General features: G+C 29.5%; 5 protein-coding genes across 7 annotated transcripts in view; 1 reads left to right on the top strand and 4 right to left on the bottom strand.

Moving 5' to 3' along the window:
• The window catches only part of LOC132942911 (protein disabled), a 10195-nt gene extending 556 nt beyond the window's left edge, over positions 1–9639 (bottom strand). Inside the window, exons 1-6 of one of the 3 annotated variants that reach the window (XM_061011624.1) lie at positions 9288–9639; positions 6299–6516; positions 6099–6242; positions 5897–6040; positions 5416–5805; positions 1–4064 (exon numbers count right to left, since the gene is read on the bottom strand). The exon at positions 1–4064 is cut by the window's left edge and continues 556 nt beyond it. In XM_061011624.1, the coding sequence (XP_060867607.1) occupies positions 963–4064; positions 5416–5805; positions 5897–6040; positions 6099–6242; positions 6299–6516; positions 9288–9462 (4173 nt within the window). In that variant the 5' untranslated portion in view covers positions 9463–9639 and the 3' untranslated portion in view covers positions 1–962. Of the gene's footprint in view, positions 4065–5415; positions 5806–5896; positions 6041–6098; positions 6243–6298; positions 6517–6737; positions 6963–9287 lie in introns of those variants that run through there. The other 2 variants (XM_061011625.1, XM_061011626.1) reach the window with 2 other exon arrangements.
• A 3672-nt stretch (positions 9640–13311) lies between these two features.
• LOC132943295 (synaptic vesicle membrane protein VAT-1 homolog-like) lies at positions 13312–34427 on the bottom strand. Its single transcript, XM_061012227.1, has 9 exons — positions 33839–34427; positions 23332–23461; positions 19829–20044; positions 16272–16411; positions 16104–16207; positions 15956–16011; positions 15677–15871; positions 15386–15581; positions 13312–14380 (listed from the first exon to the last, which is right to left on the bottom strand). Exons 1-9 carry the CDS (start codon positions 34102–34104, stop codon positions 14346–14348), a joined length of 1338 nt encoding a protein of 445 aa, XP_060868210.1. The 5' UTR covers positions 34105–34427; the 3' UTR covers positions 13312–14345.
• A 4731-nt stretch (positions 34428–39158) lies between these two features.
• LOC132943149 (dynein axonemal intermediate chain 1-like) lies at positions 39159–49485 on the bottom strand. Its single transcript, XM_061011993.1, has 11 exons — positions 49354–49485; positions 49145–49288; positions 46971–47127; positions 46362–46756; positions 46025–46304; positions 44311–44472; positions 43502–43764; positions 41781–41958; positions 41468–41696; positions 39579–39812; positions 39159–39502 (listed from the first exon to the last, which is right to left on the bottom strand). Exons 1-11 carry the CDS (start codon positions 49402–49404, stop codon positions 39322–39324), a joined length of 2274 nt encoding a protein of 757 aa, XP_060867976.1. The 5' UTR covers positions 49405–49485; the 3' UTR covers positions 39159–39321.
• Positions 49486–52477: 2992 nt separating this feature from the next.
• Positions 52478–61955, top strand: LOC132943529 (fanconi-associated nuclease 1-like). The gene is made up of 12 exons (XM_061012566.1): positions 52478–53988; positions 54063–54258; positions 54603–54830; positions 57664–57795; positions 57920–58154; positions 58910–59121; positions 60098–60213; positions 60307–60473; positions 60542–60679; positions 60761–60883; positions 61583–61694; positions 61766–61955. The coding sequence occupies exons 1-12, from the start codon at positions 52761–52763 to the stop codon at positions 61825–61827; spliced, it is 2949 nt and encodes a 982-aa protein (XP_060868549.1). The 5' UTR covers positions 52478–52760; the 3' UTR covers positions 61828–61955.
• A 2065-nt stretch (positions 61956–64020) lies between these two features.
• Positions 64021–64749, bottom strand: LOC132943598 (uncharacterized). Its single transcript, XM_061012629.1, has one exon. The coding sequence runs from the start codon at positions 64747–64749 to the stop codon at positions 64021–64023; it is 729 nt and encodes a 242-aa protein (XP_060868612.1).
• Between the last annotated feature and the right edge of the window lie 7340 nt (positions 64750–72089).

The raw sequence follows: 72089 nt of genomic DNA, 5'->3' as shown, positions 1-72089 counted from the left end.
CAATTTCCTGTCATTATTAAAAATTATTTATGGCACTACAATATAAAATATCTTCCATGCATTTGTTGGATTAATCTGTTTATGTTAAACATTACCCATGTATAATATTATTATTAACATTTTTAATTTATACAATTAGTTTAATAGAGACTTTTTTAAAAACAATCTTGGTGAACATTTTTCTAAAATTATAAATGGCGATTAAAAAAAAATTCACAAAACACAATACTATTTTAAAGGAACATCGATACATATTATTATACTAAGAACATAGATTAAGTACAAAATTTTTTCGATGAACGGAGGGTAATAGCTAACAGGAAAAATTAATTAACTTTTAACGTATAACAAAGATACTTATAACAAAATTATACACAGAAAATTCAACAGAAACATTTAAAGGATAACTCAAAAACTAAATAATACAGAAGAACAAATAAAAATCTATCATAATACAGTATTTCATGTATGTACAATATTAATCTATGTCAAGAGTATATTGCCATTAATGTACGATAATATTAATTATGATAAAAATAATAGTTGTTAATATTATTAGTAATATTAGTATTGCACACACATCTGAAAACAATTATTGCTGTATAAAAACTTATTGAGATTACAATTCCAACAATGACGGTGAAAACTAACAAAGCAGTTTCTGTGAATAAATAGATATAAGATTCCGATGGCAACAATGAAAACTGGTTCTATAATGTGTGTATAGAAAAAAAAACTGTATTCAAATGTGAAAACTTAAGACTTGTTAAGGTACGCATTACATATAAATTAACTCTATTACAGTAGGTAGTAATAAAAATAAAAAGTAGTTTGTTGGTCAGTATTGGGTTAAAAAAAGTTAATTAAAACAATTTGTTCATAAATTTATTAACTTTTTTAAAAACTTTTCGGAACTTACTAGTGGCCCCCTTTAGTTTAGGCTGGACCACATAATGATAGTCTCATTCGTTTTTTGTTCGATCAGGCCGTTTTTTCCATTCATCACCTTCATGATCAGAAATAGCCTCTTCTAGAGATGCAAGATTTGGTTTGCTAGATACTTCCTGATTAAAAAAATCATCATCTTCAAATGGGTCTGTATTTCTGGAAAATATGTTTATGGACTCTGATTTTTTCATCTCTTTAGGTGAGTTAGATAGTTCTTCTTGTGAGATTTTTATATCTTTTGCCACAAAAACATCATCGTCTTTAAAACTGAATTCACTTGACATACTACCTTTGCCAGCATTATCTGGTGTAAAATCATCTTCAAATGGAGAACGCTTTGTTCCTTCAGTTTTGGAGTTTGAATCAATAGACCTATGACCACTATCTGAACGTTTTGGTTTTCTTGGATTTCTATTTGTTTTAGAACTAGTGGACGGAGATGGCTTAGTAAGATATCCTAAATCAGAACAAGTACTCATAGTTTTAGTAAATAAGGAAGAATCAGGGCTATCGGGTGTAAAGTTATCATCAAAAGGAGATGACTGGTTACGTTTCAAAGACCATTTATTTTTTGATCTTCTGGACCAATTTTGTTCTAATTCAGATTCACTTAAATCCAATTCTTCTTGACTATATGGCTTTCTAGGTGGAATATTGTGGTCTTCGTCACTGCCATCACTACGACGGTGGTACGATCTCCTTGGTTTTCTGGGTGTCGTTGAAGAAACATATCGATTTTTTTTTGGTAATCTATACCGCATTTTTACATCCTCATCATCGCTATTATCAATAGGAGGCCTAGAATAGTTTTTGAAACCTTTTGGAATTGGAGGCCCATATCGATCCCAATTGTATTGTTCTTCAAGAAATCTTCTTCGCCTTTCATATATCAGCCTTTGGTATTTTTCATCTTCCCAGTTTGGAGTAGATGGTAATTTTTGAACTCTTCTATCAATGTCGGGCCGTGTGTAAACACGTCTTTTATCATCTTTTGATGACCTTCTCCGTTCGTCATCCATATGTGGAACTCTCCAATGTGGAATCATATATGGTGACTCCCATTCATCATTATATCGGGTCCCTTCATCCCATGGAGATGGTTCACGACGTCGAGGTGATATTTTACGAATACTTCTACGATTAGGCTTTCTTTCATAATAAGGTTCATCCTCATACATAGATTCTCCATCACTCCAACCATTTACAGTTCGGGGGAAGTCTTCAATTGAACTTTCTAAACTTCTTTTTGCTGGATCCCAATTATCTTCAGATTCTTCACAATCATCCCAGCTGGATGAGCATTTACTGCGATTCGAAGGTACTTTTTTCAAATTAACTTTAGGTTTAATTGTTGGTGGTTCTCGATCTGCAGCCCAAGGAGAATTTGGGTTTTTGATTACTTCTGGTTCAACATCAAAAGTTGCCCAACATTGAGCGTTATCAGACAGTTTTTGACATGTGTTATTTTCAATCAGTTCTGGATTTATTATTGCTGTAGTAACATCTTCTTTTAAAACTTCACATTCAACTACTCCTTTTACATCATCATTTTTAATGGCACAGTTTTCTTCTTCATATTCTTCTTCTTCTTCTTCTTCTTCTTCTTCATCTTCATAATCTACTCTTACATCATCATCCACGTCATCTTCATCAACTTCTAAATTTTCCTTAGATTCAACAACTTCAATATTTTTTTCATCTTCGGGTTCAAATACTTGGTCGTTATTTAATTCAACTTCACTTTGTTCTGAAATATTATTGCTTTGATTTGATTCAACAATTTCTTCTATTGGAAAGTTTTCTAATGATTCTTCTTCATACGTGGGTTCTTTTATTGGAATATCCCTGAGAGCTGCATATTTATCATTTTCTTCAACAACAGTCTCACTAGTTTTTTCCTCATCTAATAATTCTCTAAATACTGCATACTTATCATATAAAGATTTTTCGGGTTCTTTCTTATCTTCTTCAGTCTTTTTAGGAATATTTTGGGTTTCTTCACTATTGTTGATAGTCAACTTGGACAAACGGAAAGTCAATTCTTTTAAAGTCATCTTGGATAAAGAAGTGGGTGATATTCTTAAGGTATCTGCTAAATCACTAAACCCTGTTTTTGTTAATTGACTTAATGTTATATCAAGTGAAGTAGACACATTTGATTTTAATTCACTGCTAGTTTTTCTTACTGAAACAGGTACTAAATAATATTCCGAATCAACTTCTTCTTTCTTTTTTTTAATTTCACTTTTTGGTTTTCTAGATGGCAATGGTAATGGTGGAGCTTCATTTTCTAGTTGTGTAGATGGTAAATTGTAGGAACTAAGATAATTTTCTATATAGTCATAATGACTGTTACGTGTACGTATTGGTTTCACAGTTTTAGAAGGTATTTGTTGCTTTTTAGGTGGCAAAGGTGGAGGCTCTAACGAAGATGAAGGTCTTGGTGGAGGTTCAGGAGCAATGTCAATTCGTTGAGGCAAAGTCATCAATTTCATAATTGCATAATCATCATCAGGGGAAGTTGGGTCGTCATTTCTATAATAATCTGGACTTGGAGATTTTCTCATTTTTATTTTTGTTCTATTTTTAGACATTAAGTTATACTTAGGTGATGTAGATATATTATATGGTTTTTGTGTTTCTGGTGGAAGGGATACCTTCAATAATCCTTGAGCAGAATTTTGTGATGATGAACTATCACTTTTTAATAATGGAGATTTATGTTGCAATTGTGGTGAGACTGGTTTCAGAGATTCAAATGAAGAAAAATCAGCAAACTCCATTTCAACAGAATTTGAATGAGATTTATCAAAATTATCAGTTTTAAAAGGATCTTCAATAAGTCCACTAGTATCTTTAAATGACATATCAGAAGTAAATGAATCACTCACAGTTTTAGTAGGTAAACTTTGAGGTTGTTGCTCTGAAAATTTTTCATTTTCATACGCAGCAAGTTGGTTTAATATTTTCTTTGGAGGATTTTTGAGCTCTTGAAAGAAGTCTTTCTTGTCTACATAAGGTTTACTACGACCAGTTCCTAAAGGATCTAGTTCAGTAAAAACATCAAATGCATCACACTTAATTGTTGGACTCGTGCGGTTAGTTGATTCAATGACCTAAAAATAAAATATAATATTACAATTTTCTTATTTTTTATATAAGATATATAATATTATATTACAACCAAATTCTAAACTTGTTTTTTTCATTATTAATATAAATTAGTCTATTGTATTTTATTTATTAATATAATAGATAAATACAATACTTTGTTTTGGAAAAGGGTTAAAATAGAATTTTCATACTTAATACTGTAAAAAAAGGTCGCATTTAAATAACTAAACAAATAAGTAATAACTACTTTTTAACAGAATTGTTAAATTGTTTATCTATTGAATAAATTGAACTAATAAATTTTTTCAACATTTGATATGAAAACTATTACTGTATTAAGTATTGTGATCAAATTTTATATGAAATTATGAAATAATTCTAGATTCTATGAACACTAAATGGAAATAAGTAGTTTACATTTTTAATTGTTAAGAAAAATAAGGGGGTCTTAAATTTTAAAATTATAAGAATTTAAAAAAAAAATTGCTTATGTGCATTATAATAATAAGATTTAGAGTATTAGTTGCTTATAAAATAATTAAATATGTTAAAATTTAATTTCGGTACTTGTTTGTTATTGCTCTACCAAGCCATATAAAATATATTTGCCTGTCACTAGGCGACCTACATCAGCAGTCTTAAATCTAAAGATTTGATATTCATGATTAATATTTCTCTATATCTCGACATATTACGTGTATTAAAGTCTAGTATGTGATCTATAAATTTATTTATGGAAAAAGGATTAATAAATCATATAATATTTTAGTGTATTATCGGCTTGTGATTTATTGTACGTGAAATTTCAAGCGCGGAATACCTATAAAAAATATTATTAACTTATTTTAAAATATTGTTTAAAATTTATTTTAATGAGTTATTTTCTGCAATATTTTATACTGGTAATACATTTTTATAATAAAAACATATCATTAACACAAATAAAATGTCTTACATTTAAGAAACTTCAGAAAATTTTATTTTTTAGTGTTTATTTACATATTATTTTGAAATATTAATCAATTATATTAAATTATTGCATAATATTGTAAAACAGTATATTATTATAATTTACTTTTATTTGAAAATTTTGTAACAGTATATAAACAATATTTCAATACAACTGATGGTCGGTTGCCTGGTGGCAGGATGATAAATGTTATAGTGTGGTGGGCAATAACAAATAAGTAGGTACCCCAGTCTTTTGTGAAATTGTTATTAAAAAAATTATAAAAATAGAGAAAATGAAAATAATATATATTATGTATACATTAACAAAAATATTTGACAATAAAGGAAAGTGTAATTTTTTAAAAACTATCAGTTGTTTAGTAATAGAAAATAATAACTTACCTTAAAATCAGATGCTTGGAGGGATTGACGAACTTCACTAGGGTTTGTCATACTGAAAATACTTTCAGTTTCTTTGTCAAACCAATGTTTTTCAGGCTGTCCTGAACTTGAAGTTGCTGAACTATTACGTGTTCTTCGCTCTCCAGAACTTGGTGGTGGTGGTAATTTTGTTAACGCAACAGGCGGAATAACAATAAATGAATCTCCAAAAGGGTCAGCTGATGGTGGGGTAATACTTTCCATTTGAGACAACCCTTGTTGTAAATTATTTAGTTCAAGTTCCAAGTTCAATAGGTCATTAGCATTTGGAGTTGTATTTTTAAATTCAGATTTTTCCATACTTGACAAATCACGGTTGAATCTTTTAGAGCCATCATCATTACAACTAGCCTATTGTAAATAATAATAAATTATAGATTAATAAGAATATCATAAAAGGTGTGTATGACTGATAACAGGTTAAATATATTTAAGGACTAACGTGATCAACTTTTGATGCTGTACTAGCAAGTGCTTCTAGATAAAGTCCACTGCCTTTCATAATTTGTTGCTGTCTAGTCATTTCTATTTCTTGTTTTTTTAACTCAAAGACTGTTTGAAAAAGATCTCTCATAGTAATGACAACCTGAAAATAAAACATGCTTGAATTACAGAAATTAATCAAAAACATGTTTCGACATTACCTGGCTTGCAGCTTTATCTGTTTTTATACCAAAAAATCTATGGCCGGTATCAGGAGAACCGAATATGTATCCAAATGCTCTAGAGTCTACCATGTCTTGTGCTATGAATGATATCTTATGTATAGGATGGTGATATAAACAATCCTGTAATTTTAAAATCATTTAAATACATTCTAAGCAAATTCATAATTTTCACCTACCCCAGTCTTTTCATCCCTCAATTTAAGTCCATCAATTGCTACATTTATGGTAATGCGCTGTTTGTGCTCTCCGGCGGCCCTTATCGCCATCTTCAAGTCAAACAACGCTTCTTGGCACATTCTATCCCCTCTAGCCTCATTGACTTCCAATACGCCAATAAGTTTAGCTTTGAAACTAACTCCATCACCCATAAATCGTATAGCACCACCTTTGTCTGCTATAAAAAAAAAATTTAAAAAAATATTATCTTATTAATAATAGATAATAATAACAATGTATTGTTGCGCGAGACCTTAAACCGAGCACCAATACAATATAATATTATTATATCTTTAGAAACAAAATGTACATTATCCATAAACTCTGTTTGTACGATAAATCGAGTGAAATTTTAGCGACAAGGTTACTAAATGACGACAACAATGATGGGAAACTTACATTTAAACGGACTAGTTTTCCGCCTAAGAGTCAGGGTTTGCATGGTTCCGAATAAAAATTACGAGTGTCGTGCGATGTGTCTGTTTGTCGAATGTTGTGCGATACGCATTTCGTACATTGTCGGACACACAGAAGAAGTCCGCGAATTCTTCCCTATCGAAAACGCTCACGAAAACGTTTCCAACTGCGGGTAAACTCGCGTACGGCTGTTACGGGGGAGGGGGTTGACGGGCTATCCACCCAGTGGCAAATTTAATCAATATTACTCAGTCTGTACGGCAACATGGCGAGAAAGTTCCACTGCACGCAACCCCGGTAAGGGTAGGTATATTTTTTTTTTTAAATCGTGCTCGAAGTCTCGGACGATAGACGTCAACGTGTCGCGTTAAGAAGTTTTTTCGTTCAACCCCACCGCCCACGACAAGGGATAAATGATTTTGTAAAAAAAAGAAACCATTTTATATTTTTGTGGAGGTCGCCGACAAGTAGGCGGGTGAAATCGCCGATACCTATATTGATAATAATAATATACTTATGTACGACTCGTACGAGACACGAGCGCGCGCACGATATGATATCGCCCGGGTCCGATTGAAAAATATCGCAATCGCATTATTGTTATTCGGTCGAGCGCAATTTATTAATTTATACTTTGAATTCAGTCGATAACCTGTGTATTGTGTAAGTGTGCACATATATTTAAAAACGTATATGTCGCGCTTAGTCAATATAAATATTGTTAAAATTCAACGCGCGTTTTATTCATACTATGCTGTTTTAAATGAACGAGTGGAAATAATTATTGTACTTTTAGACGTATATTATTATACAAACAACGCAACACACGTCGCACACTTTCCTCAGAGACTTCCGTATAGCCTACCACCGGCACTTATCGATATTTTAATTTTTTAGTACTGACTTATAATTTATTATTCACGACAAAACTAAAATAGACGTGTGCAAACCTAAATTGGTATTTTAAAAAAAATCATTGGTAGAAAATAAATCGTGAATATAGCTGGAAGCCTTGGAAAAGTATTGATTAGTTCATCCAGGACTTCAAGCACATGCATATCGATACTATTCAATTGCTAAAAATTGTCCAGATAAATAAAAATACAATTACCTAACATATTTTTTTATTTTAAACTGATGAAAAAATCAGGTTCATCATTTTTTAATTAGAGTTAATAAAATAACTAAAAAATAAGGTGACAATTATTTTAATACTTAAATAACAAATAAGTAGTAAGTAAGTACCTTCTATTTTAAATATTATATAAATCATAGTAAATTTAAAACTTTTAACTATTTACAGTGCTTGAATTAAGGGACGACGGTGTCCCTTTCCTTTTAAAAAAAAATATTTTTTTGTGTCCCTTCTAATTAGGTATTTCCTAATCAATAAGACATTAAATATTATTCAGGTATACACATTCTTTTTTTACACTTTTGCATTCTCCTTCTAATTTTTTACTAAGTCAGCCTGACTATATGCATGAGTAGACAGTTATATTTTTGAACTTTGTCCAATCAATATATCAGTAGATCACTGATTAGTAAAATTAAATATCTACTAAATAATTTAGTTTTAAATGCATATTATATTTTTTTTCATTTTAATATATATTAATATTTAATATAACTAATGTCAATTATAATTTATAGGTACATCTTTATTATTATGATTTATTTGATTAATTTTACATTTTTACCTCTTCATTTATTTTGAATATTTTTATACCTAGTCATGCCACAAATAAAATTTAAGTATAATAAACCATAAAAACTTAATCAATTGCATAGGTAGGTATTTTTTTTTAGGATATTGAAAAATAAAACTATTTTTTAAATTGTTCAATGAAATCATAATGAAATACATGTAATATTATACTACGGTAAGTTAATTAATAATTTAAGTACTTATATGTAGGTATCACTTTATTTAGTGATATAATAATATAATTGTACTGTGTTACCCAATGTTACACTTGTTTATCTCAAAATAAAATAAATATCATTAATTGTAATTATTAAAATTGAAAATATTCAAATATTATGTATATACTAGAATACCCGATATAAATATAAATTATGTGTAGTACAATTAAGGGAAAAATACAAAAATTAAATATAATTAAGATTTAATAAATCCATCATACCATTAAATATTTGTTTAACAACTATTTTTAACTATATTATTTATAACAACAATGACAGAGTTTAGGAAGATTTTAAATATCAAATATCAAGTTATAAACTAGTAATACACAGCAAAAATATTTTACTCTGACCATTTCATGTAGTTTAATCTTAAGTAGGAAAAATTAAAACATTAGATGAGTAGAAAATATCATTGTCATAATTGTCATTAACTATATAGGTGTAGATAATTAAGTATTACTATAAGATGGTTTAAAAAATAATAGGTTTATTTATACATATTAAGAATTTAAGAGTTATGCTTTAGTAAATGGGTAGTACACCTAAAAATAATAGTTTAACATTATATTTCACCATAATGTACTATGTTAAAAATGTTTATACCTTTAACATTAACTGGTTGTCTATTAACATTTTTTAATGTTCTAAATGATTCTTTGATTTGAACGAATCCCCTTTTTGGAACTTCTTTTAACGAATGCAATTTGTTTTCCTTGTTATTGTTCTGGTTCTCCGAAGGTTTTGTATGTGTTGATGTTGGACCCTTGGCGTTTTCCATTTATTACACATTAAAATAATATACTTAATAAAAATTAATGCAATAATTAATTTAAATATTTTGACAAATTAAAATTTTGTCACTCAAAAAGAAATGACTACATATAATAAATAAATGCTAACATTTGTTATTCATTAACAAGGAATAAAATTATCATTCAAATAAAAACGAAATTTATTGATTTTATTTATTATTTACCTGAAGCTGAACGTTATCATTTAGTATTTACTTTGTTTTATTTGATAAACTCTACTAGAGTAGCCAACCTTGAAAAAGGTGTTAACAGCAGGGCATCGGGCAGTTGGGTCCCCGCCTGATAACAGCCAATTTTATCAGCATTATTAAAATTGAGTGATAAGCACTTGTCCAAATATGGTATGAGTGGTTATGCGGCGGTTACTCTGTGGTTACCATGTGACCAACTTGATGTGGTGTTGCACAGCAAGTCGGGGGATATTTTCGATTAGCGGAGCGGAGCGACGGCGCCGAGGAGCGTAGCGACGAGTGCCGCTAGCATGGCATCACTGACGTGACTTATTTCGTATTGGTGTCACTGCTAAATCCCTGGTATAGCCCTGGTATGTAATCCCTGATGGTTGGTATTAATTTGTAATTTTTTTATTTGAGGTTAGAATTCGAACTCTTGATTAAGGTTATTAATTATAATTTCTTATCACGGGACCCAACTCTTATCACGGGGCCCAACTGTCCCCATCCCTTAACAGCATTCCCAAACGTCTTCTGTTCACAATATTATTTTGATAATCCAAAATTACGTCACGCATCTTTACTGCACCGTGCTATATTATTATCCCGTAGGTACTCCGTAGCCTTACTAATGTGCTATAGTGTACATAACAAAATAAATTATTTTTGTTTATTTTGTCATGGTAGTGTACTAGTGTATAGTGTTCTAGTATTCTAAGGCTGTGACCTGTCCTGTGATTGTATATAATATCATATAGGTAATAGGTACTATATATAGCATATTGCATATACATATACCTATCACCAGTATCACCTAATAATTAATATAGATGTTTATAATTGTTTAATATCTTACTAAAAGTCCTAAGATATCAGAATTCACATGCACATAATAGGCTTCTAATACCCGATTTTAATATTTTATCGACACCAGTGTCAAGTGTGTGGCATGCTATTCAGAAAATCGTAAATAAAAATACCAAAAAGGTCGCTATAGTCTTCTTGGATTTAATCTAAAATCAATGCTAAGACGTTCAGAATTTCAGATTGTTGTGACTATCGGATAGTTTTAGAAATTAGCACGCAATTGGCCGAATCTGATGGAGAATACTATTTTTAAAGTAGGCTTGGGACCTGCTTGAAACCATCACTGTATCTTTTCGAGGACACTAGGACAGCTGTTATATTAGGTTCTGAGCGGAGCATTAAAATTACAAATCTTACAATTATGTGTAGGTTTTTACTTTTTTTTGTGTATGAAGGCTTTTTACAGAACATACGATCTACCTACAAAAATTTCAGTAATTTTCTTAATAATTGGATAAAAAAATATTTTTTTTTGTTGTAATTCAGAAACAAATAACCTTAGATACTTAATTGTTCATCAAATGTTTATATTATAAGTATTTTCTATGTATGATATAATTTTGAAAATATATTGGATCATTTTAACTTTTAAGCCATTTAAAGACATGAGTTGTTTAATCATTTTTTTAGTTTTTTCAATAGGTTATTTCTACCTAATTGTCGATCAAAAATGTTTTGTTGTCAAAATGCTTAAAAATATAATTCAAGGTTCCTTATAAATTAGAAAAATAAAAAAAAATGTTTAACGTAAATTCACTAAAAATGGTATGAGCGTTTGAAGTTAGAACTTTGTCAAAATCTAAAAACTTGTAAATTATTTTGTATATCTATGATTTGAAAATATAATAGAAGGTTCCTCATAAGTTGTTATTACTGGAATTAAAATGAAAAGTTGAGCGTAAACATTTTTTTACTGATGTCTAAAGTTTGAATCACGATTTAAGATATACTTTAATAGGTACCTAAATATTTTTATAGTATATTTTAAATCGTGGTTTAAATATTGACGAAAATGGATATTCACATAGTAAACTAATGAGTAACGACTTTTCATCAAACAATTTTTTATTTAGTTGTAATTCAAAAACTTATAACTGTAATAACTGGAAATTTTAAAAAGTAAACTATAAAATATGGGGAGATTTTGAATTAGATGGGATTTGCGGTGGATATAGCAAACAATGTAAATACTACTTTGAGAGTCAGAAACAATATTATAAATTTTCCCTCTGGTTATAAATCTACCTAACCTTCCAACATTCAGCGGTTGACAAAAAGGCATAATATCGAGGAATACTATCCAATAAAGTCAATATGGATATTATAGGTACTGAATTTTAGAATGTGTACAAAAAAACCAGCTGAGTCCCCTGATGCTGAATGCTGAACCATCTGTAAAAACTAGGTAATCAAAAACTTAAAATTGTTCTTCCATTGACGCATTGAACACATTGTTGACTGCCGTAGGATCCGAATTCAAAAAATATTTATGAGGGACTAAAAAAGTGCATGAAAAACTATATCGGAAACTGAAACCTAAGATTTGACCGCATATCGAACTTTATATTCTCCGCCAAGCTGACGTTTATAGTAAATATGGGTTTGATCCTCGTCATGCTCATTATATTGAATGTAACAGAACGTTGAGAATGAGAAAGTATACACTGATAATGTGGTAAATAACCATTGATTGGTAAGAATATTATAATAGTTAATCATTGTACTGTATTAACTGTATATTAACTTGTATGATTCCCATTACAAAATATAGACCTTGTTTTATTAATAATGAATGTTAGTTGTAAAAGTGTTGTATTTCATTAATAATATTATGGTTACAATTATTTTATTAGTATTGTTCTGAATAAAATAATAATTGGTTTAGGTAAATGTTTGTTGAATGCGATAAATATTAACTATATCAGGTAGGCAGGTACTAAAATTATGATCAAAAGAAGAAGACATTGCAGACCACAGTCTTAAAGATATCGTGTTTAACCCTAACCCATCTTAAACAATCAAAATAAAATAATTGATATCATCATATTGATACATAATCGTATTCCACATTATCCTAAACTCGACTGCACTGAGCAAATTTTTGGGTGATATTATTTGTCCTCCCTAGTGCCACTAACCATAGTAGTGCAGTCTTATGATGTGGTTGCATGATGGTTTATATTAAACATTTAGTTAAATATCAAGTATCTACGGTTAATTGTTTATGAGTAGACCAATAAAATAAAATCAATTTCGTCAAAAACTGGTTTTGCATAATAATTCATGTTTTTCCTTATTTGTGAATGTGCTAATTTACTTTTGACCCCCCTCCCTCCCCTAAGTACCAACTGGCTCCAATTTTCTACCAGAAACCACCTTCAAAGTTGAAAATTAAAGGATTTTTACCATCCCAAAATGTGACAATACACAAAAATGAAAAAATGCACATCAATACATGATTGTTTCACTCAGAATCTAAAACAAAACTGAAAAAACATTGGTACTAAGGAGTGGAACATGTATTTAATATTAACACGTTGCTAAGCTGGAGGAATAATAGAACGAGAAAATCTCATATAGCATTTTAACAATAAATGTAATCAATAATAAAAATTATATTTTGTTAAACATATTTTTATAATGATACATTTCTGAAGTTGAACATTATGTATTGCTATGTTATACCAGCTCACAGTCCTGGAAGTTGTCAACAATAAATGCCCCATTACCCCTTACCCCCTCCCACATTTATCATTGAAAATAAATAAAAACATACAATGCGTAATCATAGTTTATATTAAGTTTTAATTCTTAAATAAATGTTATCAGAATAGTACAGATGTGGTAGTTGTGTATAATTTAAAATAGGTAGTATGTATTCGATCACAAGCTTGCATAGTCACATCTAATATAATATCATTATCATAAAGATCCTTAAACCTATTATAATATTATTATTGTTGTAGACATCTTTAATTGTTTTTTCTTTTATTTTTTGATTAATGATCACTTATAGTAGTTATTGAATATACATATATAAATATATTATACTTATATATTTTTTAATAGTTTTAAACAGCACAATAAATAATATATAATAATAATAATAGTAATAATAATACTCATATAAATAAATAAATATATATGTGTATGTGTATAGATATATATTATACACAATTGCGCGCACACATTTATAATTTTTTTTTTTTTAAACAGAATTTATCCAATCTACAAAAATCATAATACATTTATAATATGTGTGTATAAATTAAAAATATATTGTTATGTAACTCCCACATGTTTTTATTTAGAAATTGTATATAAAAAAATAATGGAAAAATAAATCATTTCATGTTTTAGTATAATATAAAACTTAAAATTTAAGCTAAAAATAATAATAATAATAATAATTATAGAAAATGCATAGAGATGTACGAGTAAAATGAACCAAAACAATTATATAAAAATTAACACATAAGTATACATAATATTTGGTACATGTTCACTAGTAATAAATTAGCCTAGTGTAATAAATTGTTGATTAGGTAAAACAATTTATATCATTAATCAAAACCATAATATAGTATTTTATATAATATTATTTGACTAAGTATAAATGAAGGTAGTTTGTCAATACTTAAATGATTGAAATAAATATTTAAAATATTGCTAAAAAGGCTAAAATTGATATTTCATTGTTTAGTGTAATATAAGACTGGAAAAAAGCGCTAATGAGAAGTTTATTTTATTATTATTATTATTAAATAAGTAGGTAGTAATTTTTGAGAATGATGTCTTCACTAGTGCATTCAACTTGATTCCTTTTCCTTCTCCTTCTCTTTAGCTGAAAATTACAAATTTAATTATTTATTATAATACATTTGTGAGTGGGTGCTACTCAAAAATGTGTTTTATTTGTCTTTCGTACATGTAATGTAAATAATATTGTGCTCTTTAGTCTCTCAAACGAGCATAGAATTATAATTAATTAACAACAACATTTAAATAAAGAAGTTATTTATATCAATTCAAACCATATAATCAATTATAATACTTAAATGTCGATGATGGAAGAAAAATGGGAATGTGTCATGAATTTGAAAAATATAGATCAACAAAAGTTAAAGAGACATTCAACTCATTTTAACAAAAATATATTTTTAATCCACTTTTAAATTATTTAAAAAACAATAAAGGCAGTCATAATTTCATAACTAAATAATATAGATAGGTAGAAGCCAGTAAGTACTTAATAAAATGTTTTAAGTGAATTATAAATTTTAATTATTTTAATTAAATAAAAACAGAATACACATTTTCATTTTAATAATTAAAAGCAAGACTGATGACTGACAAGTTAGTATTGTTGTTTCTTAAGTACTTACATTATTTTATAATGGTAAAAATAGTCTAAAGTAACTTAAGGGGATTCGATACCGTGATTTTCTGTTTTTGTCTAACACACGCTCTACATAGGATATTAGACGGGTTCTTTGTCAAACATACCAATTGATCTAATGAAGCGATAAGAATTCTGAAAACAGATTTGAAATTGTCGTTTAGTCTACTTGAAATCGACTTTCAAACATTTTTGATTTTAACTTCTCCAAAAATTGAAATATGACAATTTATAAATACTCTTTTTTTAATATGACATTTTTAGAAATTTGGGGAATAATATCAAAAATGTGTGAAAGTCGATTTCAAGTAGACTTCAAGTAGATTTTCAAAATTCTTATCGCTTCATTAGATCAATTAGTATGTCTGGCAAAAAAATACATCTAAAATACTATGTCCCTTAATACGAGTTGGTTTTTAGTTATTCATATAAGTATTTATAGGAACATACTTGTAGGACTTGTAGCTTCAGGAGTTGTAGTGCCATTAGCAGAAGAATCTTCTTCTTTCTTTTCCTTTTCTTTATCGGCATTCTTTGATTTTCCTTTAACGGGTGTAGCTGGCTTTGGTTTTGGTTCCAAGCTTGGGTCTAACACAATTTTTCCAATATTTTTTCTATCGTGCATTTTTTGCATAGCCTCACCAACCTAAAATTAATTATAAACATTAATGGTTAATAAACTAAATAGGTATTTTTCTATATGCTTAAATACTTAATATTGTAATATAGATAAATACTAACGTCTTCAAAAGCCCAAGTGGAATCAATAACTGGTTTAACCTTTCCATCCTTCCATAATCCAATTACTTTGTCAAAAATGTTTGCCACATATTCAGATTGGTTTTGGTGGAACAATACTCGCCTTAAATTGAATCCCATAAGAGTTTTACTGTCATCAAACAATTTCAATGGAGAAATTTTATCCACTTGCCACCACTTCAAACATTAAAAAAAAAAATTAAAAATAGTAAACCAAGAAATTATATTTATTTTTAGTATTAACTAGATATAAAAACTTACAGATTTAGCAGCGCTAAAGAAACTTTTTGTTTCTCCTGTGACAATGTTGGATGAACCTAAAAGATTATTATACATTATAGAATGTTGACAAAAAATTTAATTAATTTTGCAAAACAGTAAAATATAAAGCTAGAAAATTTATATTTACCAAACAAGATATATTTGCCCATTGGTTTCAAAAGAGAGTATCCACGGCTACATTCTTCACCACAAACGCAGTCCAAAAAGAGATCCACTCCTTCTGGAGAAACTCTAAAAAAATCAGTTACACATTTTAGCAATATAAATTCAATAATTATCAAATGGTCTAAATTACTTTCTAACTTCAGCAGCATAATCACTACCACGTTCCAAAAGATGATCGATGGTTCCTTTTAAAGCTTCATGTTTAGTTTTTGATGCTACACCAAATACAGTGACATCTACAGTTTTGCAAAGTTGGGCGACCGCTTGACCCTGCAAATAAAATAATTTTTTAATAAGTTATATTTGTATCATTACTTTTGAATGACTTAAAGAATAATAATTATTGTTTTTCTTGTCTATTTTGTTCTAAATTATGTTTTTTATAAATGTAATAATAAGCTTAAGTTATACATTCTATTACAAAACATTAAAATATTAGAAGTTAGTAAGTACTAAATACTGATTTAATTTGATATTGGTAGACAATGATATTTTTATGGCTACAACCGTAAAATGTTCTACTAAAAACAAAAGTTGAGCTTAACTCTCCATATATTTGTAATTAAGTTTCCCTTCAGTTCAATAAAATATAAGACGAACAACAAATAAAATTAAAATATTCAACTCATTAGTAAATGTAACATAATTATATGAACTAAATATAAAACACCAAACAGCTTACAAAATATAATTCTGTTGAAGCAATAATTAATATGAAAAATAAATAGTTATCATAATGGCTTTGTAAACATTTAAATTGTTAACTAAATATAATTGTAACGAATAACGATATTAAAAACATATTAATTGTATATTGGGTTTATAACAATTTGATATTCGTTATCGATTAATCAATATCAGACATTACTACACTAGACAATTATTGTATAATCTCATTGGTTATACTACTAATTATACTTGTAGTTTGTACATCCAAACATTATTAAGTGAAAATTTATTATAACTCATAAGCATTTTAATTATCATCATTATTTAATTCAATAAAAAAAAATACTTTAATATTTTCAGAGGATTTCAACGCACTTTATCGCGTTTGTTTTCTTTCTCCGGTCCACGCGTAACAAGACTAATTCACGCAAAATAATTTTATTTGTTATGTTTTTGAGTAATTTTAGAGTTATATCACCTATTACAAAAATTATGGAGGATTATATTTTTGAGGGTATGACATATCAATTTGTCTAAATATTCTCTCAAAACAATTTAAAAATCATTTATATTTACAATTTTTTTTTATTTATTCAAAAGTCGAATACAAAGTTAAATAGTAATTAAATATAAAATCGATAAGTCAAATCTCAAAAATATTATTTTCTGTTTTTTTTTTTTTAAATAGGTGATTTTACTTTAAGATAATTCAAATATCATAAAAATTGATTTTACGTAAAAACGTTTTATCCATGTTGCGCGTGGGAGTGAGAGATTGGTAAATAAATATTGTGATAACATCCTCTTTGTTAATGCTCAACATTGACAAACTATAAACGTTTCAAAACTAACAAGTACTGCATTCACAGTAATAACTAATAAGTCTCATCATTGATTATGTATTCATAATCAATGGACTCGTGAACATCGTAAAAGGGGTATTTTTGTAATTTAATACAATATTTGAAAAAAAGTGTAATTATTATTTTTTTTAAATTATTAATTAAAATATTATAATTGTACAGATGTAAGAAGCAGATTTTTATATTTTTGATAGCTGATGAAAATATCTTTCCAGTTGTTTACCTTACAAAAGTGCAAACTTCAAACGCCTTTCACATTCTAGACTCTAGATTCTACTAATTTGGATACATTAACTATATAGTAAATATTATAAAATATATTTAGTCTGTTTAATTAAATTGCATAAATATGTAATCTGTATAATATTATCATAAAGATTCAATGATTCAAATCAATAAGCGTGTTTGTGTGAACTATGAACCGTACATGGACACGAAATATAATTACTATAAATTTATTATAATAATATAAATATGACGGACAAACCTAAATGAAACATGATATTCATAGAACGTTCGAATTCTTTGCTTTAATTATTTTGTACGGCTTTTTACCAAAGGTTATCCGCCGAGAGCTTGCGATAAATGATAATAATTATTTACAACGTCATAAGATTTCTAATCACTGAAAAGTACGGTGTTTATGGAGCAGCTAAAGACTCTAGGAGAAAATCGCGGAAGAGAGAGCGTCCATAATCGATTGATCGCGGTGAAAAACAATTGACATTTATTATTCCGCCGCTGCGCTGAGTAAACACGCGCGAGTTTTCCAGTCGGTGTTTTTTTTTTCACAGACGCAAGTAGACTAGTTTCTTATCTCTCTTGGCGGCGGGGAAAGAACGAAGTCGACCTATTACTCAATTCAATTATGTATAATAATATTGAATCTTGTATGACATTCCGACGGCGATTACTCGCATTCGAGACATTTCGAATAATTATTGTGTACACGCAATAATATATTCAAATGTGGCGTAGGATTAAGCATACCTACTTTTATAGTATATTATTATAACATATAAATATACTAGATTATAAAAATATAATCATATTTATTATTCATATACAATATAATATATTATGTTATAAATTTGTAATAGGTATATTATGAACATGATGGTAGTTAGGTATATTGTTATGTACTGCAGTGTTTACAATTTACTTGTGTTGTGTTGAAGTTTTGGTTTTTCAAGTTTATAAAGTATTAGCTACGGTTTAGTTTTCGATTTCGAATGACCCCAAAATTGGTGGTGATCAATAGTGAAAGGGAGCTAACGGGTACGGGGGATTAGCCTGCTAAAATAATTTCAACAACCCCATCACCCTTAAAAAAATGTCTACGTTTTTTGATTAGGTATTATTTTAGTTGGCAATATTGGAACTGTTTATTATTTTAAAATATTTTATAAATTGGATTCTGTTTTTCTTTAGTGAAGATAACCCTAACCTATCATAGGTTACCTATGTACAAAAATAGGTATTTGATAATATTTATAAAAAAGTTATTACATAGGTATAGTGTATGCAAATTAATTTTAGGTGGAACTCAAGCCCCTCTTCAATGTAAAGGTTAATTTAGTTACTCCCATGTTAATGATGTTATAGGTATAAAGTTATATAAATTACCTTTGGATTGTTATCAAAAAATTCATATTTAAACACTTTATTTCAAAATTGTCCGAAAGAAAATTTTTGTTGGAAAATGTACAAAACTAGTAACGAGCAATCAAATCTAAACGACAAAAATATTGGTACAATTATACAAGTGTACAACAATATTTTAGTGGTATAACACGCATGTACAATGTGGAGTTTTCACACCACTATTTCTCACAAATACGGACTGCAATTTCACACGTTTCGATATTATGATATTGCCTCCGAGTCTGGGCCATTCCTCATTAGTTACGGTCAAAAGTTAAAAGTTACTTGGTATTTTTTTCAAACTTAGTTGGGGTCCAGTGTTCACGGCTTAAAGTTGGTAAATATACCTAAATCGTTTTGTAACTTAAACATACAACTGCTGCAGATCAGATTCTAACTTTGACTGCTTAGAGTCGCTCGGGCACGGTTACTACTCTATACATCATATTATATTATGATAATATGTAAAATGTATATTATAACATAACATATAATTAAAATATACACTTACCACCCCGCCACCGGCCGAGTGAAGTATCAGGCTGCTGCCGGGCTTGACGGCGCCCAATTCGAACAGCAACACGTAGGCAACGATGTAGTTGGTGGCCAAGGCCGCGGCGTCCACATAGTTCAGGCCATCCGGTATGGCAAACACGTTTTTGGCCGGCACGGACACGAGCTCGGACCACGCACGCCACTCGGGCAACGCCACGACGCGATCGCCGACCTGCGGACAAAATATACAGGATTCAGGATTGTTATCACAATATTTATTATATAATAAAAATAACAAATTTAAATACGAATTGATAACAATCGATTTGTGTTGGTTCGACTATAACATATATTATGTCATAATATTATTGTATTTGTATCGGTAACATTATATTATAGGTATTTCAATATTTGAATAGATGAATTTCATATAAATTTATTAGTTTCTTATTCCATACTGGAAAAATATACAACAAACCTGGTTATAATATATATATGTATATACTATATTATATTATATATTATTATGGCTGATGGATAATTTACTCAATTCGTCTCCAAAATATTCCGAACGACTTTACGCGTTGTACGAGTTATATTCGTATTATAATATTATGTACGTCTACTATCGTATAGATTATACAAATACGGCTATACAAGCAATACGTTATAAAAATAATAATAATATCATCGTCGTTATTGTTATTATTATGGTAATCAATTTGCACGTGGGAGAACGACGTCTGTTTTTCAGTTTTTCATAATAACCAACGAGCAAACCGGTTGTCAGTCACGAACGATAAAAAAAAGTTACTATTTATAGAATTTTACGAGCACTGGGGGCTAATAGTAATAATAATATTTAATAATGATAGGGGACTGAAGATGTAATCCCCCGGAGCCATTTTAATTTTGGAACGTATCATCACGGGTCTATGCGTAGAATTCGATATTTACTCGTGAGTTTTGACACTTCAGTATTATAGTCAATAATATATAGTATAGACAATATTATAGTATAGACAATATTATAGTACGTCGATCATAGTGATATTATGATTTGATTAAATAGCCAATAGGTCATATTAATGTCAGAGACATTAATTGGATAATTTGATAATATGTGTATCAACTATCAAATAATATTATAATAATTACGATTATTACAAATATTATGTCAGAATATGTAATTATATTTAGACAAATAAAGTTATACCAATTTATTGTATTTGAAAATAATACAATTGTATAGAGAATGCTCTTGTGTTTATACTTTTATCCGATGATTTTTGTAATATCTTAGTTTAATTGCTTCGATAATTAAAAAAAAAATAACTAATTTAAAAATGCACTATAAGTGAATACAATACTGATGAATATAATATTATGTTTTTACTCTATTATATTTTTTTTTTAAATATTTATATTTGATATTCGCCGGTTTTTTTCATACAAACAGTCATCTATAATGTTATTGCATTGAACATCATATTTATTTAATCAGAAAATAAAGAAATTTTTTTCGATAAAATGCAAGTTTTGTTTCGGTGGTATCTCTGATAGAAAAAAAAATCCCGACGTACACTTATATTATCTCTCCTCAGTCCTCGTCACAGTCTTGTTAACGATCTGCATCTGGTGTAACGCATTTGTGTTGTCACTATATCATAAGGGATAAAAAAAATAATACACGTGTTGACGTATTTAGTGGTTACTGAGACTGCAATCGTGTACCACCACCGAACAGCTGCGATGTAACGTTATCGGTCCTTTTTTTCGTGGTTTACCTCGGTCGAAAAAATAAATCCTAGTGAATGCACATTAACATGCATTTGTCTGTACGATCGTCGTAACGCCGACATTATTAGCGGTTGACGTGTGGTACGAGGAAATACCACGAATAAAGTTTTAAAAAACTTAAATTCCGAGACAATACGTTGGCGACAACGACCATAACGTAGCGGACACGCACACGCGGGCATAAAAAAAATGATCGAATTGGCTGTTTATCCACACCTTCCTCCCTTCCCCCCACGAGCATAGACCACTACGATGAATAATGATCACCAAAGATGCCGGCCATTGAATAGGTGTGTGGTATGTATATATTGCAGTATTCGATTATTAAATAATTAGACTCAATGAGGATCAATTATCGTCATTATTCACGTTTCACACGACATCGCAGCACATTCTTCGGTCTGTGGCCCGCACGTGTGAGAGCGCCCGCCGAGTATCCACGTCTCCATGACACTATAATATTATATACGAATAAAAGTGACGGCAGCAAACGGCAGCGCGTCTTCACTTCTCTCCCCCAACACGTATAAAAAAGAAACGGTCTATTAAATTTTTTTTTTTACTTAATCATATTGACCACGACGACGACGTTTGCATACCACGAGGTTAGTAATCCGTGTAGCTTCTCTATGCGGGTTATAGTTTAATTATTATATCGTCTGTATATACAGCACACGCACCGCTGCAGTATTATAATAATATTATGTACACGCCGGACCCTTCTGTGACATTGAACAGAGTAATAATACGTCCGTCACTTAAGAAAATAACCGTCGCCCCGTCGCCATTCCGGTCTAGATGATAACATTGTATTTGTAATTTGTATTATACGAAAATCTACCACAGACGATTCTATTGTAAGTATATAAGGAGTAAGGACGCCACGGCTGCCACACCTTCTTCACCTCTACACGCTTATTTTAACCGCACGTGGTTCGCATGAACGAATAGAAACTTGTCCCTTTCGACGACTGTGTATACACACAGATACGAACGAAATTAATGTCGAGCAACGCGTTTTACTGGATCTCGATGACGGAGGCTATGTGATGAGTGTATGATGCGAAGGCAATTGAAATTTATCCCTGTCGATCGTATACCATATACGTTTCTAAATTCCTTCACATATATAAATTCTTAATCGTGTCTTTAACCCCAGACGAGGCGGCTGTATGGGTACCATGTATACATAATAATATTCTACACACCACTATACGAGAGATCGCGCCCGCAATGTTACACGCGAGCGCCGGATGCGAACCGACGCTTCGGCGGACGGAATAGTTTAAATTAAGCCGAGCTGTTAAACGCACACATGCTTTTTTCTCGTGTATCAAGTGACTCGTATGTACATAAGATATATCATTATTAATCTCCGTCAAATACTCGCGTGGGCAACGATACGCGAATATTATTTTCGTTTCGTTATTCATTTGTCTATTAAAAGAATTTGACACCGGGGAATCGCGTATATAATATTATTATAACACATGAAGTAAAAATCAAGAGCGACCGGAAAATTGATACGCCTACGTTTCAAAACTCGATACTACCGACGAACACAATAATAATAATAATAATAACATCCTATATATAAGATGTCATATATCACACACGGTTGTTGGTCACGAATTCGTATCACTGTAATTTATTACAATATGTAGAAGTCGTTTTCCGCATCACGATATAATATATAGGTATACAGAAGATATATCTCACCTTGAACTTCTCAACACCTTCTGCGACTTGCTCGATGATTCCGGAGCATTCGAAACCCAATATGAACGGAGCTTTAGGCAGAGACTCGATCACGCCTTGTCGGGCCATTAAATCTTGGAAATTCAAACCACTAGAAAAAAAAATCATCGGAATAATTAATAAAAATACATATTAAATAAGCAATTTCGTTATAACGGGTTTTTTTTTCAAAGTAATAAATTATAGAAGTTAATAATTAATGTAAAATATGGCGAACCTCCTGCAAGCGAGCCTTGTCGTCATCACAGTATCAAACCATTTACGGCCATTTATTGATTGCGATAAAATTATGATATAGATATGTATAGATAGTATTATACACAATTATAATATTATAACATGCGCCGAAAAAATATTTTTTCTTAAAATTGTTGGTCAGAAAAACATGAACCCATCCTGAAATGGTTTTTGGTGTACGACTGTAGTACGCTTATATGACTAATCGATTATAGTCGATATCATTATAGAGAATATATTTTATAAGTATACATTTATACTATACATTTTTACAATAAGTTGTACGGTTATCATTATCCATATTCCATCTCATTTTAAAAATACAAGATTACTACGATAAAAAAGTAGAAGTACAAACCATGGGGGGTAATAGTTAGGTGTGTAAATTGTAAGTACCTATACCAACTAACTATAATATTATATGTATATGGATAAATTGATTCGATATCGATAACAATATAGATTATACAGGTGTCTTCTTCTTCAACATAAAACTGTTGATACGACACACGATACACTTTCATTTCCGCGTAAAAATCGCATTGTCGTTAGTAGGTACACGACAAAATGGATTTTGTGTATTTTTTTTTTCAATTTGTACAATCGAAAAATGTAATCCACTTATCGTGTCGCCAACACCGGTGGACGGGCGGCGGCGCCACGTACAATATACTACCTGTTATACCTATACGTATATTGTATATACCGCTATAATAGTATATGAGACACGGGAAACGAGGTGATTCAGAACGACAGTGTATAATCGAGTTTCAAAAGCATTTTCAGCCCGCCACCGTGTCGGTGCGCCAAATCGAGGGGGCGGTTATGGCGGACACGGAAAACAAACGTTGCTATTATTGGACGTCGCGCGCCCCAGTTGGCCCGATTTTTATTTTATTACGAGACACGATCTAGTACAATAATTATATCGTAATGTAAACGGAGCGCGACGGCGTCAGCAGCAGTGGCGACGACGAGGGCTGCAGTGGCGGCGACGAGGGCTGCAGTGGCGACGACGATGACGGCATCCGTCGCGTGACCGGTGGTAGTTAAATAGTGTACAAGTGATATTATATATATCGTAGTCGGGTGGAATAACCCCTGGAGAGATGGCGGGGTGGCGGGGTGGCGGCAGTCATGAGTATACTGCATAGTAGGTATGTTATATGAGTATAATATATTATTATGTTTGGTGTGGTCGGTTGGTATGGGTAGTATATAGTCGTCCTCGTGGTTTGTAAATTTTTGTAGAATTCGCGGGGTGTATCCACGCGCGTTCGTGTGACGGGGCCGGGGTAGAAAAGGGGAGAAAAAAACCGTATTTGTCAGTGACGCCGACGTGTCTAGACGTGTTGTGCAGTCACGTAACGCGGTTGCCGCCAGCCGCCGGGCCGCCGCCGCGCCGCGACACTGCACGTCACCCATTATATTATATTATATAGGTGTATTATTTGTAACGACCACGTCGTTTTTATAATATTTATATAATAATACTACTACTACTACTACTACGCACGGCGATACGTTTTTATTATTATTAGGTACCTACGTTATAATATATAACGCACGTATGTGATGTATAATAGTAATAACATAACCCGTAGAATTTTTAATAATAATAAAATAAATTAAGTCTAGCAATATGAATACGTCGTGCAGGCGGCGAAGCGCGTTCGTTAAAACGAAGTGGGTCGTTGAAACGATATAATATAACAAATCGCGACACTGGTCTTAATTTTTATCCCTTTGGATTATTAATATTATTGCCCGACGACTACCCACTCGTAATAACAACCACTGCAACTGGCCAGAAGTAATTTAATGCGTTTCCTCGGAGGCTCAGACTCTCTGAGAGTCAATGTCGCACTTATTATCTGCCGGCGCACCGTGACATTTCATATTGTGTTAGGCGTGTTGATAATATAACGGTTTTTATATTGCCTCCCCGTGCACTGCTCCAAAGAGATTAGCTAAAAATTTCGGATGTGACGAGGTCGTTTTCATAATAATATAATAGTAATATAATACCTATACATTCCTATATTATATTCACGCGGCGAGAACTTACGTTACTACCACCTTTTGATGCGGTCATGCGGGTCGCGGAATAATAGTGTTTCTCGATTACCCGTTGACGTTGCAGCCACCCCGTCAATCCGAGAAAATTCGAAATAAAATTAATAATATAGGTACTGTTCCGGAGATACGTCAAGTACTATAGGTACAATTGGAAAACAGCGAAAATCAGTCGACCGTACCGACTTATTCCCAATTTTTTTTGTATATAATGAAAATACGTATATATAGGTAGTTGCCTACTAAATCGTGCCACTGTGCCAGCGTACGACGAATGCAGATTTCTCCTTGTCGACGGTTAACGACAATCGTACCGGAACAAACTTTTCTTTTCCAACCCTCCTCCCAACACCCATAGTTCTATATTTTATATCACTACTAGATGCACGAGTCACTGATTCACTCCACGATAAAAAATAAAAAATAAAGACTTATCATTATTTGAACACTCAAGTAAATAGATAAGGTCAAACCGTGTCGGTGTGCAGTATTCATTGGCGGTTCGGAAACAAGGAAGCTACTTTTGTATTAATTACTTTTAGTTTTTACTGTGTAGTGTGCTATGATTCAACGCTATATAAGCCGATTTATGTACTTATACGGGTTTATTATTATTTTATCCGCAATAATGTTGATTGTTGTTCAAAGGATCCAACCTCATTTTATTTTTTTTTCTTCGTTAACAATATTGTTTATTAGCTTCAACTGATGTACAAATATACAGTGAAAAAATGTTCATTGTGTTTGTACACGTGGCGACATGACACAATATAAATCATCTGTAATCCCGGCATCATCAACCTAAATCATTATAATATTATATTATACTGTAGGTACCTACGTAAATAAAAAGAATTAGCTATTGAAATTCGTACTGGGGTCATAAACCTAATTATTTTCTATGATATAACTATATAAGATATAACGTTAATCATAAAAACATCCAGGATCGATGTCTCCTACTTGAAATTTCTGAAAAGAACATTCCATGGCATTAATGACAGTACGCATATAGCGCGTGGACACGTTATTCCGCAAGTATGTAGACATGTAGTCATTTATGAAAATGCAATTGCAATATGCATATAAAGTTAAGTTCAGTGTTTGATTATAAGCATTATGTAGTATACAAGATACAGCCAACAATCAACATTAATATTGTATGAATAAGCATACAAAAATTATTGTTTATTACATTCTATTAAATATTGTAATCAACTAAACGCTTCAAATAGTATTATCTAATACGACATTATAGTGCAGTATAATAAAGAATACTAAATATACATACGAATAAGCTTATTTTATGATTTCGGAAAGAACATAGTATAATATTATAAACGGCATTGCCAAAACCATTTTTTGTACAACCAACGTAAAAATGAATTATACGAGTAAAGACGGGAGGGACGTACAAATTTTATAAAAATCCAGGCTGATGTGATTTTTGAGTCAATTGGCCAAAATGCCAAATATGTAAAATGCATTGTTCGCGAACATGACACCGGTACCCATAATATAAATAGTGATATGTGGGAGGGGGGGGGGGTGTACAAAATTTTGAAATGGTGGTCACAAATTTGTACAAATTACTTAACAATTACTGGAACTAAAATTCAAACATATGTGGGTGCCAGCGTCACGACTCACATACCTATAGCAATTATTTATTTTTTTTATAACATTATAATATATAATATTGTTATAGTGTTATCGAAAATACGATGACACATCAGTTGTTGAGTTAACAAGCACTTCCAAATATTTAATCCGTATTCAATTTATCTCGGTCAAGAGTCAAAATTACTATTATAATTTAGGTATAAGTTATCACGATTATCACCCATCGTTAAAATAACGATAGTCTTTCATCATATTGTTGTTGTCATGTTTAATTTAAACATTTGAGTATACAATTGGTAATACTTAACTATTTTATTTTCTGAAATAAAAAATTGATTTGTAAGTTAATTTTTTTCTAATAACATTTAAAATTATAAATCGATATATATTAAAAATGTGAAACCACCTGTAATAAATAGACAAAATTAAATTTATTAGATTAGAAATTTTTATTTGTAGAGTGAATTTATGATAAATTATATTATGTATATTGTATTAATTGTTTTTAATTTAATTTTAATCCCACTTTATATTATAATCTAACGATCGAGATGAGTGCCCGGAATCCGGCTATTGCATCACATCCAGTTTTTTTTATTGTTAAATTTAAAAAAAAATCTTTTTGAAATGAATATTTACTTTTTAAATGAACTGTAATTTATTGTAATTGATAAACGGTAAAAAAAATAGGAACATATGGCTACAACAAGCACTTTTAAGGTAATCTGTAGCCCTGTGCATAATACCGCTGGCATAATATAATGAAATGTTATAAGTTATAAATTACGAGTACCTATTTTAAAAATACTCATCACGTTTCGGAGGAATCAATTTGCTTCTATTTTCAACACTGAGGGTGGTTTCTGGTAGAAAATGTTATCTAATTAGTGCTTAGGGTGGTGTGAATGTATTAGGACATTTAATGTAATAGAAAACATGAACAAAAAACTATGGGAAATGAAAATAAAATTATTTTATTTTATTCATAGAAGAGTAATAATCATAGAAACCATGATCACCAAGTATTAGCATTTTCTAGACATGATAATATATTGTAATCTTTAAAATATTTTGACTCTTGTTCGACTTTTTAACATTTTTTTTTATTTATGTTGATATCGTTTTTTGCAAACAATTATTATTGATAATTTGTTGCAATTTAAAAATATTAATCATGGAAATTTAAAACTTTTCACTATTTTTAAGCTAGCTATTTATAGATTATACCACCAACCTATTTACACAATTCAATGGTATGCCGATTGCCGATATCGACTTACATAAGTTACATGTATTTTTTTTGCTAAAAATTTGTTTAACCTCATAAACTAAGAAAATACTTGTGCGATATTGCGAAAATATAAATATAATATGAAATACCTATATCATAATATAATAAATGTACTAGGGATCCTTAGAACTAGATGTCAGTTTCCTTAGCTCAGAATCGTTTTTTTTATACAACGATTCATCATTGAATCCAAATTAAACAAACCTATATTACTGTGACCTACTCAATGACGATAAATACACCCGGAATCTACTATGCGCTTACAAAGCAGAAGGAGTTCTTCAGTCTTTGTAATGTTAAGTTGATCAGTTTCAAGAGAACTATTTTTTTTTCAAATGTATAGTCAAAATAACACTTATCGGTATAGTCGTTATTAACAAATTAATTAAATATTAGAATTTAGAGACGGATGTAAATTTCAAATGATATATTTAAAAGCTTATTTATCAAATATCAATGCGCCATAATGGCATAGTCCATATTAGTATAAAAATGTCATTAGTAGGTATAACTACAAATTAAATAAATATCAACACATTATAAAGTATTTTATTCGATGAATAAAAAATATGTTTGGTATTTCATTTAAACAAGGAATTCCTGCACGATTTCGAATAACACACCCCTATGGCAAAGAATGTTATCACTTCCTTCCGTTATAATATGTGCACCATCCAATCGAGTTTTTTTACCATAAATCTTTTGTTATACATTTCGTGTTTTTCAACCCTTACTTTCAATTTTGAAATCGAAAATATTTTTTATTCTCGGCTAGGTCGGTTTAGACTATATATAACAATGCACGTTAGGCAAAACCGATACTATATAATTTAATATAGTTCTATAAATTCTATAAACTATAAAAAGTTTTTAAAGACATTTTCACAAACAGAAAACAATAATTCTACGAAAACATGGTTAAACAGTTGAACAATTTAAAATATATATACAAAATTCGTATATTTATTTAGATAAGATAACCTATTTGGTGATAGTTTAGTTCACCAAATATTATAAACAATAAAATAAGTAAAAATGGTCGAGTAAAATATGAACTGTTGAATAAATATTTTTGTCCAGACACTCGACAATTTAATTTTTAGACCAAAATTTCAACTATTTTAATCCGTTTATTATGTTATTATAATGATAGTAGGAATGCCATAGAGTGTTGTTTATTGTTATTAAGTTAATATAAAAACTATGTTATTAAGTGTTCGATAACAATGTACGTATAGGTATTAAAATTAATTAGTTTACACATTAGTCTTCGAATTCCGTAGGTAATATAAAATAATGGGATCGGCACGAATGACTCATCGCGAAACCGGGGCGGGAGCGCTTTTCGCATCGACCGATCGATCACAAGCGCACGTACACACCCATCCACACCAAAACCTGCTACGAAAATATAATGTCCTCATTGCATCCCTTCGTGGCAAAACGGAAAATCTGCATCACGATAACGAATTTTGAGCATACGAGGTGATACGAGCAAAGAAGTTAAGATGATGTCAACTCATTGTTAGTTTTCTCCAGTTTACTCTCTCTGGCCCACGCGTAACATGGACAATACAAATTCACGAAAAATAATTTTTTTTATGTTTTTGAGTTATCTTGAGGACGCTACACGGGCATTTGTTGTCTCCGTCTTACAAGTGCCCAACATACCAAATTTACGCTCAGCAGTTCACGTTTAGCTTCGTTATAACAGAAATTATAAAGAATAATATTTTTGAGTGTAGACAATATGTCTAAATATTTTCTCTAAACAATTTAATATCCATTTAAATGTACAACATTTATTTTTTTATAAAGTCAAATAATAATACAATTTTAAACCCATCATGTGTAAAAAATATTATTCCCTATAATTTTTGTAATAAGTGATTTTACTCTAAGATTAGGTACCTACTCAATAATCACAAAAAAAAAACTATTTTACGTGAATTTGTCTGATCTATATTATGTTGGGCGTGGGCCTGAGAGAGAAAACATATTGCACTGACGTTCTTTTAAAACTACAATTTTTCTTTTTTTCATAGAACGGTGCATGGACCGAAAGAAAGGGCGGCATGAGGGCAATCGTCGGGTGACAGATTTAAGTCGTGCCGGCGAGGGGAGGTAGATGGGGGAATACGCGTCGAAAGGGTGGCGACTTGTAAGCCACCGTTGCAGCGCACTAATGCTGTCTGCCGTTATAAAGTACGATATTACACTGGACTTGTTGATCCCTTCGCGATATTGTGATAACGAGCGTGTGTGTGTGTATGCAAGCCAAGACGGTTGCCGCGTGTACGAAAGGCAGCGGCAACTACGACCGTCGAACCCGTCGGCGTCGTCAAACCGATCGCAACATGTGTTCGTGCCTTGCCGCGGCGTTGCCAGGTTTGGTCAAAACATCCCTGCCGCGGCACCACCGCGAGCCCAGCCCCGTACGTGTTACATATATATATATATATGTTATGATAATACAACCTACGCCCAAATCGTCCGTTCGCAAAAAAAAAATGCGCGTCATGGTCATAATATTCTGTTACAAATCTCCATACACGATTTCGTAAACGAGCACATCCCAATTGTTACGCGCTTCAAAAGAAACCGGATTTTATTCGTATATAGGTTTACCTACAGTGAGATTTTTTTTCGGCCAAGATGACGGACGTACAAATGTTTTATGTCTAATTTTAGTATTTTACTAGATACGTAATAAATTATTTGTCGGTATTCAACCCGCCGACCGTTTTGAACGTCATTAAATTTACGATTCTCCAGACTGGTTTTTTTTTATAAATATATTTTACTAACGATTTTTGTTTATCGATATTCTATTATTTTCAAGATACGTATAGACGCTCCGCGTGTATTATCACTATTATCATTATTTATTTAATGCCCGGTGCCATTATAGACCAACGATAGGACTATAGGAGTATTGTGTATTAGCACATATCGCGAGGTGGCAAACAATACTCGTCGATAATAATGACGACTACGATTAACGATCGCCACCCGAGTTTTCGCCTACCAGGCAAAAAAGATGGATACTAACCGTATACCATTGCCTGCACACGGTTATAGAAATAGAATGCCGCTTTCAAATTCTATGACAGCGAAGGCGGTAGGAGGGGGGAGGGTCCGAGTATAACATTAAGAACAATCGACACCGGAAAGATTTCCACGACGTTAAAATAAGAAAAAATCTCGGAAAAAATATAATAAATAAAAAACCATCAATACGATAACGCGATTTAACGTTACAATATTTTGTATCACCAAAACACGAAGGGATCGAGGAATTGAGATTTAAGACTTTGCCAGCCTTAACAGCCGGATCGGGGGTTGGCGATTGTGGTAGTAAACGAAGGACTCGCGGACGGAGGACGATAGATTTTCGCGAGTGTTAGGTCAGTCACATTCAACGGGTTTTTGGGCGAACGAACAAGTAGTAAAAACCGCCTTCGCACGAAACGAGAGCACACACGCGCAAGTTATTACATAATATATATAATATACACATTGTTGAGTTGTAGTTTTTGTCTTTCGATAGTCCAGACGGCGGCGCGCGCGTCTCAGGCCAAGGTTATCCAATTCCCTTTTTACTAAGCTATTATTATTTTATTCTGTTCGTTCTGGTAATTGAACAAAATCCGACCGTTAAAAACTCGGTCGGGCTTACAAACATAGATAATATTTAAATGACTCGGTCATCATTTTGTCGTTCTATAAATGCGTCGGTGCCCGGTGGTAATAATCACTTTAAATTTTTTCGTAGAACCGCCGCCACAACAACTAACAATTCTGAAAATTCCGTTATTTTCCATTTCCGCGCCGGCTGGTTAACACAAACAACCGATTATTTATTTTTAATGTTTTCGACATTAATCTGTCATCATCGAATACACGGTATATACATATCTTTTTTTGTACTGTTTGAAGAGCTGTTATACGTTTAAGCGTACAAATCGAACGTTCAATGATGACAGATTTTTTAACGCCGTGATGGTTATGGTTATCACTTATCAATAATAAGTTTAGTAGTAATATAAAAAATAAAACCGTTTTGGAAATGGAAAATGATTTAACGATATTTGATCGTCCATATGTTTCGTTTCGTTTTCTAGCGAGCACCCCGCCCGTCAAATGACTATTGTTGTGCGCGAACTCGAGCAAAAACGCAACACGTTGTCGGCGCCGAACAACGGAATACCAAACCCCAGTGGTTTACACCCGTCGAATGAGTCTACTACGTCAAACTACGGGTCCGGTTACTACGTAGAACGGTCGCGGCGAAAAGGGGGAATTAAAAACCAGCCTGAGACGTCCATATATTCCTCGTTCGGTGTTTGTGTACACACGAACGTCGGACGAATGGAAAAAAGAATATTAAAAATTATTATAACGACGACAATGTATAAAAGGAGATTTGGACACAAATAAACAGGTGGGAACGGCGGGACAGCTGCTACCATGTGTACGTCGATCGGGAGGGGTTCCGTTGTCGCAGCCACCGCGGGTAACGATTTATGGCCGAAAAGACGAATAATAATTATTGTCGTCGTCGTCTCCACCGCTGTGTAACACTCGTGTGAAAACTGATGCGAAACATTATTATTTATTATTATCGTTTGTCGTCGTCCGTGGGCTTAGGGCTCAGGGAGAGATTACGATGAACAGGTAGCCGGTAGTTGCGAGCTGACGTGGTATTATCTCTATTATCCGCCCAACTACGAATGCGGGGTCGGCGGCGATCAATGAGAGAGAAATCGTGGGACGACAACAGGTTTTCGTCTTCTCTTATACATTTACCTAATCTTTACGTATGGTTAGAGCAATATAAAGATCATACTACAGATATACGAGGTAGCGGCTAAATAATAAATTCTGAGCAAAAAACGGGAAAGAAAAACGCCCCGGGCGGCGGTAGCACCACTATACCATTTCCCACCCGACAACTACTGTTGTGTTCTTATCTTCCGTTCGACGACCAATCCGCAACAATCATGTTGAAACACATAATTAACTATAATAATTAAAAATATTTTGTTCTCGCGGACGATTTATTTTTACGCACAAATTCTAAGGGGAGCGGGTTCGAACCGTTAAACGCAATACGCAACCACCATATGTTAGAGTCGGCGTCGTCGACAACGGACTGGTAGTACGACTGTCGGATAATGGTACCCGTAATGTAAACAAAATAAAAGTAAAACTATAATGTTCTGAAAAAAGATAACTCACCACGCCTTTACCCTGATGACGACTTCACCCTCGCCCATGGTCGGTTCGGGCTTCTTCAGGATCTTGACGGACTTGAGACCGCCGAACCCGGTGAGCACGACGGCTCTCATCTCGGCCTTGGGTGGTTCCTCGACGGCGGCCACCGCAGCTTTTCCATTGCCCTCGGCTTTTGACTGTTCAACGGCGGTCTCGGACGCCGGTTTCTCCTGCAGCTGGTCGCCTACGGCCGCTGCTGCCGCCGCCACTGGTGCATTTTCTTCAGCCATATCGTTCGATGTGGATTTTAAAACGTCGAAAGTGTGTGAGAGAAAAAAAATGATCCTTAAGGGTTTTCTGTTAGAAAAGAAATGTATATAAAACTCGTATAGATATAGCCGGCGTACGTGCGGGATTTCGTATGCAAGTGAGTGACGAGATAGAATCGACGACCGACTGAGTCCGCGTTACAACGATGAGTGCCGAGTGTACGGTGGACGCTATGGTCGCTATGTTCGTATTGGCGCCGACAGCGTTGCCGAAAGAACACGGAGCGCGGATTGCGGCGGCGGCGTCGATGATTCGTCCGGCGGCAGTGGTGCTGAGTGCTGATGGCGACGGGCGGCGGCGGCAGTAAGTTGTACACCACCCTCTCGTGCAATAAAATTCCTTCTCCTTTCTAATTTTCTATACACGTACTGGGAGCCGCAGTGTGGCCACGCAACTGTTGTGCAGTTACCGTACGACGACGGTACCAAAATACGGTAATTATGCCGTCAGCCGGCCGACGAAACGGAAGTTCGTTATTTTTTATATTAACGCCCTACGTTTGGGCGTTTACTGTACTTCTGTATGCAAGTTTTCCGACTGCCATCGCCCATGCCCCATCGTAGCACCCTGCAATAGTGCCAGCACCGTCTAATAATAATACGTCCAAGTTTTTTTGATTATGCTTTTTTTTACTTCTAAACTCGTTACCGAAGGGCGCGAATTCCGACAATTGTATATTTTATTGGATGCGATTTCTCAATTTTGTATTTTCCAAATCAATTGCTTTTTGACAAGTGCCAAAGTAAAAATGATCAAATGTATTACGCATCATACTGTATCATAATACATCACTTATCAGAGCATAGTTATGTAGTTAAATAGTTAATCTATTTGATATTTAATTCACATTATTGTACATGGATACTTTTTCATATTTTTGTCGAGTTAATGACTTAAACGACAATGCCAACTGTCAGGAACAATCCAAATGGTTGTTGGTGGTAATATACTTTTTGTCGGCAATTGGTAAAATTGTTGGACATTTCAAAATCTATTCAGTCATTTTAAAAACTCCACCCCCCTCCCACACCCACCAAAATGTTTTTCTTAAATCGTCCCTGCTAACAGCCTATTTATATTTTAAACTATACTGCAGTGTATAGCGTTTTTTTAGCACATATATAGTCATATAGGAGGTAGTACGTACCAGTGGCGTATATAAGGGGTGGGCCTAGTGGGCTGCAGCCCCCCCCCCGAAATTACAGTCTTTTTAAATAGATCAACAATATATTTTATTTGGTACTAATATAAATTATAAATTATAATTTATAATATTTCATAACCTGTTGAAAAATAATAAATACGAATATATTTATAGAAACTGTTAAATATATAGTAGTAAATAACCTCTAAGTAATGGATCACTTGCTAGTTTCTATCTACTATAGCCCATCCCAAAAATTATTTCTATACACGCTATACTGGTACGTACATACAATTATTCTTAAATATTTAAGTTTTGGTGATAAACTTACTGCACAGTGTACCTAGTTTATGATGAATTATATAGTTGGATAAAATCAGTAGCATGTTGATACAATTTAATAGTTTGGAGTCGTTTTACTTATACCTATATTATAAAATATAAGCTGTAGCCTGTAAATCATGAATATTACACTTAATATGATGATCCAAGGAGATAGAATGGTAAAATAACGTAAAAAACTCAAAGTTGTAAAATTGTCATAAAAGTATTTGGTAATTACTTAAAACATGAAATGCTTTATTTCATATAACTGAGATTTTGAATCTATGGTAAATAGTCAATAGTACCTATTATGCTATGATATAACATTAAATTATTTTTTCATATTATATACCGTATTGCTGTATAGATTACCTATATTATACATACAACGAATCTAATACATCTATTTGATTTTGATCATAAGTATTTTAATAATTTTTAATTCACTGATGATATGAAATCTTAAATTTAAAGTAGGCACTTTCATTTAAGTATAATTTTATAATTAAACAAATATAATACTAACAATTATATATAGTTATTTAAATTTAATTAAAAACAGAATTCATGATTTAGGCAGTTTTACGACTGAGACATAATGTATCAAACATACAAACTATTATATAATATACTCTGTCTCTTCATAACTAACTTATTTATCTAACGCATCCAAATTATCAAGGCAATTAAAAATGTTTAAATTAAATATTTAAATTACTACAAATAAACTATAACAGATATGATATAAACTATAGATTATGCCTTATAGGTACAGATATATTGTCAGTAAAATATTTTTATAAGTCTTCTTACTTGTCTATTTTTGAACTAAACAAATATATTTACTTTGAATATTTATCTTCCCAGTTATTTTATTTGTATTGTATGTATGTATTGAATTTATTGTGATCTTATACGATACCTATTTTACGTCTATACAAAGGTATTTTGTATATCTATATTTATAAAAGTCAAATAGGTACCACACTCTCACTCACTCATCGCTACATCTCAAAAACTACAGAACTTTTGAACTTGAAATTTGGAATAGTGGTTTCTCTAATGATATAGATGTGTAATAACTAATAAAATAAGATTTTCCAATATTTGTATTTTAAAAAGGTTATTAGACAGTGATATTCAGATTCACGGTGGAAATTGAAGCTTTTTCTTTATTTATAAATGGTTGCCATTGGTTTCAGATAATAATAGTAATAGTAGAAATTAGTTTTATTTGTTGTAAATATGATATGAATAATGGCCATTGGTTACTCAGATAGATCAGGTACAAGCATGCATCAAATCATCGCGTTTATACATGGCCTCGATTAAAGAAACCATATCTTAAAACCAAATGTATGTGCGTGTATAGGTATTATATACTCAAAAAAACTCGATTGGATTTGACAAAAATCTCAGGGATTATTTTTAGAGATATCAGAAAAGTTTAGTGAGTAAGTAGTTTGAACTTAAAAAATACACGAAGTGCTAAATACAATCCGCGAAAGTCGGTTGTCGGTTGCCCATCTTGGTCGAATTATTTCACATAGCTACGTACGTACACTGACGCTAATTTATCCGTGGACTGACGTACACTAAAACTGAGATACACTCAAAACGAGATACACCAGTGTATATACTATATTACACTATAATACACTATATGATTTGTCACAAAAACAAACTGAACACGGGCGAAGCTTGGATATTCAGTTAGTTATATATCTATATATTTGAAGTGATTACATATTGAGCACGTGGCGTAACGATAGCAACAGGCTTTTATTTGTAGTCCGTATAAAACGTCAGTTGAACAGTCCTCAAACCCAAAATGTTAAAGAAAATCAATATGAATGAAATAAATTATACTTATACAGACAGAACTACAGAAGAATATCGCTGTGGCCTGTTTGTGGTACTAACATCTCAGTCGAATTCCTGTATAAATAAACAACTATTGTATTTCTGATGGCATTGAATATTCTTATATACATGTAGCCACATAATTGGATAGTGCAACCAACTACCAAAAAATAAAATGCATAATATAATATTATACTAATACTTTATTATACTATCTGTCTATGTACCTACCTTATTATAACGGTTATATGAATTACATTTTAGATTATTTCAGCGATTCATAATATATTTCATGTATTATATTTATTATATAATTACGAATGTTAAGAAAAAAAAAATTTAAAAATCTTTAGTTACGTTGTATTACAATAATATAGCTAGTAAGGACGTAAGGTGTAGCTATAGGTTATAACTCATAAGTACCGTCTGTATAATGTACGGAGATGGTATTATTGTTTCAGATGTTTATTGTTGGCTATAAAACTTGAAAAATATATAAATTATTAATTAATAATCTATAAAACACGAAACTTATAAAAAGTTTTTGAAATAATGAACATCTTATGTTAAATGGATCACCCGGTATACCGTATCTAAACAGTATACACTGATGAGTCATTAGTATACCGTGATGACTGATGACCGATTAATATAATATTAATTAGTAAAATTGTAGAAAATGTTAAATGATCGTACTATATATGGTTATTAGATAGGTAATATTAAATAAATATTTAATACAAATAAATATCAAAAAATTAAAGTACCTACCATTACTTTTAATTTAGACCTATCGTCGATGTTACTCTTAATTATAATTCCAATTAAAAGCTATATTAAACCGAAATCTAAATATTGAACACCAGGTCAATGTCAATACTCTGTAATGATCGCTGTGCAGGAAATTCCGTTCGTTCTTATATATAATTCAATAATTGTTTAAACGACATATCACGTATGTAACGACCTTTAGACGTTTGTGAGAAAGATAGATAATTTTTAAGTAAACACATCATTTGTTATACTTTAATATGATAAAATATAATAAAATAACTTGACTAAACACATAATAGCTATATATATTATTCAATATCTATATCCTACATTCCTGTATAATGCATTGGTAATATTTGAGCTCTACAAATGAATGGAAATGACTAAGCAGGTACTCGTTGCGATGTGCCTGTGACAAAGTCTTAAATCGGGTGAATAGACAGTCTGTAACTGTAACTGTTTTCTTTAACTTTTGAAATATTTATACGAGTTCTATCGGTGACGAGTATCATGAATCACGATGTTATTAGTACCTAAATAATATTTCAATATTGCTTATTATTCTAATAGCATGTAAAGTTCTGCTGATTATTAATATTAGGTATATACACTATGTACCCATGTACCATGGGCGGAAACAATATATGTTTAATCTTTGGTGCTGGAATTAAGTATCTAGTTCGCACGTATACCATAATATTTCATAACATCATATATACTATAAATACTACAGAACTATTTTAGTAAAAGACGTATACTACTAATAATAATTGTAATATTAATATTATAATAATATAGTAATATATTGAAAAAAAAGTTCAAAAAACCGTCGACTCAAGTTTGATATTTAGACATTACAATCTACACAATGAATTAACTTCATATATTTATTCGTATAGGTAGGTTTTTTCATATATTTTCATATGGTAATACGTTGCATAGCATTTTGAAAACTAAAGACCGAAATTGTATATCAATCATATTTCTTAGAATGAACAAGATAGGAGATACGATTCAGTTTTTTTATAAAGGTACCTAGGTATTATACATTATGTGCGTACAGTGCGTAAATTTATGAATCTGTAGTGTCGTCATCAGCCGGTACAACCAAAGTATCTGGTTCTCGAGTTGAGTCCAAAGCTTTGTGTAATTTTTCTAACTCCAACATTTGCGTAGTGTAGTGTTTACCTTTTTTTGGTGGTTTCATTATCAATCGAAGGTTAGGTGACATTTTTAATGCAACGATTGTACTTCTAAAATGCAAATACAATTTGACTATTATATTAAATAGATACTATTTACCAATAATATAGTTTAATGAGTGATTACTTTGAACTACCAACGACTATTACAGGCATCCGCCAATTAAACGCTAACTTAGTAAGCTGGTATTGACTTTCAGGTTGTATAGGTTGACAGCAAATATTTTTATACTTATCTGCGTCCAAGTCATAAAATACTACATCACAATCTTCGGTGATTACTCCAAAAACTGTACTCGAAAACGGTGACCAAAGAACATCAGACACACTCCACAAGAGATCAAATATCAAAAGTGGTATACTTTTATGGAACAAAAAACAAACGGTTAGATTATAAATATAAAATTGGTAATTATATAAAATATTAAAATGTATGCTTTTAATTCATAAATCATAATGAATCTTGAAGATCACACAGCAACTTTTATATTTTGTGGCTACCACTCATTTACGCACATTTTCCTTTTTTACAACCCATTTACGCACAAAAACCAACTCATTTTCTCACAATTTACGAACAATAGAAATCTTTTTATTTGAAACTGAAAATGATTTTGTTAAAAACCGATTTTGCTTAAAAATTTCCGTTTTTCTATGGTTATTTTTTTTGGTTTTTTCCCTTGTTTTAAAACTACTAGTAATTTTAAATTTTGACCATCTTAATTCACCTTCTAAATTCACTTTCCCATCGAACAAGAAACTGAAGTTGAAAATCGAACCATTTTTCTGCCCCAAAAGGCGATAACAGACACACAAAAAAAATAAAAAAACATATCATTACTATGGAATACTATTGCTATTATTATAAAATTAATAATATAAAATTGACAAAAACAACAACTGGCATTTTTAAATAAATAAATTGGATATTGTTTTCCTAAACTTAAATTTATTAATTAACTATGTTCAAAATTAAAAATAATTATTTAATACTTTAATTATATTTTTTTTTATATATTTATTAATTTTTATTTGACTTTTTCGTAGCTCATTTTTCTTGTGGCTTTTTTTTCCTGTGGCTTTTTTCTTGGTTTTTTTTTTGGTGGCTTTTTTTCCCTACATTCATAACCTGCATACCACTAAATTTTCGAAAAGTTCATTACTAATGGTGGAAAATTATTATACTCACACAACATTTTTCTTTGCCTTTTGTAAGGCTTAGGACTTTCTGTTATGTAAATTATGTGCTGATGATAATAACTGGCGAGTGGCGGGCTTAAACATTTTATCTGATCTAGGTATTTAATGTAGCTATTAGTTTCTTTAGCAAGTCATCATGCATATTATTGTCAATAAAAAAAAAAATAATTTTTATTACAATTTCAATCACTTTTAGATTGAAATTAAAGCTTGTACAACACGACTCAGATACTTGTAAGTTATAAGTATGGCGAGCGCAGAGCACAGTAAACGTGAGTATACCTATAACGTTACTGATATATGACAAATGAAGGGAAACCACGATTGAAAATAACTGTTATGCTTTAAAGTTTAAGAGTATACGGTCCTGTCTCGTGCAGTGGAACCCGCCTAAAATACCCTGTACACCCAAAACTGTACCTACAAGCTGGTTTTCATTGTTCACATTTTTGTGAGCAAACGAGTTGTCGTAAATCTTAAAAATATATTAATATGTGCGAAAACGAGTCTCCAACTATTTTGTATATAAAAATATACAATTAACAGCATAATACCTATATAATATTGATATTTGATAAGTAAAGTAAGCTACATATTATATTAATATTATTCACTGAAAAATGTAGGTCTGGTATTTAAAACTTTAAAGTTTATCTAAAATTAGTAGGTTTACACATTTTGGTTGCAGTTAATACAGTATACTAACGTTAGGGTTTAGTGTTTACGGTAAATATTTTTGTTGTAACATTATTTTATGGTAATTTTTCTATATTGTTCTATGGTTTTAACTTTTAATCAAACAATAACCACACTTACTCAGATTTATCTTCCCACACTTTAACCGTACAATCACCGCTACATGATAAATAAATGTTTGGATCATATTTGTTATAATCAATTCTATAAATTGACATTTCATGGGCTTTAAATTTTTGCATAAAAAAAGAGCTCCATTCTGTGTTACATTTAAATATATAGCCTTCATTGGTTCCAACCAGGTATATTCCACTATTTTCGGGATGGAATGCAATCGTTGTGCCTCTACCTAAAAAAAATGTTTGTAGGTATATGTCTTTAGGATATGAAATAAAAAAATAAAATATTTTAATATGTATAATTAATAGCTTACCAATTAATGTTTCACTAATTCCACCGAGTGTTATTTGAGGTTCAATGTCTAAAACTAATGTAACTATAATGGTTTTTGACATTTCACTTTGCATTAATAACCAATTACAAACTGTTCCATCTTCAGATATAGAATAAAAATTTAACTCACCATCGGGCAAATCTTTCACCCAAACTACCTAAATAACATTCCGAAATATAGGTAGGTGTACAATAATGTGTTTTATATTTTTTAATATGTAAAAATCACTCGTTATTATCAAGTAGGTATACTATAATATTATATTTTATAATTACTGTATATACAATGTAGTTAATAGTTATGTATAGACAATATAGGCTTAAAATTAAACACACATAATAAATTATAATACGTAGATAGTTATTTTAATTTATTTTTAAGCTATAATAGTCAATACCAATGGCGATGTACTGTTGAAAGACGAGAATAGATCCTTGGTACAACGTAAATAGCTTAAAATGAATTTAAATATTTCGAAAACTTTATTTAATTTGCATACATATAGTAAATAATAATATATATTGGAAAAAAGTTTCAATTCTCTATGAATAATCCTTTTTGAGTCCACAACTATATAAAACTAAAATAGTTATTTTTTGTTTAAATATTACATTTTGTAAAACTTTGAATTCTAAATTATGTCTAAAAAAACAAATTTGAAATTGAGCATTCGTATTTTTGAATTTTTTTGGTTTCTACAAGTATAACTTATGAGGAACCTTATATTACATTTTCAAGAATCAGCTAGTTTTATTTAGGTCAAAAATTATATAAGCACATTTTTAACTTCAAAATATTTTTTCATATTTTAGTGATTTTGACAAATCTAAATGCTAAACGCTAAACCTTAACGCTTTTATCAAAAACTGTGTTAGTGCGTTTTTGATGTTTTTAAATTGCTATAATTTATGAGAAATCTTGTTTATTTTTCAAACTTTTTGGCCGAGCATAATAATTTTTTTCAACATTTATAAAAAAAACTATAATAATAATTCAAAAACTTCAAATGCAAAATCAGCCCAAATATTTTTAAAATTATCTTGTGTGTAGAAAATGATAATTTAAGTGATAGTTGAATGTTTCAAGTTTTTACAACTCATTTTTTTAAAATTATATAATTAATTAGGTAATTAAAATTGTTATTGGAAGACAAATCATTATAACAAGTGTGATTATGCGTGAAGTGAATAGCAACGATATCAAAATTTGAACTTCAATCACTTGTAAATAATCTTTTTTTAATTTACCGTGAACAAAAATGATGAGGAATCTTATGTTAGAAACATATTCAAACATTTGGTATTAAAATCAATTAAAATGTTTTTGCTATTTTATATTTTTTTCAACCACTTGTTGTAAGATCAAGTAATGAAAAACCTTGTATTGAATTTTCATGCTTTGTTACTCACAAATAAGTATTTTTTCAAACTTAAATTGAAAAATCAAAAAGTGAAAGTTTTAACAGTAATTCATTTTTGTATTAAATAAAAAACAAAATTGATTTTGCGTTAAAATTACTGTTATCATAATTTTTTATTCTCCGATTATTTTGATTAGGTATCTAATAATTTTTACTTTTGATCCCCCAAAATACCAACATTCTAAAACTAATACATTTATCGCTCCGTTCAAATCCTAAAATATAATTAGATGTACCATAATTAAGAATAAACCAGGATTAAAAAACATAAAAAATTCACCTGTCTCACACAAGCCATATGTTTAGTATTTACTGCGTCTGTCATATATTGAGCTTCTTTTGTTGGCAAGCTAACGTTATATACTGCCAAATGACCATCATGGAATCCAACAGCCAGGAGAAACCCGTGGTTTCGATGGAAATCTAAACACATCGCTCCACAATGCGTCTGGTTTATGTATTCGGGGTATGATGGATTTTTCAAAGACCATAAGCACACATAACCCACATCTGGACTATCAGTTAATGGTAAATGCCCTTCAGCTATTATAAAATAGATATTATTCAGAAATAGGTAGTTAAGGGTACAGTTATGTATTGGCCCTAAGAGTGAGTGGGCTGTTATCGCATATAATTATCAATTAATCAATTATGTATGAAACTTTTGGAGCAAAAATGAAGTAGTACTAAATAAAATAAAACCAAAATTTCTCACTCAAGCTCAAAATCTTATTTAAAATTGAATATGTTTATTAAAACAAAGATATATATATTACAAATGTATAATAGTAAATTGTAATAATTAGTATTTTATTAAAGAGGTAATTTAGTATACCTATATAATATGACAGCGTTATAATGTATTAATGTGTATGAAAATGTTAGACGTCGTCTTATTTTAATTTAGATATTTTTTTACATTCGTAGATAATTTAACTAAAAGCTGAAATATGTTAATTTAAGTGATTACAATATTTATCTAGAAGTAATAAATGTATACCTATTTGAGTTAAAAAAAAACTTTTTTACTTAATTAAATATTTTTTTCAATGTATTTTAGCAATAGTTTGTAATTTGTATAGAACTCACGAGTTCCTAATGTAACAGCAAACATGTCGAAATAATCTGGGCTCCAACTTATATCAGTCACGTACAAATTATCAGCTTTATCATATGTCATTGTCCACAATGGAAGTATTGTTCCATCTCTACCTCTAAATTGATCAGATGGATCCTCATAGTATCGGAAATCTAAAAGTAATATGTGGTTATAGAGTAACTAGTATAAGAATTATATTTCTGTATAAGTTTTAGTTAATCTTATTGTTACTATTAAGTAGTGCAATTAATAACAAAAAAATCATACAATTGTTTGAAAAAAGAAAAAAAGCAACAAAAAAAGTATAGCCAAAAATTAAGTTAAGAGTACGCCACACCCGTGTTGTCTCCGTCTTACACACGTATGACATAGACAAAACGCGTTTACGTAGTCTGAGTACAACTCGCCCAATGTTGGTTTTAGAATAAAAATACCTTTTATAAAATTGAAATATTAGAATATATTGGTGTACAAGATGGTAAGTTCTTAAAAATAAAACATTTTTTTTAAAAAGTTACAGGTTGTTTAAAAATGTTTAAATGGTCGTAATTTCCGAACAATATATTGAGTGTTATACTCGGAATAGTGAAAAAACGCACCCTATTTTTGAAATATATTTATTTATAAGACAATTAATATGATAGGTACAATAAGTTTTCTGAAAATATACAATGTTTGTGATATATTTAGTGGTAGTGTTATAGTTTTTTCAGCAGGTTAGTTTTATTTTACTTGTATTTGTATTTGATGAATCAATTTACCAGCATAATTAACTTTGTAAGTTCCTATTACATGTATAATAAATATCAATCGGTTATTACTAATAACTAATTATCGACCAATATAATATTTATAAAAATTAAATTGTTGGTTTTTTTAATGTTCACTTTAACAAATAATAAAAGTATATGGTTTGTTTCAAATATTAAATTGTTTAATAATTATATTTGTTTAGGTAATGATAATATTTATTATTTATAATTAAACTTTTATTGACCGGTGTCCAGTACAGTAGTACTAAATGTTTAGGTTTCTTTTAATATAATATATTCGCAATAAACCATCATATCGATTTTGGGAAAATAAAATCATTTTTCAGTAATTGCTAATTAGTATAAAACAACTATGTTATTTTGTAATATTAATTCCAATTATTTCTAATATTTTTTCAATAATTCCGAATTTTCCATTTCCTCAATACTGATTAAATTTAATAACAATAGATACAAACAATTTCATATTATTTTCGTTATAAATTATTAGTTAATGAAATCTAGATACATTAATGTGTTTTCGGGGAAAAAAATTTTGCAAGACTACTAGAGTCTTGCAGTGATGGTCTTGTTTTGGTCCTGGTCTTGTAGCTTCGGTATTGGTTTGGTCTTGTTCTTGCAAGCCTAATCTTGGTCTTGGTCTTGCTAGACCAGTACCGTCTTGGTCTTGGTCTTGGTCTTGCAGCAAGAGTCTTGCGAGACCGCAAGACCAAGACTAATTTTGATCATCACTAATAGAAATTAAATTTTTATCTCATATATAAAAAAAGAAGCATATGCTTGAAAATCCGAGACCTACGTTTAAGTAGTAACTTATAACTTGACAGTATTTAGTACAAATTTAAAAATTACGACGTTTATGTTAGAAATACATTAATTATGGATTACCTATATTTTTATGTTTTATAATTTTCTATTTTACAATAAATACCTTGTGCAATGGCATCCATTGTATTTAGGTTGATAATTCTTTCCAAAAATTTAGCAGTGATTAACATATTTTTTTCAGTTTGATCTTCAGTAATATCATTTTTTTTCTTTTTACTAGCACTTTTCTTACTTGCGTGAACAGCTATTTTATCTCTTTTTTCTTTTTCTTTTTCTTCTTGCTGCTTCAAGAAATCTTCATTATAGGCGTCATAAATAATCCACTGTGTTGCATATGTACAAAAATCATTTTTTGTTGGAGGTGTAGTTTGAACTTCTTTATCCTAAAATATACCACTATTATAATTTAATATATTAAAAGTATAATAACTATATATTACTCTTAAAATTATTTCTTCTGTGAGTGCACATCTTTCGAAGAAATTAAATTGATTCATAAGTTTTTTTGGTACATTTCTTTTATTTGCTGATGAATTTATATTGGTAGTAGATTCTTCTTGTACAATTACTGGCGCTTCTTCGTCCGAGTCCGATGTCGTTTTAGGTTTTGAAGTTTTTTCCTCGTCAATTTCTTCACCCCCTTCTCCTTGGTCACCTTCTTCATTAGGAAAATCCCCCTCGCCTTCACTTTCTCCTTCTTCTACATCTTCTTGTGTTCGCCCATCAACATTTTCATCCGAGTCTATCACGAGATCTTCTTTATTGTGGTCACTTTCTTCTTTTATTTCATCGAGTGCAGTTTCATTTTCGTTTTCTGCAAAGTGTTCTGTTGTTTCTACAATAAATAAATAATATTAATTATTGTATATTTAGAATTTATACGTAACAACTATAGGTACAACTTTACGAGTATTATTGTTTATCGAAGTAGGTATATAGACAAAAGACATATTATAGTACCTACACAGCTGTAGTTAGTGAATGTTATACTCGTATACTATACCTAATGTAAAGTAGTAGTAGTACTATATTAGTATTTTTTAATTTACTATGAATTAACGTAGACTTCAAATCAATCAATGTGATAAATGGAAGGATATTTTTATATGGTACAAATGTTCCATCTCTATAACTATAGGATACTCGAGCAGTTAATTCCGGTGGTTCTATAACTTGTAAAACGTTGCTTATTGCTTCATCCAATTCCTAAAATATAACAGAAATATGTTTTAAATTCAAATATAAAATAGTATTATCTCTAATATAGTTTTAAGTGTTTGCAGTATACATATATTGAGTTCGTACCCTCCCCCTCCAACTAGATATTGGTCCAGCAACGTCACTGAATATGGCCTATGGCGAACGGTCCAACGGAAATAGAATGATATTTAACATAATAAACCACTTACTTATTTTATGTTATATTATGTACCTATAATATGTAAACTATCTTATGCCCACAGAATATGTCAAATTACAATATGTATATTATATTATATTATATATTTATATAGAAACAATATAATAAACGTTTATTATATTTTATTTTAGCATATTGCCATTAAATAAAGTATCTTTTTATAAATGAATAAGTTTATGTTTATGGATTTTTATTTATTAATACATGGCATGTGTCATTTAACCATAGACCTATAAACTAATGGACAACGCATAGTAAGAGAAATTACCAGAATGGATTGTTGAGAGAGAAAAGAAAGGTTTTGGGCCGTTACAGTGTGCCAAAATATGTTTTTTATCTCTCTCATATGCAGGCTTATATGTTATGTTTTCTCTCTCAGTTGTATCGTCTGGATTAACCTGCAATAGCAGGGCGGTGTGGGAAGCGAAGTCCATTAGTTTATACAGGTCTAATGTCTATGAATTTAACAAATAATATTGTTAGTTAACAATAATATTAAAATTATAATTATTTGCTTAATTTTTAATATAATAATTCTAAATGGTGCATCCTTGTAAATTTTTGGTAGTTACTAAATGGTAGATATGTATATTGATAAAATTATAAAAATATATTTAATTTTTCTTAAAATCAAATATTATATATCAGTTACATAGCCCATAGGTGCCTATATTTTGATTTAAAAAACAAATATTTTCTTAATTTAATATTTTATTATATTTGACATTCATCAGATAATAATTAATACTAAATACTTATACAAATTTACGAGGAATTTTATTTCTAAGGAATAAATTATTATTATTATTAATTTGTGTATGTTGTTTTAAGTATAAATTATAAACTAATTGCCGTTTAACAATACGAGTTTTAAAATGGTAAAATATGTTTAGTACATAATTATTATACCTACCTACTATTTAAGTCAAATGAATTATAACTTATATCCTAATAAATATTTTACTATTAAGGTAAATGTATATTCGATATAGAATACATGCAATTAACACAAACCTAGTAAGAACATAGGTAATGCATTATATTGTTAGTTGTATTCACGGCTGTTTACAGTCGTGGTAGTATTGATGTAAATATTTTTATATAATCAGATATACCTAAATATTAAAGAGTAATATAGATAATTAAGATGAATAATAATAATTTTATATTTATATTTTATATTCATTATCAGCCATTATAGATATAACATTTTTAACGAAATCTCCCAATTGATGCTACTGTATAATATAGTACTATACTTACTACCTACATTAAACTTTTATAAGGTATATAGTATATATATAGGTATAGTATATACCTACCTATATATAAATATACTACCATTCCATTTGAAGTTTTGCTTAATTTAATATGATTTAAGTTTATTCAATTCTAGACTCTAGTTAACTAGATTATAAATACTTATTATATGTTTAAGGTAAGAGTTAAAGAGTGTGTACAAATGCATTCATATAGATTATAATTTTTTTTTTAATAATGTCACACTATTCAAGAAACTAATTATTTTTTGACGAGTTACACTTTACAGTGTGATGCGAGCAATACTTTTTTAATTTTATAAAATTGTGGAGGTAATATACCTATATACCTATTGACTTGATAGAAATAACTTTTCATGTTTCACATATATTTGTTTCAAGAATCTGATAGGTATCTTCATTTTCTTGCAATAATGTTTAAAAATTGTTAGGTGATATAGACATATAGTGATATTGTGATTTAGGTAATATAAAAATATTTATAAAATACAACTAAATAATTGAACTGTGAATAGTTTGGTACTTCTTCAGTTAATTTTAATTGATCATCCGGTCTAATAGATTCATTGAATTGAACTCCGTTAATATCTTCCACTGCAGGTTTAGCTATCTTTACTTGACGTCTGGAAGGTTCTTTGTTGAATGGTTTTTTCTGACCTGATTGAGACTATTTCACACAAATAATAGTAATTTAGAAACAAAATATAAATTAAAAGTCCAAGTTTACATTACTAATGATAGTCTTGTAGCTTTTTTAGATGTTTGATCTAATTTCGGAGGCATTATTTTTATTAAAATAAAATTATACCTAGTTATAATTATAATTATAAAACAGAAACACTATACTTTCATTATACATTATATTTCTCTATTAATCAAAATTATGAAAACACTGACTTGTAAGAAAAATACAATATACATTTTGTATAACCATAGAAACTATATTTATTGATTTAATGTAGGTATAGGTATAGTATGATAGTATTAGTTTAGTTTTACAAGAATATATAGGGGGACGGAGTGGCCGATCAGACTAAAGCGTCGGTTGCGACGCGCACCGTCGCCGGTTCGAACTCGGCCACGGATGGACTTTTTCTTCGGGCAGTCACGGTGTCCAGAGAAAGAGAGAGGCGGCCATTCCCCACCCAGGCATGGCAGATACCTACAAGTGCCCATTTAAAAATTTTACCAAAACAAACACACACGTCACACATGTTCAAAACCTACAGTACCCTCCCTCACAGTTCCACAAGCTAATAACCTCAGTTGTCAACGCCTTAGCCCAAAAAAAAAAAAAAAGAATATATACTTAATTATATAGTTCTATACTTGTAAATTATGTCATTATATAAAATATAACAAATTGGTACTTAATATTTATTAAGGAGATACATTTTATACCTTAATTAATGTAGGTAATGATAAAATTAGCTTGATTTTTGTCTAAGAAGTTTTTTCGCCTTACGTGAAATCATCGCTGCATTTCTGTCTCGTGAAAATTAAAATAAGTTTACCATTAAATACAAAAACACAAATAAATATACTGATTAGTGATTAATGATTATACTCAAAAACCAACTTACAATTTTAATTCTTAGTTTTCTTTATAGTCAATTTAAAGATATTATTTTTCAAAAATATATTTCGTTATTTGTAAGTAACATCATCACATTATACAACTGTAATAAGTACCAGTGCCTAATAAATCTAGAGTTATACGCTTATATCTTAAGTAAATTATGTAACTATTATTCAACGGATTAAATGGCTTTAATATAATATCCCTATTTTTAAATTAATAAATAATATTTTAATAAAAAAAAAATCGAAAATTGCTCATACTCATGCTAATAGCTCAAAAAGAGTCAGAATATTTTGAATATTTTATCATGTGTGGAAAATGATTATATAAACATTTGTTGAAAAGTGTGAGTACCTTATACCTATCTATAGTTAATGGTTTTTGAGTTTTGTACACTAAAAAAAACAAACTAGATTTTGTCAAAATCTGGTTTTTTAAAAAAATTCCCATTTTTCCTTATATTTTATTTTTATTTTTCCCGACAATTTTAAAACTACTGGGAATTTCTTACTTTTGATTCTCTAAGTACGAACTAGATTTACTTTCCTATCAGAAAATGTGCTGAAATAGAAAATCGAATCATTTTTTCAAGCCCTAAAAGACGATGACAGACAAAAAAAAACACAATCGTTAAATCAATACATATTCACTGCTTCGCTCAGAATCTAATATTACAAAAAAAGCTATAATTTTTATTGAAAACCAGATTTAAGAAAATTAATTTGTTTTTTTGTTGTACCTATATATAAAATAATAGGTACCTATTATAATTTGTAACAATACTATAGTTCAAAAGTTGATAACTTTAGATGCTTGAATTTTAAACTAAATATTAGCATTTTCTAAACAATATGAAATAATTTTTAAAAGGTAGTTTGAATAATTGCAGTTAAGCTACCATTTGATTTTTTTATTTTAGATTTTGAGCTGAGCGAGTGTTGATTTTACAATGATTTGTATCTTTATTTTATTTTTGTGTCTGTGTACACGATAAGTAGTCGGAATATTGCTTCGATTTTCAATTTCAGTATCTTGCTCGATGATGGGAAAGTGAAACTAGTCGGTGCATCAAGTTGGAGGTCAACATTTAAAATTCCCAGTTATAGTTTTCAAAAGCGCCGGGAAAAAAAATTACTTAATCGATGACAACATTTAACAAATTTTTTTTTTTATTAACATGTAAAATACATTTATTGGTTTATACCTATACTATCTGTAATGATATTTACAATAAGCATATGTGTGAAAAAAATATAAATACAAGGCGTGGAGACGTGAAGATAGAAATCACCCAGCAGTAACACTCAGATTATAAAATTTAAAAATGATTTTGTAGTTAAGAATGTTTAAAGTGTTCAACTTTTATAGCTATTAGGATTGAAAATTTAAAACAGGTATCCACGTAAGTAGGTTATTTTGTAACCAAAATATATAAAAACACAGTTCTTTTTATACCTAGTAATTTTATGATCAAATTTGGACGAAATTAGATATTTAAACGAAGAAGAACGATTTTAGTTTTGTGTTAAATTTTAAAAATATTATTCGTGGGTACTTGAAACTTCTAAAGTATATTATTATTATCTAGGTACAATTAATATGATGATAAACAAAAAATAATAATTTTACTTAACCGGCTACCGTAGTACTGTATTAATAATAACAAATTAAATATAATATAAAATATCCTAGGCTGACAAACCGTCTCCGATCAGATTCGTTTTTCGTATACAATGATATTATTATATTCGTATATCATTAAATTCATATTTAACACCAGTCATTACTGCACTATTACAGTCACCCACTCATAAAGATGTAATCTACTGTACGTCTGTACAGCAGAGCGACATCCACTTAGCCGCTATTTTTTAGAAACACGTATTTCAACAAGTTAAAAAATTGAGCAAATCATGATTTTGGAAGTTTTACCCTTATTAGGGTGAAGTTTGCGATTTACTATATATGTATGTATTATAGTATGTATTATATATAATATTATCATCTATGGTATTATACTATTATATATTTATATGGTATTATCTACGTCATTATGTATTCATAGCATGGCATAGTGTCTCTAGCCGTGGCCCGTGAATCGTGATTTATATCATTTTATGATCATGATTTATATAAATCACGGTCTTAGAAGATATCTTCGTGATATAAATCCAAAGAGCTCAGATACAATACCCGCCAAATTTTGTTAGCACGCCGTTCTGTTATTGTTCTGTTATTACTAATGCTTATCTGTTTTTAGTTTTAATAATTATTAATTTTACACTTGTGTTAATGATAATGTATAAATTATAAATTGTATAATGATACATTCAATACAAGTTAGGTTTGCTCTAATGGTGTATGTAAGCCTCAGCTTACTAATTATTGTTATATTCCTATAGTTATTATATAGTTTTATTTTTTGTATATACCTACATCATACTTCATTATTATTAATATCAATTTTATTTTATTTTGATTTTTTCTGCTTTTGTTTTTGTTTTATTACAATTTCCGGCTCACAAATAAAGAGGTAACTCTTTGATACCTACTGAATATGGATTCTCCATTTAAAACTCCATCAAAGTTGCCCGCATCTCAAATGTTACCATCCAGTGGTTCATCTTCACCATTTACGCCAAAAAGAAGTAAAATTAAGAAGATAAGTGAAGGACATGATTCTGTTTCTCGGATTTTGGCGTTTGATGAATCCAATAACTGCTCACCTACTAGAAGGAAACTAGATTTTTTATCATTTAGTCAGCAACCATTACTAATTAGTGAAAATGAACATATTCAAACTAACCAGACAACACCTGTTAAAATAGAACAATCAAATTTTGAAAAAAGTAAAATTTTATTATCTCCAAGTATTAAGGTTCATCCTAAGCGATTTAATATTTCTGAACAAGATAAAAATGTTATCAAATCATCTCCAAATAAAAGATGTAGTTCAAATAACTCTACACCATCCAAAAAATTAAAACTGTTAAATGCAAGTGCAGGTTGTAAAAAAATAACTTCTTTTTTCAAACCCATAAATGATCTTGGTAATAATTTTTTGCCAGCTAACCACAAATCCGATGAGGAAAATATGAATCCTACAGTGAAAAACTGTATTAAATCTGAGTTTGTTGCAAACAATACAAACGGCTGTAAAAATATAATATATTATGATAAAATTCCACCATCAAAAATCACAATTGAACAAGGTTTAAATCATAAAAATGACAAACTAAAGGAAAGTGTTATCGAGAGACAAGTTACCCCAAATCAAAATGATAATATTAATAACATTGAAGTTCAATCACCAAAATTAAATAGTGTTAGCTTAAGCCTTCCAAATGGGCAAAAATCAAGTCCAAAGAGAAAAGCTGTTAAAAGTCCACGTTCAAATAAAACAATAGTAAAAGAGTTAAATATTGTAGGACAAGTTACTCCAAGTAAAAATGGAAGCATAAATAATACTCCTTTGACGAGTCCAAGAATTATGGAATACTTAGATAATAAAGTTGATATTTCTGGTGGCGATACATACAGCAGATTCATTAAGTTAATTGTTTTCAAAGCTGAAATCTTCTGTTTTGGCAAAGAAGATATAATGAAAAAAATTGAGGGTGCAACTAATGATGAACTTAAGATTTATGGAAGGTTGATATCTAGAAAACATGGATGGATTCGTGCAAATGGGCCTGATGGACTTCAAAAGTATAGAGAATTAAATCTATGTCATAATTTTGATAGTGTTTTAGAATCATTAGCAACCAAACAATTAATAAATACAGGTATGTAGCACACAGCACACACATAATTTATCATTTAATTAATTTATGAGTTATTATATTTTTTTGATTTTCAGATGTTACTTCTTGTGAACTTGACTGCCTACTAAATATTCTAAAATCCCATGAACTTAAAGAATTACAAAAGGTATTCAATATTAAATTAAGTTCCAGCAATAGTCAGACTAAACCTGCAATGATAAAATCATTTATTAAACATGTAAAGAATCAAAGAACATTTTGTGGGAATTCAGCCAGTAATTTAAAAGAAAGGTTAGTCTAAGAGGATGCATTTACCCATACATTTGTTGTCCCCCTTTACACACGTACAACATAGCAAATTTTCGTTCACTAGTTTCAATAGCGTGTTGTTTATTTTGATACTTAAGCTTAAGCACAGATAATGTTCTTACCTAAAAGTTTTATAATAGGTCAATTCACCCTAATATCAAAATTAACAGCACACTATTGAAACTAGTGAATGACAAAATGGTATGTCATGCGTGTGTAAGATGGAGACAAAAAATGTATGGGTAGCGTCCTATTAAGGCTATTATATTATTTTGCATAATTTGCCTAATTATAAGTATCTATATTTTGAGTTTTTTTTATTTTAGAGTTAAAAAAATAATTGGCTATTGTTTGAAACTATCAGATACGTCAAGAGATGATATAATGAGCTGCTTAATATATGAATCGTACCCTTATTTTATTGGAGATGAAAAGGACAGATTTCGTGATTGTTTTAATAAATTTTATATGGTTGAAAAAAATTTACTAAAATTTCCTACATTTGAAACAAAACGAGTTTCAGTTAATTTCAGTTCAAAAGATAGCTTTGAAATGTAAGTAGTTACTATATAAATTGTTTCACTTATTAGTGAAAGTATTGTTTGTAAAATAATATAATGTAATAGCAGTTGAAGATATTTGAAAAATGTCTGTATTAACGGGTTGAACGAATTAAACGCCAATTCAAATGTAGAAAACTAAACATATTTTTTGATCATTTTTGTTTTTGGTGGATTATTGTAATATAAAATATTATTATCTTTTAAATGCATATTTTAAAATTTATTTATTTTTTATTTATTTACTTATTGTTATAAACGCCTATAAGGCTCAAGTACAGTAAAGATAAATTATAGTAAATCATAAATACTTAAGGGGCCTCGCTATAGCATTGATTTAAGGAGTTTCTAATCTCGTCATCGCCACCCGAGGTCTATGTGTTAGTTGTAAATGATTATTAGTGTGTGTGTGGTGTCCATGTGGGTCAATTTTACCGGTACAGAGGGCTCTCGCACGCATTCGCATGTACATGTATGTAATATTGTGATCATGAAAAATATTTTATTTTTCAGTCCAACATACGATTATAATTCCAACAATACGTCGCAGCGATTACCTCGATTTGCATTCTGACAAAATATTACTTTTTTCCACAACATGTACGAGGGATCGATCAAAGCACGTTTTTAAAATTGTATTTAGTTAGTTAAATATTTAAGTTGGAAATTGTGAATTTTTTTGAATTTTTTACAATATTTACTGCAATTTAAATTACAAAAATTAAAAATGTGGCTCAATCTTTCCCTTGTATATATTACGGACAATCCAAATATTTTTTCAGAATGAAAATTGTGATAATTGTCGACACGTATCATTGGAATTAGAAACAGTAGTTTTTGACAAAAAAAGACGTGGTGGTAAGGCCCCTTAGATATAATATCATCATAAAAACATTATACAAATAGAGTACATGATATTAATATTAATAATAGTAACAAATAAATATAAAGCAACCAATTAGTAATACAACAACAACAATAAAATATTAAGGACATTTGGTTTAACGTATGAATATCTTATGTATAAAACAAATCATAGTATTTTAAATCATTGCATTGCCTGGCAAATCCCAAGGGATAGTTGTAGCCATAAGTAGTACGGTGAAATGGAATAGAAAACGTAGGACAGAATCGTGAATTATATTGAGGAACATAGAAATTTAAGGAGTGTAATAGGTCCGGATAGGATATAACAACATTTATTAACTTATGCATACAATTGTCTGGAAGTAAGGGAATCTAAATCTAGGCTGGCCTGAATAGACAATAAAGAAGTAGTTGATGAAAAATAACTGTTGACTAGCAATTTTCTCTTATAAGCGATGAAACGTATAAACCTTCTTTGGACTCTCTTAAGGGTTTCAATAAGGCCAATGTGAGGGATTCCAAAGGACAAAACAGAACTCTAATATTGGTCTAACCAAGAGGTATATAATGTTTTAAGACATAGCTCGGTATTAAATCGGTTTTATCACGGATTAAGAAACCAAGACTTCTAAGTGCTTTAGAGCAAATATATTCAATATGGGAACAACATAATAAATTAGTTTGGAATACCACACCCAGGTCATGATACCTATTAATTTCAACTAGTTTATCACCACATATATAATAGTCATTATCTATTTTATTTTAGAACGAAAAAATAACATTTTAAAATATTTTAAAGTGTTTAATTTAAGCCTGTTAGAAAGGCACCAATCACATAGTCTGTTAAGGTCGTCTTGAATTAAGCTAGAATCCTCATTTGAATAAACTTCAGCATACATTTTTAAATCGAAAATTGTAGTTGTTTACTTTAATATAATTTTACAATTTTTATTTGAAAAACAAATATTTTAAACTATTCTATATTTTTTTTTGATTCAGATTTTTTATATAATTCAAATTTAAAAAAAATAAATACTTTTTGAGTCTATTTGTTCACTTGTAGTAATAATAATAATACCACTAAGGTCACTATTATTTATTAACAAACAATCATTAATTGTTTTTATTTGTTCAGTTGCTGATTATTACTTTTTAGTAGGTATCTAGATCCAATACAAAAACTAAATCATTACTACTCATATTGACAGTATAAATCTATGTTGGTAGGGAAGGGGGATCAATTAATCTGGAATCTGTTCCTTTGGTACTACCAACCGAAGGGTGCAAATTTCGTATTATATGAAATAAAAATAAATTATCTAGGTACCTACTAAAAAAAATGTCACATTATTATGGGTACTTCAGGATCAGAATTATGGATTATTCTGAAATATTCCATTGTCTTCTTGGTACAATTAAAATTTTTTTGATCTTTTGCTTGTTTTTGTCACTTCCAAAGTAGTAACTAATGTAGAGACACCTGTACAATTTTTTTTTCAAATTCTGAACTGAATGCTTTAATGTCTGAATCAGACTTGCAGCTTTATCTAATGTCAATGTTTTCATTTGTAAGCTATAGTAGTATAAAAGTATAGTAGCACAGTGAATTTAATCTAATATCTGATTTCAGACATCTAAATATCAAATAATTAAAACATATTGAAGATCTTTCTTCTGTCTTACACATTCTTACAAAAAAAAAAAAAATATTATTGTAATATCAATACATTTATTTCTTGATTTTAGATCTAAAATAGTTACATGATGAATACATTGAGTAAATATTTTATTTATTTGGTTGTTCTTTTTATGTAAAAATATTCAAATACTGTAATTATTAATGATTACACAGTGTAAAAAATGTATTTAAACATATTGACGGATCAGTAGATAATTTAATAATTTTCCATCTATTTTTTTTTTATATTTTAAATTTAACATATATTATTAATTTTAGGTACAAAATTGCTTTGAGTCTTCGTCATGAAGTTCAGTTACTTTTAGAGCAAAAAGATCATGAAAATGCAATTTTAGTATTGTGTACTGTGTTTAAAAAATTCAAATCTGCTGTATGTGATAAATGCATTGTGTGAGTATTTTTTTTAACATATAAAACATGACTAAATGATAACTTAATATTATAAATAACTACATTTTAAACTATGTTTGCATATATTATATATTTATATTGGTTTTTGTTTTGTTATATTCAGAGAATCACTATTAAAAATACCTACCTATATGCGTAAATACTCTGCAATATCTGTATACGCCCATACATTGTTCAAAAATATAACAATATTAAAAAAATGTAATAGTAATAAAGACTTGTGCAAAGAAGTGTTGGAATTTTTATTAAAACATAAGGAATTTTCAATATCTAAACAAGCCGATTTACATATTGAATTAGCCAAAGTTTTTGAATCACAATATAAACAATTAGATGTTGTAAGTATATCAAAGTAATATTAAGTATAAAACAATACCAAGTAGAATATAGAGATAATTTTTTAACATTAAATATTATCTTCTGCTTAATCATATCAATGCAAGATTGTGGAGTTTTACTATGATAAATTTAAATCATTGATAAATCATGGCATTGCAAAAACAATACTGATCTGTAAAAAACTTAAAAAATAATTATATCCATGCTATTAAACATTATAAATTATAAAAATGTATCTTATATTGTAATAGGAATCAATCAAATGAGAAAATAAGAGATATCAGTGATACTTTTTGGCCGTATTTATATGGATAAGTTGTTTAAGCAACCAGAAACCTTATAAAGGTTATTTTGAGCAATTGTTCTCCAGCATAATTTTTTAGTTTTAATTATAATTATATACAATTTTTTGTTTTTCATTATTAACGAGTATAGTACATTTTTTTTATTGTAATTTTTAATTTTATCTACAAGTTGATTCATAATATTATAATATAATACATTATTAGATAGTTGGGGGTTGTCATATATTTTTGTGAGCTTATGAGAGACCAGTATCAGAAAAACAATTCTGACAGAATAATTGAGCTTGTGAAATATATAATATAATATATCCTTTTCAGAGTACGTACTACTTTTACTCAAATTCCAATTTTTATACATTGATACTTCTTAGAAAAAATTTTATAAACCATTATATTCCTCACTTTTTGCTCTGAGTTTAAAAATGTATATTTTCTAATTTTTAATTTAGGCAGCAAATATAATACTTAATGGCCTCAAGGATGACAATATGACTGAATTGGGTCGTCAGATGTTGTCCAAAAGAGCAGTGATGTATGCAAATCGAAAAATCAGGAAGTTGAATAATGAATTAAAAAATGAATTATTGAGTTTTGCTTCAAAGTCAGAAAAACAACCACCCAGTACAACAATAAATGGACAAATAATTTCAGTCAAAGAAAAGTATAGTAAACATTTACTATTTTAATATTTTAAAAATAACCATTAATTTGATCTCAATAAGTGTAGTTAGACAAATATATAATTCATAACATTATACACATCATACAACATAATATTATTATTTGTATTATTTAAAAATAATACTTTAGTAAGTTAACTATAAGTAAACTATAGTTTTTTTTTTTTAATTATAGATATTTAAAACTATTAGTCAAAACTTGAACTTTTATACAATTTTATATTTACTAACTATACATAATTTTAAATTGTAACAATACGTTAATAACAGTGTAAATAATATGTTTATTGTTAATTGAAAACAGTATTTTTGTAAAAAAAATAATGTACTAAATGTATTTTTTGCTAATAATTAGATTATAATATGGCTGTTTGCAATAAATGGTTGTGGATAGACATTGATTTAGGCACTACATCTTACATCTATGACTCTATTTAGTATTTACAACTGTAATGCAAATGTATGATTTAATTTGAAATGAAAAAATCCTTTTAAGAGGACGCCACACGGGCATTTGTTGTCTTAATCTTACACACATACAATTTTATGTTCATAATTATTTTACTCTGTAATTTCTAAAATTGGAGTGAATTTACCCCTTATAAAATTTAAGGATAAGAATATTATCTAGGGCATCTCTGAGGATTTTATTGATATCATTATTTTTAAATTAAAAAAATTTAATTTAATTTAATTTAAATATATTTTTAATTTTTTTAGAAATTATGGAGTTAACGGTATTATTGTGAAAATAAAATTTGCCATGTACGTTTGTAAGACGGAGACAACAAATGCCCGTGTGACGTCCTCTTAATATTATATTTTTAGAAAGTGGAATAAGTCTGATACTGTATATTTAACTAAAGAACAATATTTTTCATCATAAACATAAAATAATATTATATAAAAACTAAGTTTTTTGTCCCATTTATAATAAATTATAATATTTTGGTTTAGAGGTTCATCTGGTCGTAAGCAAGTATATTCAAAGAAGACTGAGAATGGTGATTTACTTTACATGTCTGTTGAAGAATTAGCCATATCACACTATAAAAGTCAAGGATTTATGAATGGTAATTATTCAATTATGTACAGTAATTATATATTTATGTTTCATATAATATATTGAATAAATCATTTATAACATTACACATTTATATTTATAGGATTGCATGACGAGGGTCAGCTTATAAAGTCAATGTTCTTACTATGTTTTTGGGAAATAATATATGGTAGTTATACACCACATGTTCTCTTCATCAGCCCATATCAAGAGTGCCCGTTGGATTGGAGAACTCGTCATTTCTATAAAATTAGAGAACAACAAATTAAAGTAAATTAAAAACAATTATTTGGATTTAATAGATTTAAAAGTTAAAATATAAATAAAAATAAATTTAGGACCGAATGGCAGAATTGAAACAAATGAATGTTGATCAAATATGTGATATGTTGAAAAAGTCTTGTGATGAATACTATGATACTCAATCTGTAGTAAATTGGAAATATATGAATGTTGATAACTTACCTTTGTGCCGGGTAAGCTTATCATTTTTATGATGTGTTTTCAACCTAACATTTAGTTTTTTGTAACTCTTATTTATTCATTATTGGTTGTAGACATTGTTAGAGTGTGTTGGAATAGAAGTGTTCCTTGCAATTGGAGATCAAATATTGAAAGATGGCAGAATTTATTTGCATGGTATGCCAGACCTTGTTGTTTGGGATGTTTTTAGGCATAAGGTAATATGTGATTAAATTAAAATGATATTTATTTATAAGTATACACGTCTCAGATCTTATAGCATTAAAATGTACTTTCTACTTTATATATAAGTTATAACACAACTAATCTTGAAATATTTGCTACATACCATAATAAGCCATTAAAGTATACAGTGTGATTGAACACTCATTATTTCAAAAAGTATAAATGTTTTTTGAAAATATTCTTTTGCATAGTTTCAACTTATTTATGTAGTTTATTAGTTATAAATATTTAAAGTTTAGATGAGCGGAGTAGTGGACAAACATTTTGCGGGGTGGCCCGTACCACTCCACTCCGCTCATCTAAACTTTAAATACTTATAACTCATAAACTACTCGCCCTAAATTCAATTTTTATGTATCAAAATACTTTGAAAAATTTAATTAAAACTCGTATGTTGTCATTCAAAAAAGTAAAAACATAAAATAAATCAAATTTTAAACAAATTGGTATCAAAACTTAAGAAGTAGCATTAAAAATTTAAAATGTTAAAAATATGCAACAGATACAATTTTATACTTGGAATCATCTTTAATGCATAAAACCAATTTATAGCTTATTCTATGGTTCTTAAAGATATCTCAAAATAATTAGCTAATGTTATAGAGTTTGAGCCCTGTTGGATTATTTACATATTACTTTGCTTAACCATTTACTGTTAATTTGACCATTAGTGCATATTTGTTGAAGTAAAAGGGCCCAATGATAAATTATCAGAAAGACAATATTCTTGGTTACTTAAACTTATGGAATTTGGTGCTAATGTTGAAGTCTGTCATGTTGTTGGTTTGTACTTGATATCTCAATAACTTTTTTTATTGGTTTTGTTATTTAACTTAAATTTTATAATTTTTTAGGTAATGGAGGCAAAAATAATAACTGCCAATCCAGTAGTCAAACCTGCGAAAATATAAGCTGATATTGAGGATATTCTACTATTAATTTGTTTTGTCTAAACATTGGATACATTTATATTTTATTTTATATTTTAAGTTAACCAGATTATGTTATACATTGTGTTGAATAGATTATAATATGTATTTTATATTTTTAAATTATTATTATTACCACCGCTTACAAGAATATTTGTTTTTATTTCCAAATCATGTGATGTATCAGGCATATATTATTTGTTTTTATTTTGTATTTTAAATATTATTTATTCATTATTTGTTGTCCTATTACTTATTATCACACAATGTTGTTATTGTGCATTTATGATCAGTACACATTTCCATACAACAAAATCTTTAGGTATACATCATTCATGATAATAATGTAAAGAATATAAAAAGAAGTACAACTTACATTGCTATACATTTACAAACGGGTAACATGCAAGAATATTCTTATATATAAAAATTCAGCCAGTGTATGTGCTTGCAAAACTCGAAAAGTAAGTCGTTTGATTGACTTGCAATTTTGACTTAATGTCTAATACTGCATTCAAGTATGCGCATTTTTTTATTTATATATCTACCTAAATACTTGATTTGATCAGTACAAAGAAATTTGGGGGCTTCAATGATGAGCTGCTGAAATGGATATGGAACTTTATCTTTGCCAACCGTCCTAGTACATAATTTATTGTCAGTAATACACTAATTATTAATACATAACATTTAAATTTCAAAATTGTAAAATTAAGTAGTGCATTTTTTAACGGAATTTCATAACTGTTCCCGGATTACCAGCACACATGTCACACTCTGAATTTGAAAATTATGAATAGTCAAATAAATAAAAATAAAACAAATAAAATTGTATTACTTCGAAACATCAATCAGCCAAAGTTACTCAATAGCAACATAGGCGCACATAGGTTGTGAATTTAGGGGGTGCTGGAATAATTTATGGTACACAGACCTGTGGGGGGCTTAGCCACCCAAATCCCCCTAATACTATAATAACTGCATTGCGATGATTATAAATTTTTATTGAAAATAAAAACAAATATTTTAAAAGTAATTATATTATAAGTTATAATAATATGTAATCATTAATATCAATTTCAATAACAATAACAATAATAATAATAAGTAATTATTAATGTTAAACAAGATTTAATTTTCTGTTTGATATTGCAAATTTTTGCAATATAATTTCCCCCTCTATTTTATTGGTGAGATTTCTCTCAATGCTAAGTGTAGATAGCTTAGTAAATCTTTCTTGGCCCATACTGGTGCAGTGGTGCGTAACCAGTTTTTCAATCTACACATAGCTGAGAAGGAGCGGTCACACGTTGAAGAAGAAATTGGAATTGTTATTCCCACTTGAACTAGTTTATAGACATTTGGAAATGAACTTTTATAACATTGATTTTTCAAGTCTTCAAATACAAAGCTGGCTGGTAGACTATTCTTTAAGACCAGCTTTTCTGCTGATAAACTAGCTGTTGATATTTTCAAAATATCCTGATATACATAAACAGATTTATATAATAATAGTTCAAAATATATGACCATGTAATAAATATTTTAAATAGTTAATCATTTTTTATCAAATGTATACCTTATAAGTGTTTATAAAACACAAACTATTATGTTCATCCAAGCAGTGCCGGCGGTATGATTTGCGAGGCCCTGTGCAAGTTATAAACGCGAGGCCCCGGACCTAAATCCAAATTACCATATTTCATTGGTAAATACATAATTAAAATATTTTAGCATAGTGTAATTAATAACAAAACAGCTTTTTTTTTTTATTTTTATTAAATATATTATATTTTCATCACTGTCAATAGTTATTATAACAAAATATATAACATAGTCAGAGTCAATACTTCTATAGGTTATTGAATTAAAGATTAAAAAAGACTAAAATTAAGCATATTAAAAAATATAAGACAATAAGTATAAAATACAAATTCAAATATCCAATAAGGGTGATTAAATAATAATTGTTTAAATTAAAACATTTTTTTTCTAGCTTTCTGTGCTGCAAAAGTATCTAGAATATTTTCTAAGCTTAAACTGTCCCCCATTTCACTTTCTATGGCGATTAATGCTAAACCAGCTAATTTTAATTGTGACAAACTATTTCTTAGAAAATTTTTTATTAATTTTAATTTTGAAAAGCTTCTTTCTGTTCCTGCTGAAGCTATCGGGATTGTTCATAAAATTTTTAGAGCAACTTCAACGTTTGAAAATGAACCCAATGACTTTTTAACCAATGTCAATGTCTGTAAAGCTGTCATATTATTATCAACCATCTCTCGAAGAATGAGAAATTCTTCAAATAAATCAATAGCATCTATATCTTTATCTTCGCCTTCTGTTAAAATTATTTGAAGATCTTGGCAATGTTTTCGAATTTCTTCGTCAGACATAGTTTTTAACTTGCTTACATCATACAAAAATCCAAAATTTGAATTAAAATTATTTATTTGGTTAAATTGCTTTGACATTGACATAATCGCTGAATCCAAAATAACTAAAAAATATTGAGTGCGAAAATTTTGCTGTGGATCTTGAAGGGTTTCATCAACACTTTCATAACTAAAACATCTTTTCTTTTTTCTGTAACGTACTTCATTAAATGTAGGTTCAATCTCAATAGCAATTGCTAGTTGTTTGGCAGTTTCCATTGCTTTTTCAAATCCGTTGTCCCGGTATTTTTCAAGAAATACAATAAGACCTTTAAGCATGTTAGTTGAAACATCTAATTGCATATTAGGATTTTGAAAATTATTACTTACAATATTTACTTCTGTAAGTAGTTCATACCAAATAATCATACTTAATAAAAATTCAAAACTTCCAACTTCATTCAACAATGATAATGCTTCACTTTTAGTAATTGGGTCATCGGACGTCTGTAAAATTTCACTTAATGCATGCATCACATTTTTTACTTGAAAACGTATGGCTTTAACACTATTAATCCGGCTTTCCCATCTGGTCTCGGACCATTGTTTTACAGTGTATAGATTACAGTGAGATTTAAATATGTCCCATCTACGAGTTGACGCTGAAAATAAATTATATATTCTACCAAGATATCCAAAAAATGTAATCGCTTTGGTAGAACACTTAGCAGAATCTCTTAAAACTAAGTTTAGACTGTGAGCAGAACATGGTACAAAGAAAGCTCTTGGATTATTTTGTTATATTCTGGACTGAACACCTTTATAGAGACCGATCATGTTTGACCCATTATCATAACTTTGCCCTTTACAATTTGACAATTTTAAAGGATATTTTTATAAACAAAATTACAAACATTATTTTTATTTATTACTTCTTGTCTTCTTATTTTAACACTATTTACTATATTACAGTATTTAATGACGTAATGAAGCCATGAAGGTAATATTTATTTATTAATTCGTATATTATATTTTATTATTATTAAATAAGACTCACCAATGTTTCTTAGTTGTCAACACTTAAATGTGAATACAGCAACGAAAACAACTGACGTCTGTCGACTGTCGAGCATTCGTACAAATAATAAAATAATGATCACATAATTCTACCATTCACAGGAAAAAGAAATGATATCAAACTATCATAACATTATTATATAGGGTCTAGGACATCTCGCCACCACCGTTTCGCCGCCACCCGACTCGCCGACGGACATCTCGCCGCCACCGTTTTGCAGACGGACATCTCGCCGCCGAGCAATCTCGCCGCCACCGTTTCGCCGACGGGAATTTAAAATTTCACCTATTATGTCTTCAACCGAGTGGTGGAACTTGGGGTGCTAGGGGGCTACGATTTAGCCCCCCCCCCCAAAAAAAATACCACTTATTGGGTTAGATATAAGTCCTCTATGGCCTATAGGTTCCCTATTTACAAATAATTGTTTTTTAGGTGGGCTGTAGTTCCCCCAAATGTTTACCCTAGTGCGCCTATGTATCAACCCCCTTTGAGACCATTATTATTTGTATACAACTAAATAAGTGTAGTAAAACCTAACAAAAACAGATAAAAATAATATAAAATTAACTCTGAATTAAAAGTAATAAAAATATAAAATTATAATTACATTATAAACATTTTTTTTTTTTCATATTAATCAATCAATATTATTTAATAATAACATAGATTTAGATTTAAAACAATTGCGTGAGAGAAAAAATATATCTAAATGTATACAAATTTTATTAGCTAAAATTAAAGCTCGAGGGAAAAAAGAATTGGTACCACTATTCGTTTTATAATGAGGAACTAAAAATAAATCTGAATTACGTGTAATTAGATATGGAATTCGAAAACTGATTTCAGACAACAATTCGGGACACACAATATTGTAATTAATAAGATCATAGACAAACATAATATCAGTTAATTTCCGTCTAAGTGAAAGAGAAGCAAGGCCAATATAATCTTGAGTTAGATGGAGAGAGTCCCTAGATAATGGAATATTCGATAAGTATGAAATCCTTTTTAAAAATTTATGTTGTACATTGTCTAAATCATTTATATATGTCAAGTATTTGCATGACCAGATTACGGAGCCTAAATCATGATTGGATCTAACTAAAGATGTATACAAGATTTTTAAGCATAACGGATTTTTAAAATCTTTAGTATTTCTATTAATAAAGCCTAACATCTTAAACGATTTATTAATAATCATATCACGGTTCGTTTTAAAAGAAAGATCACTTTCAAACTAAATACCAAGATCTTTGATTACTTTTACTCTAGTGAGAGAACACATTTCAATATTATAGTTAAAAAAGATGGGATTTTTTTTACGTGTAAATGTTATCGTATGACATTTATAAATATTTAACGGTAATAAAATTTAATTTACTCCATAATTGAAATTTATTAAGATTATACTGAAGAGATTCTGCATCACTTAAAGAATTAATTTTACAGAAAATCTTCGCATCGTCCGCAAATAATAAAATGTTTATAGAACAATCAAGGACTAGTGGGAGATCATTAATAAAAATTAAAAATAGTAAAGGACCTAAATGGCTGCCCTGAGGAACACCTGATAAGACAGGATAATCATCAGAAACATAAGACATAATTTTAACTACTTGAGTACGATCAGAAAGATACGAAAATAACCATTGTAAAAAGTTCCCACCTATACCAATATTTTTTAATTTATGATATAGTAAATTATGATTCACCTTATCAAACGCCTTTTGAAAGTCCGTATAAATAGTATCTACTTGGAAGCCTTGATCAAGAGCTTTTACAAGATAATTATGATATAATAATAAATTAGTTTGAATCGAATGTTTTGGTACAAATCCATGTTGAGAAAAGCTTATATTATTACACAATAAATTTGATAATTTTTTTGAGATAATAGCTTCAAACATTTTTGGCAAAATTGACATTTTCGAAACTGGCCTATAGTTTTTCACATTTTGTTTGTCACCTGATTTATATATGGGAGAAATGAAAGATTTTTTCCAACAAAGAGGAAATATTCCACTGAATAGAGACAAATTAAATAAATAATATAAAGGTTTAATGAGAGTTTTACAACACATTTTCAAAAAAATTGTAGGAATTCCATCGGGCCCAATACTTGCCTTGTCATTAAGTGAATCAATAAAATCTATAATTTCGTATTCATAAATAATAAATGAATTAAAATTAAAATTATGAAACTGATTATAAAATAAATCATTATTATAATCGTCTATAATATTAGTTGTGTTAGTTATTGTGTATACCTACTGATGAAAAATATTTAGCAAATAACCTAATGGTATCATTCATATTATTCGCAGAAATATTGTCCAAAAATACTGAAAGAGGAATATTAGAACGATTAGATCTCAAAGATTTAATATAATTCCAAAACGACTTCGGGTTGATATTAATATTATTTTCAATTTTTAACAAATGATTTGCATGAATTCGAAAAGAAAATTTTTTACAATTATTACGTAAGTTAGAAAAAAATATGTAATCTGAATGTGAATTAGTAAGTTTATATTTTTTATGTGCCTGTTTTTTTTGTTTAATTAATTTTCTCAAAATAGGATTGGACCGATATATTTATGCGTATCATAATGATTTAATTTAATTTTAGGAACAAACATATCAAACGAATGGGATATAATTTCATTTAGTTTAAGAACCGCTAAATCGACATTAAGATTTATCAAATTAGACATTAGATCAATGCTATTGAGAAACAGATTAACATCATTATAATTACATGCATTAAAATTAAAAACAACTGGACATGATGTTTCGGAAAGAAATTCAGGTGTAGAAATGGATAAAATAAAATCCAATGGTGGGTAAAGAATCAATTAACGGTGTAAGTGAACTACCTAGACGTATGCAATCTACGCAATTATTAGTCATAATTAAATCTAAGATATCCAACCGGTCATTAAGGATACTGTTAACTTGTTTTAGATTCATAAATTAATAGACAGGTATAATAGTGGTTATAATCCATTATAAACCACAACAATTACATTACCTAATAAGTAATACTTAAAAAGGAACCACATCAGATAGGTATACAAAATTGTCAATCGCCTATAATCAGTCCGATTGTCAGTTTACCACATATGAAATAATCAGCAAAGTGTAAAAAAAATAGGTCAGTTTAGATACGAGTGTATTGTTTTAAAAGTAGCACAAATTCGTCTTTTATTTTCTGGGTGAAAAGTGTAAATAGACATTATATTGAACCCCTTGACAATATAGCTTGTATAAAGATCCTCTAAAATCATTAATTAAAACCAATTTATAATATGGTTGTGCAGTATTTCGCTGATAAAATGCGCTTAGCATATATAGCTTACATAAAAAAAAAACAAATGGAACAATTCGTATTTCTGGGGTTCGTGTTCCTTAGGTAGGTGGATACTGCAGTGAAGCATTGTCTTTTATAGCTAAGGATTGAAAATTTAAAATAAGGTACACGTAACTACGTAAGAAGTAAATAGTAAATTCTGTAATCAAAAAAATCTAAAAAATATGTTAACACAGTTTTTTTTATAGATCTTTCAAGTTCAAATTTGAATGAAATTACATATTAAATAATCAAGAATGGTTTTTAGTTATTTTGTTGTAATTTTAAAATATTATTCGAGGGTACTTGGAGCATCTAAAGTAGGTATATTATTAATTATTATATACAAATATGAAAATATTAATTCAATTTACCGGACAAATAATTAATAATTAATTAATAAATATACGAGTAATATAAAATATCCTAGGCTGACAAACAGTTTCTGCTCAGAATCGTTGAGAAAACCGTCCGCTCAGAATTTAATTATTTAATTCCCATGTTTAATAATCCGACGTTTTTACATAAAAACGTCGTTTCAGAGTCCAGGTGGTTACAACAATATCACTCCTCCTAATCAGGGCACTGATGCTGCCATTGGCATCGGATTAGTGCTGAACTAAATATATCAATTCTGTCGACAAATGTAATAACTAACTTAATATTCCAATATTATTTATATTGTGATAATAAATATAATAATCATTTATCATATCTAATACATTGTGTTCAAATATTCATTTAACAAACTTCAAACGTCTTCCAATCCAATACACGACATGTACGTGCATTCGTCGTTAAAGAAGCGTGGAGCAACCGAACTGTGACAGCGGCAGTTTACTACACCAGCCTATCCTCAAATTATGATGGCAGAAAAAAACACATACATATTATTGTAAATACAATACACAATGTATTATACATTCATCGCTACGTTAAAAAGTGTGTCTACTAATATTATTATAATAGTTAAATCAGTGGCGTAGCCACGGGAGAGGCTGAGGGGGCTGCAGCCCCCCCCCCTCCCCGAAATGTTGAGAAAATTTAAAAACTATTTTAATGGTCTATGATAGTTTCTCAAAAATCTTAAATTGTATTTAAAATATTTAAAAATGTACCATAAGTATTAACACTTTTCAGCTATCTATCTGTGCTAGACGCTAGTACGTCTAATGTGTAAAAGTATAAAAGTTGATCAGCCCCCGCCGAAAAATAATCCTGGCTACACCACTGAGTTAAATAATAGGTATAACTAATAAAATATGTAACCAATGACAGTCGCATTTATATACAAAAATAAATACTAATGTTGGTATTATAATTTGAACCAATGGCAACTATTTATAACCGAAAAAGAATTCGAAAATGATCATCGCGAATCTTCAAATCATTGTGTAAGCACATTTTCAGGACACGAATTTTGGAAAATCTTTTCTTAGTGCCTAGTGGGTCTTATCTGCATCATAAAACGAAACTACTAACCAAATTTCATACCTACCTAGCTAGGCGATGATGAAACTGTTAGTCAGTCATTCAGTCATGACAAGTTCTTATATATATTTATATAATTATATATTATATAGATATAGATATGATAATATAATATTAAAATGTATACTATATACCTATTATACAGGGACGTATTTACAATAAATTTACCCTAGGGCTAACCAGGGCTATAGGTAGCCCTATATGTGCAATTATTGACCGTCGATCATCGATAATTATTATTATATGTGTTGTGTAATGTGTATGTACAAACATTCATGGATTACGAGTCGTTGATCAGACTGACGTATTTATGTGTAATTTTTATTTTTTATATTATATTCATTTAAATGTGTTAATCAAAATGAGTGATGGAAGAAAACGTTAAAGTGGTGTTCTGCTTATATAGAAATTAGAAAAAGAACAAAACATTATTTCAAAAACCGCAAAATTGACTCCTTTTTTGATAATCCACGTCCATCAAACTCCAATTTTCCAAGTGAAACTGAGTCCAAATATGATACGTTTTCAAATGAGCCGAGTAATAACTATACAACAACTTCCTGCACGTATACAATGTTGGAACTTGGAAATCACTAATTGGTATGTATTGTTAAAGGAAAACTATAAAATAATATAAGTAATATATTCCCTTATGTAGAAAATAGGTAGTTTCAAGAGTTTTTTTTATGTTTTACAGCTTCAAACTGTTCAGCTGAAAGGTCCTTTTCAACATTAAAAAGGATAACAAATTGCGATCGCGATCAACAGAGAATCATTTAAATAGTTTTGTTATTTTCAACATTGAAAATGAAATTTGCAGAAAAATTAATTATGAGGATATAGTTATAATGCATTTGCTTTTATAAAATTCCGTCGTAAAAAATAAATGTAGTACCTGTGTTTTAAAGGAAAAAACAAGTTTATTTAAGTAAACGCTAAACAGTTATTTGTTTTAATTTTTATTTATTTAAGGAATTATAAGCAGGACTGTGAGTTGTGATCACAGTTACTACATTTTATTATATACTTAACCTACATTTAAAACAAGCACATAATTTGAATTAAAATGCACGGTTACACAAAAAACCTATAACATATTGATTCAACTTGAACAGTATCACTTAAATATATACAAGCAACTATATTGGTACCTACTTGAAATCATTAGATCAATATCAATAAAATCTACACATTTCAAATACCCAGGTTAATGTGGAGATATTATTTAATTATTCAATAATCGATACCTAACTATCTGCGTGAAACTATCCAAGTTCTGAAGTTTTATCGTGAGGTCTGGCCGTCTGGGGTTCCTATATTATATTGTCAATGTAAAATTACTTGTAAAACCAAAGTATGTGCCGTAACTGAGGAGGTCGATGGCCCCGAATTTTTTTAAATATCAAGTATTTTTAGTGGTGAATATTGTTTATTGACTATTGTATTATGAAAAATTGTATATTTTCATCAAAGCAGTAATCACGAGAATAAATTGTTTTTATATTTTGAACGTAAAAATGATGAGTGTCCTATATCTACATTAAACAAATGTTAGAGCCACCCCCAAATTTATATTTAATTTACGGTCTTGTATACTGAATTTTAATGGGTCGTACCCAGTACGAAATAAATAGTAAAAAAATACAATTAAAATTCATACAAACTACAAAGTGTGTACCTACATTGATCAATTACGATGAAAGGCATACAAAAAGTAATGCCACGTGGACAAATTAAGTAAGCTACGAAGATTTCTATAACATTTTTATTGAAATAGTCACCGAAGACGAAATTAATTTTACAGACAAATACATATTAATATGCATATTATAATTTTTATTTTTTATTTTCTTATTCGTATGTAATAACATAGAATTGAATATTAATTATATTTATATATTGTAATAAGTATGTTAAGATTGTTTATTTTTAAAGACTTCAGTGGACCTTAATATT

This window comes from Metopolophium dirhodum, chromosome 4 (assembly GCF_019925205.1).
Source record: "Metopolophium dirhodum isolate CAU chromosome 4, ASM1992520v1, whole genome shotgun sequence".
NCBI classification, from domain to species: domain Eukaryota; kingdom Metazoa; phylum Arthropoda; class Insecta; order Hemiptera; family Aphididae; genus Metopolophium; species Metopolophium dirhodum.
The sequence above is the reverse complement of the archived record's forward strand: the minus strand, read 5'-3'. Positions and strand labels throughout refer to the sequence as shown.

Coding starts and splice junctions, on each gene's coding strand:
- LOC132943149 (XM_061011993.1), bottom strand. CDS start 49,404: ATGCCTCCGAAATTAGATCAAACATCTAAAAAAGCTACAAGACTATCA. Junction 46,757..46,970: donor GAAGTCTACGTTAATTCATA/GTAAATTAAAAA, acceptor TATTTATTGTAG/AAACAACAGAACACTTTGCA. Junction 44,473..46,024: donor AATGGATGCCATTGCACAAG/GTATTTATTGTA, acceptor TATTACTTTTAG/ATTTCCGATACTATGAGGAT.
- LOC132943529 (XM_061012566.1), top strand. CDS start 52,761: ATGGATTCTCCATTTAAAACTCCATCAAAGTTGCCCGCATCTCAAATG. Junction 60,214..60,306: donor AAGTCAAGGATTTATGAATG/GTAATTATTCAA, acceptor TTATATTTATAG/GATTGCATGACGAGGGTCAG. Junction 60,884..61,582: donor GGGATGTTTTTAGGCATAAG/GTAATATGTGAT, acceptor TTTGACCATTAG/TGCATATTTGTTGAAGTAAA.
- LOC132943295 (XM_061012227.1), bottom strand. CDS start 34,104: ATGGCTGAAGAAAATGCACCAGTGGCGGCGGCAGCAGCGGCCGTAGGC. Junction 20,045..23,331: donor AAGGTGTTGAGAAGTTCAAG/GTGAGATATATC, acceptor TTTTGTCCGCAG/GTCGGCGATCGCGTCGTGGC. Junction 14,381..15,385: donor TGAAGCTACAAGTCCTACAA/GTATGTTCCTAT, acceptor TGTAATTTTCAG/CTAAAGAGAAGGAGAAGGAA.
- LOC132943598 (XM_061012629.1), bottom strand. CDS start 64,749: ATGCATGCATTAAGTGAAATTTTACAGACGTCCGATGACCCAATTACT.